General features: G+C 42.8%; 1 protein-coding gene across 1 annotated transcript; it reads right to left on the reverse strand.

Annotated features, from left to right (window-relative positions):
* Positions 1-18,065: 18,065 nt before the first annotated feature.
* On the reverse strand, positions 18,066-19,762 carry LOC140713954 (regulator of G-protein signaling 9-binding protein B-like). The gene has a single exon (XM_073024649.1). It carries the CDS (start codon positions 19,441-19,443, stop codon positions 18,679-18,681), a length of 765 nt encoding a protein of 254 aa, XP_072880750.1. The 5' UTR covers positions 19,444-19,762; the 3' UTR covers positions 18,066-18,678.
* Positions 19,763-72,089: the final 52,327 nt, after the last annotated feature.

A 72,089-nucleotide genomic window follows, 5' to 3' on the forward strand; every position in this document is an offset into this window, starting at 1 on the left:
AACCTCCCTGTTTGCTGGAGAAATTGTGGAAATCAAAATGCAAATCATTATCATATTTTTTGGGACTGCCCTGTTATCAAAAACTATTGGAGGGGGATACATAATGCTCTACAAGACATCTTTAAATGTGAATTACCTTTAGAGAGTAAGACCATATATTTTGGATATATACCTCAAGAATGGTTGAAAAGAGATAAATATTTAATGAATATATTGTTGGTGGCTGGTAAAAAGACTCTTACTAGGAAATGGTTATCACAGGAGAGCCCAACTTTAAATACATGGATGGAAATTACAATGGACATTTACAAAATGGAGAAGATAACAGCATCTGTTAAGCATAAGCTGGAACAATTTGATTCATACTGGGAAAAATGGTTTAACTACATAATGCCTCATAGGCCTGATTTTATTCTCACAAATCAATGAATCTGTTGTAAAAAAAAGATCACTCCCTACTTGTACATAATTCTTTCCTTTTGCTTGTTTTTTCTTTCCACTCTTTTCTATAAGTGTATACCTCAGATAAATACTTTGTGGAGATTTGTGATATATATGATTATATGATATATATGTACAATGTCTGAAATACATCTTATGGAAATGTATTGATTACATTTAGTATCATTATTGATAATGAACTTCAATAAAAAAATAAATTACAGAAAAAAAGTAAGAGATTTGAAAGTGGGAGGGGGAGGGGGATATCAAAAATGATAGGAGAAGACCGGAGGGGGAGGGATAAAGCTAAGAGCTGGGAAGTTGATTGGCAAAAGGGATACTCAGCTGGAGAAGGGAAAGGACCATGGGATGGGAGGCCTAGGCAGAAAGAAAGGGGGAGGGGAGAACCAGAGGGAGATGGAGAACAGGCAAGGTGTGATTGTGATTGTGTCCATTTTCAGAATGCTTCCTTTGAAGTTCATGTAACAATTTCAAATGCCTGATTCTTCCCACCATCTCACCCAAAAGATGTATTAATTACTGTTGTATCCATATAATGGGACGTTGATAACAAGGAGTATTGGAAGCTGCATCTGGATGTATTCACAAGTGTAGTCATCAGGGACACCAGAGATCTCCTTGCCTTCCCACATCCTGCAAGAGGAGCATTGCACTGCCTTACCTGTGGTGTTTTATGCTTTCTCTCATTCAAGCCACTCCTCAATGAAGCCTTGAAGAGTTAATGCCTCAAAATTTCCACTCTAACTCTGTCCACTCCAACAATGGCCACTCTCATTGCCTCTGCCTTACTTTAATTTGTTTGTGCCAATCAATCCTGAACACTGATTTGGCACTGCTGAAAGATTCAAAGAGCTGTGAGTCACTGCCTTTTCTACTCAAATGGCGAGCCTGAGTGAGCTACGTCTTCTCAGGGTTCCAATCTCTCCGATTGGGCACGTGAAATGTGGCTTAGTTTTATACTGGAAGAGAGTTGAAGGGGCTTCAGCAAAGCTGCCAGCAATCGGCTTTTGTGAGTATAAAGAACCAGAATCTACACTGTGTGCACTAAGGTTATTGCATGGTGGGAGGCAAAAAGCTGCTTGTAAAAGTCGATGCAAAGACCCAAAACCCAGCTGGGTGAATGGAAGTCCAAAAAGAAAGGAGTCAATGGAGATATAAAAACACAGGATTTGTCAGATGATGTTGTGGATGAGAAACCAAGAGGAAAGATCAGATTGTGCAGGGAACAATAGAGAATACGTCAGTGAACTAAATAGACCTTCCCAAAATCAAGATGCTCAAGCTAGAAGAAGAAAAAGAGAGGAGAAAAATGGTATCCAGAGCTGTCAAAACCACTTCCTACAGTCTCAGAATCAATTCCTACAACCACCACAGAAGAGGCCCCAGAACCTGAGATTGTTTTCAGAGTCACAAGTCTCACCTGCCAAGTAGTGTGACCTTCCTTATCAGGAAAGATGCTATCCCATGAGAGTAAGAAATCCTCTACAGTGATTAAACTGTAGGTCTGAGTGGGAAAATTTGAAATTTACTGTTCTGTGGTTGTCCATATTGTAGTTCTATTAAATAGTATACTTACTGGAAATTTGGTTGATTTGGAAATTTGGCTTGCCAAAATGTTTACCAAGCCCAGCAAACAACCAAACTTTCAAATGGCCAACCCAAGCTACCCACATTCTGCAATATTTCAAATAAATAAACTCCAACTCAACATAGAATGCAACTTAACTAAAGACAAAGTTAACTAAAGACAAAGTTAGACTCGCATTCCCGGCTCTCTTGTTTTCCTTTCAATTAGCTTTTATGTTTTGGAGTTACAAATCATAACATTTCCTCTCTCAGATTTTGGCGGCATGGTAGCATAGCTGTTAGTGCAATGCTATTACAGCTTGAGGAGTTCTGGAGTTCAGAGTTCAATTCCAGCACCCTCTGTAAGGAGTCTCTGTACTTTCCACTCCAGTGGAATGTGTGGGTTTCCTCCTCCACTTTAAAGACGTACAGGGCAGATTAATTGATCATTGTAAATTGTTCTGTGCTTAGGTTAGGTTTAATTGGGGCTATGTGGTGGTGTGGCTCAAAGGGCCCGAAGGTCTTAATTCACGTTGTATCACTAAATAAATAAATTAATTAAAGTCCTTTGTAAAATATTTATATTGTATTTTCAATGTAATGTATTTTTAAACATCCTTATCTACTTTACTATTTTCAAAGCATTAATGGTTTTCAGCAGCATTGATTGCCAAGTCAAATGGGCTGGGTTAATCACCGATCAATACATTGTTCAGTTAGATGGTACTTCGGACTTTTTTTCTTCCATTGTCATTTATTGCTATTACTAACAGAAAGTTCTGAAACTGCACAAGGCCCTGGATTTGTGTGCATGTTGGCTTTGTTGAGGCAGAATCATAAATCGGAACCTTTTCCACTGGGCAATGGTTTATGAAGAATTCACTGCTGCTCGCAGATTCAGGGCCATCTCATCTTATTTGTAATAGTGAAGGGACTTCAAATGTGAACAATAATTCTTAGTGGGTATGGTGACTTTGAGGTAGAAATTCTTCGTAAAACATTGGCAGGTTTATGGGACTCAGTGTTCTTGATGTGAAAATTATAATGCCATGTGAAGAGACTGATAGCTGTTGTTTTTTATTAAGTGCAATCGTGAACAATAGCCAGATCAGAAATGCTGATCAAGTCAACTAGCTCCCAAAGAGAACTTTGATAGGCCAATCAGATGCTCAGCGATAGAACATAAAAAAAAACACATGTACAATCAAGAGACATTAAAAAATAGTAGAAATACTTGAGTCATGATGATCATGATGAAGTCTGCTGGAGAGAGACATTTATACACATGTTGTCCTCCATAATTCAGAGAGATTGAAGATAAGGCTACTGGGTGACAAAACGTGACAGGAGCACTTGGAACTAAAAACTAATCCCTACCGGGAGAAAACAGCACCTGATCTTTCCGCACTGTTCTCCAGCAGTTTAAGGACTAAGTCCAGCCGGAACATGACTCACAAGTGCTCTTGAAAGTCAGGTATTAACCCTACCTGCCAACAACCAAGCATTGCCATCCTGGTCCCCTTCACGACAGCTTATGGAGAAGCATGTGACTTCCCTCCCAGGGACGATAGGTGTTTGTGCACTCGACTCTTGAAGGCTTGGACCCCATCTTCGCAGATGTTTCCATCCACAGCATCTGGGAGGCTGTTCCAAATTCTGATAGCACAGTGAAGGAAGCTTCTATCCAGTGTGTAGGTTCTCGCATCAGGCATAGAAACAGCATGAGCAGGCATAGATAAACTTGATTGTGTGGTACGCTGTCTCCCATAAGATGAAGGCAGCATGGCGAAGGTCTGCAGGGCTGTGGCTGGTGTGCATTTTGTATAGCACAGTAGCTGCAGCAACCTGTCGTCTGTGGTGTAAGCTACTGATGGCTAGCTTCTCACGAGCTGTGGTTTCATCTGCACCTATAATCCTGAGAGCCTGAGAGTTATTTAGAGATACAGTGTGGAATCGGTCTATCCGGCCCTCCGAGCTGCACTGCCACTGATTTAACCCCAGCCCAATCACAGGATCATTTACAGTGACTAAATAACCTGCTGACTGGTACGTCTGTGGACTGTGGGAGGAAGCAGAGTACCAGGGGAATCACAGGGAGGATGTAGAGACCCTTACGCACATCCTCAGAATTAAACGCCAAACCGACGCCCCTATCTGTAAAAGCGTCATGCTAACTGCTACGCTACATGGGTTGCAAATCAACAGGTACAAATGGATGCATTGTTACACCTTGCTATTATCATTACAAAAGATCATATGCAATAGAAGCAGCAATAGGCAATTTGGCCTCTAATACCTGCTGTGCTATTTGGTTAGATATTTCCTGATCTTTTACTTCAGTGCAGACTTTCTGGTATATATTCCTATCTCATGGTTTCATTATTATATAAAATTATATCAATCGTTATCTTGAATATATTCAGCAATAGGGCCTTCACAACGCTGTTAGGTAGGGAATTCCAACGTGAAGAAAATTTCTTCTCATCACAATCCTGAATAGACCACCCCTTATGTTGAGATGGTGATCTCTTATTCTAAATATGGGAAACATCAACTCTGCTTCCATCCTTCAAGCCCTGTATGAATTTTATATATTGCAATGAGATCACCTTTGATGTTATAAAATTCCTCAGTATACAGGCACAAAATCTGCTTCATCTCCAGATAGCAAACACTTCTCCCCAGGAGTTCATCTTTTTTTTTCTTTTTAACATTACAGGGAAATAACGTTAAGAATATGTTCCTTTATCTTGTTTGCTTTTATGACAGCAGAGTTTTAAATATTCAAAGACTCAAAGCACATCTATTACCAAAGACATATAAATTATACACCTTGAAATTTGTCTGCTTAGAGACAAATATTCTTATGTAAATGTATCTCTTCTTCATTTGGCACGCTTGAGGGATGCAACATTGTGGGTATAATTTTCCTATCATATATCCTCTGTCATTAGCTGAACCAGACACATCTGAATTTCCCATCCTACATTTTAAAACCAATGCATATTTTGAAAAAGGATTCATCAATAACTACAGGGTGCTTGCCTTTGCATTGACTGCTTGTTTTTCTTAGCTCTGAGTTAACAGATCAATCGATCTAGTCAGGTAATTCCAGTTTCTACTTCTCTGAAGGGAGCGTTGCATTGATAGATGTGAAAAGTTTCCATCAGAAACAATGAAGAGCAGAATAGTTCTTATGGAGATCTAATCTACCGTCAGTGTGAAATAAATAGCTTAACAAATGGCCAGTTCATTACTCACTTTGCTCTGAATAAATTGGCTTCTGCCAGAATACAAAGGTATTCTGGTGATCAGAATACAAAGGTATTTTATTCCTAAAATTATCCTAATTCTATCCTAGTCCTGCAGGTTGCTCTTCTGAAATCCTGCATAGATTTCAATTTTGCCCACAGGCCCTCCCCCAGTTACTAATGCCTGACTTTATGGACAACCCATGAGCAAACATTATTAAATCAAATGAAAACTTTTTAAAAAACTGTTTACATGTAACCTCTCCACAGTAATCAGACACTATTGTCTCCTAAGAACACGGGCTGCCAGTTTCACCACTTAGGAGAGTTACTGAGTCACTGATGAACAATGTTTACCCACTCACAACACAAAATTCAGATGATGTTTGGTTCATGGAGGATGTGACATGTACAAGATCTTCCCGGTGGCATGGCATGGATGAAGTCTGTCCTTGTTGGCAGTTGATTTCCTTTATTTCTGTGTTTTAAGAAAAGATTCAATTGAGCTAGGTAATGGAAATGACACAAAGGAGAATGACAGAGTGAGAGTTTGGAAACATCTGAGGAATGTGGAATTATGCTTTGTAATGTAAAGCTACTGTAGAGACGTAAAGAGAGTATTGTATTATTAAATACATTTCAAGCTACTTTTATTACAGCTGCTACTGTCTGATTGCATGAAGACTGCATTTATCAAGCTGTGAATTTTCTCTGGCACCCTCTCCACTGGTCAGGGTTGACCATGGATATCGCCTCCTCGCTGTACAGCAGGCACACAAGCCAGGGCAGGAGGATATACGGAGAGCAAGCTGTTTCCCATGATGAATCCAAAGGTACGGCTGAGATCGATACAGTTGGGCACCAGTGGCGTCACGGGAGTTGCCAGTCAGTTTTGAACTCAACGTGGGACTGCCTCAGGGACTTCAGCTCCAGATTTTTCCGCAGGATTTACTCCCGAAGCCTTTCCCATGAGTGGGTGGAGCCACAAGGCAGCGGAGATTTCAGGTCAGAGTTTTCCTTCTCACAGACGAGCTGCCAACCCTGGCTGATGAGTCCCATCTGCCCGAACCTTTGCCCTTTCTCTCTGTCAGTAGAAACGGTTCCACCAGGGCTTCATAGTTAGTCACACAAGAAGGCCAGGAGCTGGACTTAGTTATCAAAGGCCATTTTAGATGAACGCCATTGGGAGCATCTAAAAGGTAGTGGGAGCTTATCCTCATTACCACCCCCAGCTATATCAACCTTAAGGAACCTCTCTTGCTTCAGAAATGTTGTTAATTTCTCTTTTACATAACACTGCAATTTGAAGATACTAAACTATTTTTATCATCTTGTAATAATGTTTATGTGATCAAATAAATGAATCCCAAACAATTAACTAGTTTTTAGAAAAGCAATTATTTACTATTACAACTTAAGTCCTTGAGGAGCACCTTTGTCTATCTGAATTGTTTAACTGAACACTCTGATAATCTTTATTTTTATATCATGTAATTTTGATTCTATTTGTGTGATGTATCATATTTGTTAACATTCTCTACCATACGTTAAGTGTCACATTATTACATAAAGGGATGAGGACCCGAATGCTTCAGATTCACCAGCTGATTGGGCTGTTATTGACTACTAATGACATGTTGTAGGTTATAGATGGGTTAAAGACATTGAGATCGAGGATGACCTGCTTCCACTCCAATTCTGTATGACCTAGGTGATGAGGCTTATGTGATACTCTCACAGATGAGGAAAGAGGTACTTGACAGGGCAGTTGGGTGAGTTGGAAGGTGATATCCCCCCTCCCCCCGCCCCACCATTATTGGTAGGTTTCTGCAAAGCTCAAGTGACTATAAGTTCTCTGTACCTTTCTGAATGCTTTTTCTACAATCTGTATGATGCACCATCAATAACTCACTCTGAGACGTAAGAAGCGAGATATCGGCTTTTATTGACTGGAAGAATGAACAACACTACATCCTGGAGAATGAGGCCGGGCTCAGGCCTCAATCGCCTTTATACAGGGGTCTGTGGGAGGAGCCACAGGAGCAGTCAGCAGGGGTCTGTGGGAGGAGCCACAGGAGCAGTCCAGACAAGTATATGTAGTTCACCACACTGTACAAGTTGGAGATTCTCACAATTGCTAGGTTTGTAGCATTTGCTTTAGATAGTTCATACAACTGCCCAGAGAAAGATGACAGAAGTGTAGAGGGTGGCACAGCAGTGCAGCGATAAGTGCATTGCTTCACAGCAGCAGCCAGTGATGAATGACTGGGCAGCTGCCTCTAAGGAGTTTGTACATTCCCCCATGACCAAGTGGGTTTACACTGGGTGCTCTGGTTTTGACCCACATTCCAAAGATGTACGGTTAGAGATGGTGGGTTGTGGCCACGCAATATTGATGCCAGAAGCCCAGCACAGTCGTCACTGATTTGATTTGATGCAAATGGCGCATTTCAATGTACGTTTTGATGTACATGTGACAAAGACTACTAATCTTTATATTTTTATCTTTAAAACAACTCACCACTTAGTGCATTTCATCTCTGTGAAGATGCAGCCCTAAGCAATGATGTTTCAATTTTTGAAGGACTTCATTCCAAACATTCTAAAATGGATAACAAACAAAAAGTAACAATTTAATTTCAGCTTTTACCCCAGTTCAGCAAGCGGCATTAAATAACTTAGACATAAACCGTAACCGTATAATCATCCAATATCATTGATGATCATTGAAGGAAGAATAATGCATTCAATGAATATTAAATGTTGCCACGAGGTGCTATTTGTCCGTCTGAACAGGTTGATGGAGACTCAGTTTAATATCTCATTTCAAAAACACCTCACATGGCAATGAACAATTCATCTGTATCATAAATGCAGATGTGTAGCAGCCCATGGCGGAATTTGAATGTGCTGTAGAACTTTCTGATTTTATCATTAAACCATGACAATTTGTCATGGCAGCAGGCTAAGATGCCTTTTATAAATTTGCAGTGTTTTGCCTGCACTGTAGGTTAAGCAGGACCTAAATTGCCAAAATAAAATCCAAAAGTTTGGATATCTATCCCAACAACATGCTGCAGAAAGTTGTAAACTTAACTCCATCATGGGCACTAGACTCCATAGTATCCAGGACATCTTCAAGGAGCGATGCCTCAAAAAGGTGGCATCCATTGTTAAGGACCCCCATCATCCAGGATATGGCCTGTTTTTACTGCAGGAAGGAGGTACAGGAGCCTGAAGGCACACATTCAACGATTCAGAAACAGCTTCTTCCTCTCTGCCATCTGATTTCTAATGGACATTGAATTCATGAACACTACCTCACTACTTTTTTATTTTTATTTTTGCACTATTTATTTAACTATGATATATATATTTACTGTAATTCACCGTGTTTTTCATTTATCCTGTATTACACTGAACTGCTGCCATAAAGACAACAAATTTCATGATATATGCTGACGATGTTAAACCTGATTCCTAATTCTGATGCTGATTCTGAAATAATTTTTAATCAAATGAGATACAGTCTTGATTAACAAACAGTGCTGTGAGAAAATTAAGGTTAATGTTTTACACAAATCCATAAATACTGTAGATGCATCTAAATATTTGAAGACAAATGTTAACAGCTATTTGTCAATCAACAAAAGTTGGAAAACAGTTGAAATGAAATTTTGTAAATCAAGAATTGCAGTGTGGAAATCTTGGTACAAAGTATTCTATTGCACAGAGAGTAAATTAATAACACATATCCGTTTTGTAGAGAAAAGCCATATATCAATTATTCATAATTTAATGCATTTCCACATTTGTTACATTACTATTTCCCCTTCTCATGATATTGTAATTCCATGTGCTGTTCCTAATGAAGTTGGTAGAGAGTGATTGCTTTTCGCAGTTCAACACTAACCTCTTTTGACACAGGTGTAAAAATATCCCACTATAACTTTTTCACAATGTGTAAACCATGAAATAGCTATTGTTCACTTATACAACAGAATGAGAGGCAAAAACTACAGAAAGGGTGAAAAGGGTGAAATGATCCTGGGAATGAAATGGTTAACATATGAGGAGCAATTTGTTCAGTCCGAGTCTGTACTTGCTGGTGTAGAAGAATTGGGGGGGGGGGGGGGGGAGTGGGGGATCTCATTGAAACCTACTGAATAGGTGGATGTGGTAGAGTCTACAACCAGAGGGCAAAGCCTCAGAATAGAAAACAGAGATGAGGAGGAATTTCTTTAGCCAAAGAGTGGGGAATCTGTGGAACTCATTGCGTCAAATTGCCATGGAGGCTAAGTCACTGGGTACATGTAGAGCAGAAGGTGACAGTTTCTTGATTAGTAAGGGCATCAAAGGTTACAGGGAGAAGGCAGGAGAATGGGGCTGAGAGGGAAAATAAATCAACCATGATCAAATGGTAAAGAAGACTTGATGCGCCAACTGGCTTAATTCTGCTCCTATATGTTATGGTTTTATGAAATGCAAGCAAAACAATTTAAGTTTTTGTTAAAATTCAGCAACATTGCCTCATGTATCTCATTTTAAAAAGAACACCAGAAATAAACAGTACATTTGCACAGTGTGAATACTGCCATTACTGTCCAGGTAATACTGAGAATGGACATATTTGTTCACAATTGATAACTCACGATTAAAATCCACATTGGCAGTAATTTCTTTTTGAAACAATAATTACTTTGGTTTTCTAGAAAATTAAGCCTGTTAGAATTTAGTGAAGATTAGTCTGCATGTCAGTGAAAATGTAACCAAGTTTTTTTTGCTGTTCTCATATTGTTTTGATGACATGGAATTAATATTAACATATAATGAGCAATAATTACAGAATAGTCTTCACGATCAGATAGTATACTTCATTTCACTTTATTTTTAGGTGATCTTTTGTGGTGTGATCCAGTCTTCACATGTTTGCAAGAAGTTGCTTCCTGGTTCAAATGACCTCTTTTGCTATGTGAACACCGACAGTGAGTTTGGCAGAGCATTCGGCCATAGGAAGATCACAGACATGCTCCAACCCAACCTGACAATGTAGCCACACAAGTGGACTTTCAGAAGTTTCAACTTATACTGATCAGAATCAAGAAGCCAAGCTTTTACAGTTTCTAACTTTGAGATATTTACTCACTGCTGCTCCAGCTTGCATTAGCTAACTTAGCCGACTCAAAGGATGGAGTGGAAAAGGATGGATGGATAAGTGAAATAGGTTGGGTATGGTGGTTAGAACATTCAATTCATAGCCTGCACTATTTTGCTCAGTAACCTCTGCATCCAAGTTCCCAATAGATCTCTATCACTCGCAACTGCTGCAATTATTGATGATAGAAAGTATCCCTGGAAAAATCCTGCCTGATGAACCTGCTGGAATTCTTTAAGGAGATTCCAAGTAGGATAGATAAAGGGGATGCAGTGGATGTTGTTATATTTGGGCTTTCAGAAGGCTTTTGACAAGGTGCCACACATGAGGCTGCTTACCAGGTTAAGAGCCCATGGTATTACAGGAAAGTTACTGGCATGGCTAGAGCATTGGCTGATTGGCAGGAAGCAGTGAGTGGGAATAAAAGGATCCTTTTCTGGTTGCCTGCTAGTGACTAGTGGTGTTCTGCATGGGTCGGTGTTGAGACCACTTATTTTCATGCTGTATATAAATGATTTAGATGAAGGAATAGGTGGCTTTGTTGCCAAGTTTGAAAATGAAATGAAGATTGGTGGAGGAGCAGGTAGTGTTGAGGAAACAGGTAGGATGTAGAAGGTAGACAGATTAGGAAAATGAGTAAGAGAGTGGCAAATGAAATACAATGTTGAAAAATGCATGGTCATTCACTTTGGTAGTAGAAATAAATGTGCAGACTATTTTCTACACGGGGAGAAAATTCAAAAATCTGAACTGCAAAGGGGCTTGGGGGTCCTTGTGCTGAACATCCTAAAGATTAACTTGCAGATTGAGTCAGTGGTGAGGAAGGCAAATACAATGTTATAATTCATTTCAAGAGGTCTGCAATACAGGAGTAAGGATGTGATGCTGAGGCTTTATAATGCACTGGTGAGGCCACACCTTGAGTATTCTGAACAGTTTTGAGCTCCTCTTGTCATGGTCCCGTCTGTCAATTCCACATCTTGCTATTATCCCCTTGATTGGGCCTTAATCCCCTTGACTGATTTCCAATTGTTCCCAGTTCCATTAATTACAGCACACCTGGTTTCCATCAGGGAATGCAGGATAAAAACCCTGGTGCCACAGCAATGAGCTGCCAGTTCGTTGGTCAATTCTAGTGTGTGTAAACACCGTTTCCTGATCCCTTAGGACTGTTAGTTCCTAGCTCCGCACCATTCCCTGGATATTCTACGTGAACCTTGTCTCCGAGTATAGACTCTCCTGGGTATCTGCTCCCTATTCGTGACTGTGCTAGCGCCTCTTGACCCTGTCTCCGTGCCTGTGTCCTGCACTTGGGTTCGTCCTCAGTCACGTCCTTGCAACACCTCTTCTAAGAAAAGATGTGCTGGCATTGGAAAGGGCACAAGGCTGATTCCAGGAATGAAAGGGTTATCATATGAGGAGCGTTTGATAGCTCTGGATCTGCACTCACTGGAACTTGAAAGGATGAGGGGGGAATCTCATTGAAACCTTTCAAATGTTGAAAGGCTTAGACAGAGTAGATGTGGAAGAATGTTTCCCATGATGGGGTTGTCTAGGACAAGAGAGCACAGCCTCAGAATAGAGGGGCATCCATTTAAAACAGAGCTGCAGAGAAGTTTCTTTAGCCAGAGGGTGGTCAATTTGTGGAATTTATTACAACAGGCAGCTGTGGAGCCCAGGTCGTTGGATGGATTTAAGGTAGAGCTGGCTAGGTTCTTGATCGGACATGGCATCAAAGGTTATGGGGAGAACAAAAAAACATAAGAAATAGGAGCAGAAGTCGGCCATCTGGCCCATCGAGCCTGCTCCGCCATTCAGGATCATGGCTGATCTGACCATGGACTCATCTCCACCTACCTGCTTTTTCCCTATAACCCTTAATTCCCCTGCTATGCAAAAATCTATCCAACCTCGCCCTAAATATACTTACTGAGTTAGCCTCCACTGCTTTATTGAGCAGAGAATTCCACAGATTCACCACTCACTGGGAAAAGCAGTTCCTTCTCATCTCCGTCCTAAATCTACTCCCCCGAATCTTGACGTTATGTCTCCTAGTTCTAGTCTCACCTACCAATGGAAACAACTTTCCTGCCTCTATCTTACTTAATTTTCATAATTTTATATGTTTCTCTAAGATCTCCTCTCATTCTTCTGAACTTCAGCGAGTACAGTCCCAGGTGACTCAATCTCTCCTTAGTCTGACCCCTTCATCTCTGGAATCAACCTGGCGAACCTCCTCTGCACCATCTCCAAAGCCAGTACATCCTTCCTCAAGTAAGAAGACCAGAACTGCATGCAGTACTCCAGGTGTGGTCTCACCAGCACCCAGTACAATTGTAGCATAACCTCCTTGACTCTTTAATTTAATCACTTTAGCAATGAAGGCCAACATTCCATTTGCCTTCTCGGTAGCCTGCTGCACCTGCAAACCAACCTTTTATGATTCATGCACAAGCACTCCTAAGTCCCTCTGCACAGCAGCATACTGCAATTTTTAATGCTTTTTACAATTATAGAAACTTTACTATCCATTTTTATATTTTTATATCCATTTAGATGATAATCTGCTCTTTCATTTTTCTTTCCAAAGTGGATGAGCTTGCATTTCCTAACATTGTACTCCATTTGCTGGTCCCTTGCCCACTCATTTAACCCATCTGTATCTCTCTGCAGACTCTCTGTATCTTCTGCACAATTTGTTTTTCCACTCAACTTAGCGTCATCAGCAAACTTAGATCACTACACTCGGTCCTCTCTTCCAGATTGTTAATGTATATCATGAACAGTTACGGGCCCAGCACTGATCCCTGTGGCACACTGCTCACCACTGATTGCCAACCAGAGTAACACCCATGTATCTCAACTCTCTGCTTTCTATTAGTTAACCGGTCATCTATCCATTATAATACATCACCCCCAACTCTACGCATCCTTATCTTAAGGATAAGTCTTTTATGTGGCACCTTTTCGAACGCTTTCTGGAAATCCAAGCAAACAACGTCCATCTGTAGCCCTCTATTCACTGTGCTCATTATATCCTCAAAGAAGTCCAGTAAGTTTGTCAAACAGGACCTGCCTTTGCTGAATCCATGTTACATCTGCCTGATGGATCCATTTCTTTCCAGATGCCTCGATATTTCTTCTTTAATGATAGCTTCAAGCATTTTCCCAACTACAGATGTTAAACTAACTGGCCCATAGTTACCTTCCTTTTGCCTCCATCCTTTTTTGAACAGTGGCATGACATTTGCTGTCTTCCAGTCCTCCGGGAACTGCCCAGAGTCCAGAGGATTTTGGTAAATTATCACCAAAACCTCTACTTAAGTTCTGCCATTTCTTTCTGGGATGCATTCCATGAGGACCAGAGGACTTACCTATTGTCAGGCCCACAAGTTTTTTCATGATAGCTATTGTATTGAGGTCCTCGCCTCCCATTGAATCCATAACATCTCTCTTTGGCATGTTGGATGTGTCCTCCACCATGAAGACTGACACAAAATAGTCATTGAAAATCTCGGCCATTTCCTCATTACCCAACATCAATTCTCCCTTCTCATTCTTCAAGGGACCTACATTCACTTTAGCCACCCTGTTCCACTTTATATAATCATAAAAAAAATTACTGTGCATTTTTATATTTTGTGCTAGTTTATTTTCACAATCTAGCTTCCCTTTCTTTATTGCTTGCTTAGTGATACTTTGTTGTTTTTAAAGTTTTCCCAATCTCCCAGTTTCCCACTACTCTTGGCAACTTCGTAGGCACGAGCTTTTAGTTTGATGCCTTCTTTTATTTTCTTAGTTCTCCAAGGCTGGCTCTCCTCACCCTTACTGATCTTTCTCACACTGGAAAATAATTTTGTTGAGCACCATGAAAAATCTGTTTGAAAGTCTTCCACTATTCAACTGTCCCACCATATACCCTGTGTTCCCAGTTGACATGAGCTAAATCCCATTGTAATCTCCATTGTTTAGGCATAATACACTGGTTTTAGATTGAACTATTGCACAGAATTCAGTCATACTCTCCAAGAGGATCCCTAACTACAAGCCTGCTAATTTTACCTGTCTCATTGCACAGGACCAGATCTAAGATAGCACGTTAAAGTCGCCACGTGATAACTACTGTTTAATTCTTACATGCCTCAGATGTTTCTCTGTTTATTGCCTGTGCCACTGTAATGTTATTATTTGGTGGCCGATTGACAACTCCCACCAGTAATTTTCTCCCTTTAATATTCCTAATCGCTACCCTGATGGATTCAACATTCTGCTGCTTAGTTCTTCTATCGTCTCTCACCATCGCCCTGATCTAATCTTTAATTAAGAACGCTACCCCACCTCCCTTACCTTCCTGCCTATCCTTCTATATTACCTGATATCCTTGGATATTTATTTCCCAGTCCTGTCCACCCTGCAACCACATCTCTGTAATAACCACTAAATCATTCCTTTGTACTGATTTGTACCACAAGTTCACTGACCCTGTTTTGAATACTACGGGCATTCAAGTAAAGTGTCCTCATACTCATTGTGCTTTTAAAATCTTGTAATCTTTACACTTTTTCTTCACTTCAATCTTGCTTTTCTCTTTTTTACCTTTTGTTTTTACTTTATCCATACTTCTCCAATATGTTGAACCCAACCCCCCTACTATTTAGTTTAAAGGCCTATCCACAGCCCTAGTTAAGTGATTCACCAGGATCAAGATCCCATCACGGTCAGGTGGAGCCTATCCCATTGGTAGAGCTCCCTCCTTCCCCAATACTGGTGACAGTTTCACATGAATTCAAACCCACTTCTCCCACACCAATCCTTGAGCCATGCATTTAACTCTCTAATCTTCTTGACCCTGTGCCCATTTGTATGTGGCTCAGGTAATAATCCAGACGACCAACTTTTTGGTTCTGCTTTTTAATTTAGTCCCTAGCTGCTCAAATTCCCTCAGCAGAACCACTTTCCTCATTCTACATATGTCATTGGTACCCAAGTGGACCACTGCAACTGGATCTTTCCCCTCCCACTGCAAATTCCTCTGCAGGTCAGATAAGATGTCCTGAACCCGTGCACCAGGCAGGCAACACAACCTTTGGGATGCTCTATCCTTACCACAGAGTCTATTCCCCTGACTATACTATCCCCAATTACCACAACATTTCTCTTCTCTCCACCCTCTTGAATGGCTCCCTGAATGATGGTGCCACAGTTAGGTCACTCGTCCTTCCTACAGCCCCCACTGTCAGTCACACAGTGAGCAAAGATCTCAGACCTGTTGGATAAGCTCAAAGGCTGAGGCTCCTTCAGCCCTGTCTCTTGGATCCCACTACCCGCCTCACTTGCAATCACACCCTCTTGTCCCAGACCACAGACCAAATTTGAGGCAGTTCATCTACCTCCTGAAACAGAGAATCCAGGTAACTCTCCCCCTCCCTGATGTGCCGCAGTGTTTGAAGCTCAGATTCCAGGGCATCAACTTTGAGCCTGAGTTCCTTGAGCAGCCAACACTTGCTGCAGATGTGGTCACCAGGAACCACAATGGGGTCCATCAGCTCCCACATCATGCAGCTACAGCACATCACCTGATCCTGTATCATCTCTTTATTTAATTAGCTGTAATTTAGTGACTTTTTATTCAGCCACTACAAAAGCCTTAATTGCTACTTACCTATGCCTCTTTGCCAAAGCCTCAAGTTCCCACTCCTGCACTGGTCCCCTCACACAATGGCCTCTCTGCTGTGACTCTGCTTAGCTTTTATTTGCTACTGCAGCTGGGGGGGGGGCAGTGGGGGGGAAGGATCAGTCATGATTGAATGGTGGAGCAGATTTGACAGGCCAACTGGCCTAATTCTGCTCCCATGTCTTTGGCTTATGGAATATTCCTAGTCTGCAGTGTTGAGAAACATCATACAAGTACGATAATATGGACTGAAAAGAAGTATTATAGAATCTTACAGACAGCCAGGGGGGAAGGAGTGGGAATAAAGGGAGCCTTTTCTGGTTGGCTGCTGGTGACTAGTGGCATCAGTGTTGGAACCACTTCTTTTCACATTATATGTCAATGATTTTGATGATGGAATTGATGCCTTTGTGGCCTATTTTGTGGACGTTACAAAGATAGGTTGGGGCAGCTATTGTTGAGGAAGCAAGGAATCTACAGAAGGACCTAGACACTTTAGGAGAATGGGCAAAGAAATGGTAGATGGAAGATAGTGTAGGGAAGTGTATGGCCATGCTCTTTGTCAGAAAGACTAAAGGCATAGACTATTTTCTAAGTGGAGAGAAAATTCAAAAATCAGAAATGCAAAGGGATTTGGCAGTCCTCGTGCAGGATTCCCTAAATGTAAACCTGTAGGATGAGTTAGCGGTAAGGAAGGCAAATGTAATGTTAGCATCCATTTTGAGAGGACTAGAATATGAAAGCAAGGATTTAATGCTGAGGCTTTATAAGGCATTCGACAGACTGCACATGGAGTATTTTGGGCTACAATCTTGTCGTGGTTTGGAGGCTTGTGTGCTTCAATGACCCAACAGCTATTCTGGCTGGAGTCAGGGCTTTATGCTTTGGCTCTTGGTAGGATCATCAATGCCAAATAGGTCAAAGGGTAAAGGCCAGACTAAGCGTGGTCCACTGGTCCTCCAAGGTTCAGGAGTTTGGCTAAGGGCTAACAACCCTGACTGGCAAAGCAAAACTATTACAGAAACAAAACTGAAGTGAACAAAACTTCCACATCTGAGTGTAACTGAGTCTCTACCCGGGACTTGCATGACTGACAGCAGTGAAAACCGAGAGAAAGCCACTGACATGATGAAAGAAGCCTGAACACCGCCAGAGATGGAGGAGCAGTGCAACAGGCAATCAAAAAAAAATCTAAGAAAAGATGTGCTGGCATTGGAGAGGATCCAGAAGAGGTTCATGAGAATGATTCTGGGAATGAAAGGATTAACATATGAGGAACGTTTGATGGCTCTGTGTCCGTATTTACTAGAATTTCTAAGAATGAGGGGGGAAGGATTTCATTAAAACCTATTAAATATTAAAGGCCTAGATAGAATGGATGTGGAGGATGTTTCCTGCAGTGGAGGAGTCTAGGACGAGAGGGCATAGCCTCAGAATAGAGGGATGTCCATTTAGAATAGAGATGATGAGGTATTTTTTAGCCAGAAGGTAGTGAAATTGTGGAATTCATTGATACAGACAGCTGTGGAGACCAAGCTAGTGGGTGTATTTAAGCGGAGGTTGATAGATTCTTTGATTTGTTAGGGCATCGGAGGTTACTGGAGGAAGGAAGGAGAATGGGGTTGAGAAGGATAATAAATCAGCCATGATGGAATGGCAGATACTTGATGGGCTGTATGGCCTAATTCTACTCATATGTCTAATGGTCTTATGGTTATGTTGCACTGGGCATTTTAAAGAGCAAATGAGCTCCACTTTTCCAATAACCCAGCCTTTTATTATTACTCTCCCAATATGTAGCAAATCATTTTAGTTAAAGTTTCAATTCAATCTTTTCCTGCCATTCTTTTAGATGGAATGTGCTAACAATTAAGATATAATTTTATGTATATAAACAAATTATGTAATATTAACACTTGAAAGTTCGAAAGGAATCATGCTTTCACATACTCTGCACCATAAATACTTGGCTCACTTTAAAACTCTTTCTGGTTTTTGAAAGAATGTAATTTGCTTTATTTACATCATTTACCAGTATTTTTTGACTAAAACCAACAGATAAATTATTTTGCTCTTAATTTTCACTTTACTGACAGAAATTGGAAAGTTATATTCAAAATCAACTATAAACATTTTAAAATTACATATTATCAAGCAATTTGACAAGGTTCTTTTTGATAATTATTGGTTCAAACCTATAGGAAAAATTGATCAGTATTTTACATATAAAAGCCTCCTCCCTTAGAAATTTTCCATTTTACTTGCTAGAAACCAGTTGCATTAATTTTTTAAAAATTGATCATATTTTAAATGGAAATAACTTGCTCATTAAATACATGAAATATATTAAATATGACTTATTTCATATTCGGCGACGTAGAAGGGGGATAATCAACAATTCCAACGCCTCATATAGTTCACGGTTTAGTTTTGGTTTAAGGACAACTTCTTTTAAGATGAAAGTTTGCCTTGTTTCCTGCTCCGTGCTCGGTTACCCGGCATGGTATAGGAAGTTTAGCTCGTTCGACCGACCGACTCAGTGGTACATCTTCGCAGTGGGGTAAGACCAGTTAAGCAATGTTAGCAGCGCAGACGGATAGCACGACAGCGGCCAGAGCCGCCGTACAGAGCAGCATGGATGTAAGACATTTGCTCCGATGACAGCACCACCAGCCACGCACCTCCTCGTCCACCGACAGCAGGGCTACCGAGGAGGTGTCGTTGCTCAGCACCGAGTGGTACGCGTCTCCCTTGGCTTCCACCGTCCACCTGAGCACGTTGACCTTCATCTCCATGTTCTCCACCATCCTGTCCACCTTCTCGATCTGCTCTTGCAGATCCCTCTGCTCCAGGCTTGACACGTCCAGGGCTGTGTCGTGGACTATGTTTTGCACGCTCAGCGCCCGGGCTGCCACCTCCGAAGTACCTCCGGACATTCCAGTCTGAATCAGAGGTCTCTCTGTCCCGGCCAAGGCAAAGCACTGTCCCAATTCCAACACCTTGCACATGTCCACCTGAAATAATTCCAGACTGGAGCAGAATATGACCCACAGGCGCTCCATCTCCGCTCTCTCCTCTTTGCCCAGGTTCTTGTCCCGAAGCACCGCCGTCAGCTTGTTCCTGATGGTCACGGCCAGGTCTTGGGTCTTTTCCCTGGTTTTCCTCAGCTCATCCCTCAGGCCGGCGGAATCCGCCGACCCTCCGATGCCAATCGCCAGGTGCCTGTAACATCCCGTCACCTTGTTCAGTGAGTCCACCAGAGCTCTGCAGTCATCCCTCGCCTTGGCTGAACCCGCCGTGCCTTCATCTGCCACCTTGATGTTCTGGATCGGCATAGGTCCCGTTTTTGTCACCAGCTAGAGCGAAATAGCCGACGGGCTTGCCAATAATGAAACATCCGCCTTTCCCAGTGTAATCCCCAGCCGTTTGCCGTTCTCTCGCCCAGCCAGCGTTCCACCAGTACTGGGCGTGAATCCCGCAAACTTCTCAGCGCAGATAGGAATTCCTCTCAGCTGCACATTTAATCCACATTTATTTCCTCCCGACGTCTTTTTTTTTACCGACTCGAAAACTACAAGCGCCAATAAAGCGTCGCCAACCTTCGATAATGTCCCTTTTGTGTCGGAGCTATTCGGTGTTCAAATCGATCTCCGAGATTACAGCACATCTAGTGACGCAGGCGGCACGGATGGGAGTTATAACCTTCCTATGCATGTGGTTCTTTGTGGCTTTGCCCTAGCGAGGAAGGTGTTCCTCGGCACCCCAGCGCTTGTCCAAGGTCTAACCTTCACCATTTTATCACAGGAACTATCCCAATTCCTCACAATTGACCCGAAGTTTGCAATGCATTCAGGAATATAAACAAGTGCAAAAAAAGTAATTAGTCTTGAATAACAGCAATTGACCTTTACGTTGAAAATTGCATTTACAGTTTTCTCAGTAATTTGTATATTCTATTAATAGAATAGTGTTTAAATCACAGTCCAGCTTCAAAGGCAGAAATACATTGTGATCTGAGATTCTCTCCACATTTGTATCCAAACAAAGTGAATTGGTCATAGGCAAGGAAGATTTGGGCATAAATTTTAGGTGTAACTCCACCCCCCCCCCCCCCCCCCAGTGAAGGACACAAAATTGTAAGAGAGTAAGAGAGGGAGATAGGGCAGGGAATAGGCAAACACAGTGGTGTCTCAAGCTGGCAGGCATAGGGTTAGGATAAGGGGTGAGAGGTTTATATGGGATCTGTGGGATATCCCCACTTCTGATTTTCTGGTGGAAGAAGGACCAGTTGAAGAGAGTTGGGCTCAGGACACGGGTCCCACGGGCCTCCTGAAATTATGTCCATGGATTGGAATGAATGACCTCTACAACCAGAACTATTCTCCTTTGAGTGAAAAAGAAAAAGAAAATGGTAGAAATACTCAGCAGATAAGCTAGTGTCTATGAAGAAAGGAACAGAGTTAGTTTCAGGTTCATTAGGTTTCACCAGCATTTTTAATGTTTCTTTCAAAATTTCAGCATTTCTGGCTTTAAGATTTTTACATTCAAAATGAGATTCCAACAATTGGCATGTTTCCAATATAATTCTTACTCAGAATCGGAATCAGGTTTAGGATCATCAGCATGTGTTGTGAAGTTTATTGCTATGCAGCAGCAATACATTGCAATGCATTATAATAAAAACTGTGAATGACAGTAAGAAGTGCATGTATAAGTTCAATTAAATAAACAGTGCAAAAAAAGTAGTGAGGTAGTGTTCATGGGTTCAATGCCCATTTAGAAGTCAGATGGCAGAGGGAAGAAGCTGTTTTTGAATTGTTGAGTGTGTGCCTTCAGGATCCTGTACCTCCTCAAGGCACACATTTGACTTTAGTTTTACCTGTTCTTTGTCAAGCTGTACTCTGCCAGACAATGCATTTGTATCAATGCTAGGATTCTCCCCTCACCTCTGGAATCTTCGTCAATTTAATTAATTACCATTTATTTTAAAATCTTACTTTTTTGGTACAGGTTAGGACCAAAGCTACAATAAGGTCTGGTACTGAGAGGTTCTGGCTTAACCAAAACTGGGCACTTGGTGAGATAATTTCTAGGGAGAATGTGTTGTTGGTAGGACTGTCCATCACCACCTTCATAATTTTGATGATGATTGAGAGTAGAGCGAGTTGGGGTAAATAGTTGGATTGGATTTGATCAGCTTTTAGTGAACTTTTTGTATATGGTTAATTTTCAACTATGCCAGGTGTGCATCAGTGTTGTAGTAATGACAGAATGTTTTGGCTAGAAATGCGGATAATTATGGTATATAAGCTGTCAGCGCTACAGCTGTAATGTTATCTGATCCCAATGCTCTCAGCCAATTCTTGAAATCATGTGAAATGAATCAAATTAGCTAAAGGCTAGGTTCTGTGATGGTGCAAATCTCTGGAGGAGCCCAACTGACTGCATTTCTGACTGAATGTGATTGATTGTAAATATGTCACCCTTGCCTTCCATACTCACAAACTTAAGTCCACGTTTTTGACTTTTTCCCTTTATATCTGTTACAAATATAAAGGGAAAAACTTTCTGTAATGCAGATCCTTAAAAGTGCTTCACAAGGACAGACATAAATTCATTCAAACCTTGCATTGTAAATTTTCCAAAAGTCTGCATGTTTTCCATTTTTCTATCTTTGAATTGACCATCCTATTCTTTCAAGAGAGGGAATGTTCTAAGCAATGTCCCTTCAACATATACATCAGTTGAAATTGTCTGGTTGTGGAAAGGGGTGGCCAAGCAAATAAATACAAGCATGATGTATATGAACCCACAGCTATTGAACGATATGAATTGAATTGAATTGACTTTATTTTTTACATCCTTCACGTACATGAAGAGTAAAATTTTTTACGTTAAGTCTCCGTCTAAATGTGCAATGTACAATTTATAGTAATCTATAATAAATAGTTTGTACAACAACATGTCAATGTAACAGAAATGCAACTGTATCAGCATTAGTTAATTGGTCTGATGGCCGGATGGAAGAAGCTGTCCCGGAACCTGTTGGTCCTGGCTTTTATGCTGCGGTACCATTTCCCAGATGGTAGCAGCTGGAACAGTTTGTGGTTGTGGTGACCTGGGTCCCCAATGATCCTTCGGGCCCTTTTTACACACCTGTCTCTGTAAATGCCCTGAATAGTGGGAAGTTCACTTCTACAGATGCACTGGGCTGTCCGCACCACTCTCTGCAGAGTCCTGCGATTGAGGGAAGTACAGTTCCCATACCAGGCGTTGATGCAGCCAGTCAGGATGCTCTCAAATGTGCCCCTGTAGAAAGTTCTTAGGATTTTGGAGCCCATACAAAACTTCTTCAACTGTCTGAAGTGAAAGAGGTGCTGTTGTGCTTTTATCACCACACAGCCGGTGTGTACAAATCAAGTGAGATCCTCAGTGATGCGTATACCAAGGATCTGCAGCAATTTTAGTAATTTTAAAATAAAATGAATAGGATTTGACTCTCCTCAAAGGCTGGCAAGTGCAGCCTCATCAGTATCCACCTAAATTTCTCTTCTCGCTGAGGGCTTGCAGCACCTTTCCAGGTGCCTCCCAGGTAGAGAGAATCAGCTGTATCTGCCCTTTGCATAGTGTCCAGGACATACAAGTGGTTGGGCAGCACAATATGAGTACTTCTTTAACTGCTAGCTACGCCCTAGATCCTAATGGTTCACTACCATCCCTACTGAATCACTCTGCAAGAGTTTAAACTGGCACATTACATTGGAGAACATGATTGACCCTCACATAATGAAAAGGTCTAACATCTGCAGCTTTTCTATTCCCTGTATGGACCATTGTATGGACCATTGACATTTTTTGGAAACTAATATCACAAAAAAATCACTTCACTGGGATGGTGCTTCTTGCTAATTTCAGAATGTTCCATGAGAAAGAATCTTTGTAGAAGGAGTCTGCATCACCAACTGTTATCAGTTGTCACTTCTTGAAAGTGACTGGCAGAGTATCCAATCTAGTACACTCAGAGATAAGATGTTAGGAAGCAGTTCTGTCTTTTTAAATATAATGTAGAGTCTTAAATATAGGTAGGAACACAGAGATTTGATTAAAGTAGTAACTAAGATATCACATATTAAAAAATAAATTAAAACATTAATATCCTTTATGATTACAAATATTCTTGTACAGAAATTAAAATACGCAGACTTCCTTTTCAAGATTAGACTGTGTGCTAAGCAGAATTTATGGAGAGTGTTATAGATGCAATTCCATTTTCAAGTTTGCTGATGACGCCACTACCATAGGCCAAATCAAAGGTGGTGATGAATCAACATGTAGAAGGGAGATTGAAATCCCAGCTGAGTGGTGCCACAACAACAACCTCTCACTCAATGTCAGCAAGACCAAGGAGCTTATTATTGACTTCAGTAGCAGGAAGCTAGAGGTCCATGAGCCAGTCCTCATCGGATGATCAAAGATGGAGAGGGTCAGCAATTTTAAATTCCTCAGTGTTATCATTTCAGAGGACCTGTCCTGGGCCCAGCAGGTAAGTGCAATTACGAAGAAAGTACAGCGGCACCTCTACTTCCTCAGGAGTTCCCGGAGATTCGGCTTGGCATCTGAAACTTTGACAATCTTCTATAAATGCGTAGTGGAGAGTATATTGACTGGCTGCATCACAACCTGGTATGGAAACACTAATGCCCTTGAACGGTGTAGTGTTCTCGCACAGGTGTAAAAGAACTCTGAACTAAACACCAAGCATAAACCAGTCAATGAGGCGGTCCCAGTAAGATTAACCGTTTACTGTTCACTGTTCCACATTAACGTATGGTGAAAAGGCATTGCTTCACTGATGTTTCTAGTGTGTAGAAAGAAAACTTTTCTCGCACTGATCCTGCACACACATAAGCCCTCTCCTTCCCGTTTCTCCAAACCGGTATTTTCCCACAAGACACGGCGTAACCGGGTGTGACGTCATTGTATGCCACGATATATCACAGACAACGAATTTACTTTAAACAACCTTAACTTTAACTAGAAAACGATAACAAATGAATTACTAAAGCGAAAATATAATAAACTAAACAAATGCCTTAAAGGCAACACACTCCCCGCCTGACCTTCGTAAGGTCACAATGAACATAATACAAAACTTCAGTCTCTAAATCAGTCCTTAGGAAGAAGTAGAATGACTTCTGCAACTGGCCTTTGGTAAATTTTCACATCACATTGGTCAGAAGTTTTCAACTCAACCTTCCTGACATGTCCATCCTTACTAGGGAATGTGACAGTGATTCTGGCCATTGGCCAGCAGTTGCGGGCGATTTGCTTGTCCCTGAGCAGGACTAAATCTCCAACTTGAAGATTCCTTTGGGGTTCTGTCCACTTTTGTCTGTGTTGCAACAAAGGTAGATATTCATGTCTCCAATGAGACCAGAACCGATTTGCCAGAGCCTGGACTTGTCTCCATTGCTTTGTGTACAAATCCTTATCAGAGAAGTCCCCAGGTGGAGGGGGAGCTCCTGCCTTCTGCGTAAGGAGCATTGATGGTGAGAGTATGAAGGGGTTTTCCGGGTCAGAAGACACAGGTAGGAGTGGTCGTGCATTTATAATGGCTGTGACCTCTGCCATTAGTGTGCACAGTACCTCGCGGGTCAGTCGGGTGCGTTGCTGCAGAAACATTGAATCAAGAATTCTTCTGGTGATACCAATCATCCGCTCCCATGGGCCTCCCACGTGAGAGGCGTGTGGTGTGTTAAACTCCCAGTTGCATCCCTGCTGACTGAGGTACCTTTGCACCGTTTTGTCCATCCCCAGCTCCTTGGACGCTCCAACAAAGTTCGTGCCGCAATCAGACCTTAACTGTTTCGCGGGGCCTCTTAGCGCAAAGAAGCACCTGAGAGCATTAATGCAGCTGGATGTATTCAAAGATTCAATGACCTCAATGTGTACCACTCTTGAACTCATGCAGCTAAACGTGATGGCCCACCGCTTGCTCTCTGCTTGTCCTCCTCTGGTGCGTCTCGTAGTGATAGTCCAGGGACCAAATACATCGAGCCCCACATATGTAAAAGGAGGGCAGGCTTCGAGGCGTTCTGGTGGGAGGTCCGCCATACATTGAGCTTCCAGCTTCCCTCGCAGTTTCCTGCAGGTTACACATTTGTGGAGTACTGAATTGATCAGTGTTTTACCTCCCAAGATCCACAGTCCCGCTGCCCTTATTGCTCCTTCCGTCAGGTGACGGCCCTGATGCCTTACCTGTTCATGGTGATGGCGAGTGAGCAGTAAGGACACATGGCTGTCTTTGGGCAGGATTACTGGACTCTTTTCTGCAGCTGGAAGTTTGGAGTGTATTAACCGGCCTCCAATGCAAATGATATCGTTCTTCAGGATCGGGTTGAATTTCCTCAAAGGGCTGTCCTTTGGTATTGGTTTATTAGCTTGGAGAGCCAAAAACTCCCTTGCAAAAGCTCCTCTTTGAGTTGCTTTAAAGGTGACGTCCTTTGCCTGGGCCAATTCGTCCGCAGTGCAAGGTACGTTACATTTGTGCCATAAGAAACAGAGTAAATTGCGATGGTCCTCCTGTACTAAGAAGCAATGGAACATCTGCTGGATGTCCGCTAAGATTGTGACCTTCTCCTTCCGGAAGCGCAGCAGGACCCCGAGAAGGGTATTGTTAAGGTCGGGGCCTGTAGGGAGCACGTCATTAAGGGAGATACCAGCGCATTGAGCACTGGAGTCAAAGACCACCCTGATCTGATTGGGCTTTTGTGGGTGGTAAACCCCAAATGTTGGGAGGTACCAGCACTCCTCGCCTTCCCTCAGTGGCAGTGCTACTTCAGCATGTCTATTAGCGAAGACCTTCTCCATAAATGCTACGTATTGTTGCTGCATCTCAGGTTTCCTTTTCAGGGTTTTTTGCAAGGACGTGAACCGCTTGACTGCCTGCTCTTTGTTGTTTGGCAAGCGCTGGCGTGGTTCTCTGAAAGGTAGTGGGGCGACCCAATTATTTGCTTCGTCTCTGAAGACCTTGGTGTCCATTATTTTTAAGAAAATGGCGTCTTGTGCTGATGGAGCAAGTTTATTATCATGCTCAGTTTGAGCGAAGACTGACTGTCCCAGCGTCTTGTCGGTTACTTTACATTTGTTAAAGCCTTGTCGTGCTTCCTTGATACTCATGAAACTTGTGCAGGGTTGAAAAATTGAATGGCGGCCACTCTCTAGCACATTGGTCTTGAGTGTGTTAACTGTCGGTTTGTGTACATTGCCAAGGCACACCTCTTCTATCACCACCCAGCCCAGATCCAGGCGTTGGGCAAAGGGGGCGTCGTGTGGTCCAATGACCTGCTGCCTAACCTTGTGTACCCGGAGAACATCTCTTCCTAATAGCAGGAGTATTTCTGCTTTTGGATCCAGTTCTGGGATGTGCTTGGCAATGTGGTGGAGATGTGGCTGGTGTAGTACTGCACTTGGCGTCGGGGTCTCAGTGCGGTTATTCAAAATTTCATTGCACTCTAAGAGTGGAGGGAGACAGATGATAACTTTACCATCCAGGGACTCGAGCTGGAAGCCTTCTGCCTTCCTTCCATAAGTTTCCACGCTGCCTGAGCAAGTTCTAAGGTAGTATGGGAACTGATTACTCTCAATGTTGAACAAGTCAAAGAACTCTGGTCTGACTAGTGAGCGATTGCTCTGATCGTCCAGAATTACATAGGCTTTGATGGCCTTGTCTTTGGCTCCCTTAGGGTACACCTTGGTGAGGCAGATCTTTGAACAAGAATGGCTTGACTGAGCTTGACCGCAAACTTCTGTGCAGCTCGAGCTGACAACAGTTGTCCTGGAGTGAGCCTCTCCCTCCCCGCCGTCCTGTTGTGAGGGTGAAGGAGCTTTGTCGGTTTGCGGTAACGGGCCGGGATGCATGGCCCCATCGTGATTAGTGCTATTACATTCCGGGCACTTCACGGAGTTCGTACACTCTAGCAAGGTGAGAGGTAGAGGAACAGCATTTAAAACATATTTTTTTTCTCCTTGAGAAGGGTCATTCTCCCTTCAAGTGGTTTTTTCCTAAACGTTCTGCATTTTTTGAGGGGGTGGGGTTTGTTGTGCAATGGACAATTCTTGCTAGGGTCATTGTTAGATGTAAAGACTTCAGTTTTACGCACTGAGACAGGTTTATTGATGTTGAAATTATCCGAAGTGGATTTAACTGGCTTGGTGTAAATTGTACTGCTACCTGGACTCATGAAGCTAGGGTCGTTTCGCTTCTTCGCCTCCTTGCACACAAACCTAGTGAAATACTCAAAGGGAGGAAATCAACCATCGTTCTCTTCCTTGTACTCTGAGCCAACAGACGCCCACCTTTCCTGCAGCCCAAATAGAAGTTTATCCACGATTGGTCTAATCCCGCATGAAGTATCTAGGTATGATAGACCAGTTAAGTAGCCATCTTCTTTGGCACCTTGAATCTCCATGAGTAAATCTCTGAGCTCTCTTAACTTAGTGTGGTCCTTGGCTGACACCTTAGGAAAATTTTCCAGATGTCAAAATAGTGCCGTTTCAATAATTTCAGGGGCCGCATAGCACTCCCGAAGTCTCTCCCATGCTTTGCGTAAGGCTAGCTTGGGGTTGTTAATGTACACTGAACGTATGCGTCTCACCTGTTCGCATGATTCTTTTCCCATCCATTTCGTCATGAGATCCAACTCTTGGGTTGCTCCGAGCTGGACTCTGTGGATAGCGTTGGTGAATGAAGAGTACCGTGCACGGTAATTTTCAGGTTTATCGTCAAACTGATATAGTCCTGAAGTGACGAGATCTCGTCGTGCTAAATACTGTGCCATGGGTTCAACTGCTGGGGGAATATGTCGGCGGGTATATGACTGAGGGTGTACATTTGTTATGGAATTTGCTGTTCTGAATTCAGCCTTTGCCTCTCCTCTCGCCAAATCTGGTAAGTTTGGTGTCGAGAAGTTTGGTCTAATCCCATCGGCTCTTTCATTCTTGAATTTGTCACGTAGTTGCAAGGGTAAATTGTCTTCCTCGGATGGATGTGATGCAATTGGGCCTCTCTGAGACTCCTCATGAGGTGGGATTTTATCATGTAAGTATGGAGAGGAAGAACGAATCTTCAAGTCTATTTGAGATCGGACATAGTCGCTTGTGCGTTCCAATCTGGTCCTTACTGAAGTAGATTTTACGTCATCCAGAACATGCATTTCTTCAGCACTTTCTATTATCTCTGCTTCCACCCTGGCAGCTTCTGCTTCTCGGTGTAGCATCAGCACTTCTAACTCTGACTCTATCCTTACTTTTTCCAACTGGTTTTCAGCTTCTCTCGCAGCCGCTTCCTTTTTCAATTTTGCTTCTTGTTCGGCGTACAGCGCTCGCACCTTGGCGGCTTCTGCCTTAGCTCTTGCATGGGCAGCCTTACTTGTTGATGCCCTACTGCCCCTGTCGCTGGATGGCAACGACTTGATGCTGGATCGTGATGCCACTGTAGCACTTGAAACACCTGGTAATGCCGCCTTTTCACTGTAGTGTTCTCGCACAGGTGTAAAAGAACTCTGAACTAAACACCAAGCATAAACCAGACAATGAGGCGGTCCCAGTAAGATTAACCGTTTACTGTTCACTCTTCTACATTAATGTATGGTGAAAAGGCGTTACTTCACTGATGTTTCTAGTGCGTAGAAAGAAAACTTTTCTCGCGCTGATCCTGCACACACATAAGCCCCCTCCTTCCCGTTTCTCCAAACCGGTATTTTCCCACAAGATGCGGCGTAACCGGGTGTGATGTCATCGCATGCTGCGATATATCACAGACAACAAATTTACTTTAAACAACCTTAACTTTAACTAGAAAACGATAACAAACGGATTACTAAAGCGAAAATATAATTAACTAAACAAATGCCTTAAAGGCAACACAAACGGAAAATCTTACCAAAAGCAGTGGATGTGACCCAGTCCCTCCTGGGTAAAGCCCTCCTCACCATTGAGTACATTTACATGAAACGGAAAGTAGCATCCATCATCAGGGACCCCCACTACCCAGGATATGCTCTCTTCTTGCTGCTGCCATCAGAAAGAACATACAGGAACCTCAGGGCTCACACCACCACGTCCAGGAACAGTTACCTCAACCATCAGGCTCTTGCACCAGAGGGACTAACTTCACTCAACTTCACTTGCCCCATCATTGAAACATTCCCACAACCAATAGACTCACTTTCAAGCACTCTTCATCTATGCTTTCAATATTTATTGCATATTTATTATTATTATTTCTTTCTTTTTTTATTTGCACAGTTTCTTGTCTTTTGCACACTTGTTGAGTGCCGAAGTTGGGCAATCTTTCATTGATTCTGCTAATGGTTACTATCCCATAGATTTGTTAAATATGCCCGCAAGAAAATGGATCTCAGGGTTGTATATGGTGACATATATGTTCCTTGATAATGCATTTACTTTGAACTTTGAATTAAGTGTAAGATTTTGGGGGGGGGGGGTTGTAAAGTAAGATTAGTTATGTATATAGCATGTTAAAAATAGGTTGCTGTGGCAGCCTTCCATTGTGCTGCATTGTCCCTTAACCATTGGGAATTGGGGCATAAACCTTACAGGAATACAATTCATTAATTTTAATGAAAGGAAGATCAGGGAATGCACGTGCCAAAGTTGCCTATCAGTCCTCCTGATGAACAAAGACTTTTGCTGAAAGCGCAAACACAAAAGCTTATGCTTCTAATTGTATCATTCCCTGAATGGCACAGGTGTCAAAGCAATACATAAACCCCAGGATAATGTAACATGTTGCTGCTGTGTTAATTAGGAAGGTATGATCACTCAGCTTGATTGGATCTACATTAACAAAGTCATGTGGAAGAAAGAACCAGAACTCAATTATAATAACAACCTGCTCAATATGAATTAATTGGGCAAGCCACAGCACATTTTGTATCCAGGAAATGGAGTCTGCTCTGTGCCAGAGGTGACATATTCATTATCTTTTTCTTACCATAACAACTTGCATTTGTATAGTTCCTTTAGCATAATAAAATCTCACATCAGTCTTCAAACAGAGCTCAACCACAAAACTAGAAAATGACAGACTTAATCAAAAAACCTAATCAAACGGAAAGGTTTTCAAGGGGAATTTAAAGTAGGGGAGGGAAGTAGAAATGGAGAGAAATTTAGCAAGAAATCTCCTGAATCAGGCCCAAGCAGCTGACGGCAAAGGAATAGAAACTGGGGATGCCCATGTGGCCAGAATTGGAAAAGCGCAGATGTCACAGAAGAGCTGGAATAGGTTATATTACAATTAATTTCTGCCAAGGGAATGGTTAAATTATTATGGGCGAATTTATTATTTATTTATTTAAAACAGGTACTTTGGATCTGTCTTCACTAGGGAAGACACAAATAATCTCCCAGATGTAACAGTGGCCAGAGGACCTAGGGTAACAGAGGAACTGAAGGAAATTCACATTAAGCAGAAAATGGTGTTGGGTAGACTGATGGAACTGAAGGCTGATAAGTCCCCAGGGCCTAATGGTCTGCATCCCAGGGTACTTGAGGAGGTGGCTCTAGAAATCGTGGACACATTGGTAATCATTGGTAACTATAGATCAGTTCCTGAGGACTGGACGGTAGCTAATGTTATCCCACTTTTTAAGAAAGGAGGGAGAGAGAAAACAGGGAATTATAGACCAGTTAGCCTGACATCAGTGGTGGGGAAGATGCTGGAGTCAATTATAAAAGATGAAATAACGGCACATTTGGATAGCAGTAACAGGATCGGTCTGAGTCAGCATGGATTTACGAAGTGGAAATCATGCTTGACTAATCTTCTGGAATTTTTTGAGGATGTAACTATGAAAATGGACAAGGGAGAGCCAGTGGATGTAGTGTACCTGGACTTTTAGAAAGCCTTTGATAAGGTCCCACATAGGAGATTAGTGGGCAAAATTAGAGCACATGGTATTAGGGGTAGGGTACTAACATGGATAGAAAATCAGTTGGCAGACAGGAAACAAATAGTAGGGGTTAACAGGTCCTTTTCAGAATGGCAGGCAGTGATTAGTGGCATACCACAAGACTTGGTGCTATTTACAATATACAGTAAAGATTTAGGTGAAGGGATTAAAAGTAACATTAGCAAATTTGCAGATGACACAAAGCTGGGTGGCAGTGTGAAATATGAGGAGGATGTTAGGAGAATGCAGGGTGACTTGAACAGGTTGGGTGAGTGGGCAGATGCATGGCAGATGCAGTTTAATGTGGATAAATGTGAGGTTGTCCACTTTGGTGGCAAGAACAGGAAGGCAGATTACTATCTGAGTGGTGTCAAGTTAGGAAAAGGGGAAGTACAACAAAATGTGGGTGTTCTTGTACATCAGTCACTGAAAGTAAGCATGCAGGTACAGCAGGCAGTGAAGAAAGCTAATGGCATGTTAGCCTTCATAACAAGGGGAGTTGAGTATAGGAGCAAAGAGGTCCTTCTACAGTTGAACAGGGCCCTGGTGAGACCACACCTGGAGTATTGTGTTCAGTTTTGGTCTCCAAATTTGAGAAAGGACATTCTTGCTATTGAGGGAGTGCAGCGTAGGTCCACAAGGTTAATTCCCAGGATGGCGGGACAGTCGTATGTTGAAAGATTGGAGCGACTGGGCTTGTATACACTGGAATTTAGAAGGATGAGAGGGGATCTGATTGAAACATATAAGATTATTAAGGGATTGGACACGCTAGAGGCAGAAAACATGTTCCCGATGTTGAGGGAGTCCAGAACCAGAGGCCACAGTTTAAGAATAAGGGGTAGGCCATTTAGAACAGAGTTGAGGAAAAGCTTTTTCACCCAGAGAGTTGTGGATCTATGGAATGCTCTGCCTCAGAAGGCAGTGGAGGCCGATTCTCTAGATGCTTTCAAGAAAGGGTTAGATAGAGGTCTTAAAGATAGCGGAGTCAAGGGATATGGGGAGATGGCAGGAACGGGGTACTGATTGTGGATGATCAGCCATGATCACATTGAATGGCGGTGCTGGCTCGAAGAGCTGAATGGCTTACTCCTGCACCTATTGTCTATTGATTCTATTGATTAAACTACTATAAATGATACAGTTAGAAGTGAGTTTTTGGAGGGAATGATAAACAACATTCAAGAGAGGAAATAGGGAGGATCCAGGTGAATATAAGCCATTGAGCCTCATATCAGTAGAAGAGAAGTTATTGGAGAGGATACTGAGGGATAGGATTTATGAGCATTTGAAAAGGCATGACCTACTTAAGGCAAGGCAAGTTTATTTGTGTAACACTTTTCAAACACAAGGCAGTTCAAAGTGCTTTACATAGACCAAGATATAAAAATCAAACATCACATTTCAGACAACATAAAAGAGAATAAAATCACACAAAAATAGATATGATAAATAGATTTTAAAAAGTTACAGTGCAGGAGATTCTAATTAATAGCTATTGTGAAAAGAAAATTTTAAGCCTCAATTTAAAAGAGCTTAAAGTTGGGGCAGACTTCAGATTCTCTGGAAGGTTGTTCCAGATATGTGGAGAGTAGTAACTAAAAGCTGCTTCACCATGTTTAGTTTTGACTCTGGGGACGGTAAGTAGACCTGCCCCAGACAGCCTGAGATCTCGGGAAAGTTCACAATGCAGCAGAAGATTGGGGGTGTATTTTGGCCCGAGACCATTCAGTGCTTTATAAACCACTTAACAGTTTAAAGTCAATCCTCTGATGGACAGGAAGCCAGTGTAGTGATCTGAGAACTGGGGTGATGTGTTCTACTGTCTTGGTCATAGTCAAGACTCTGGCAGCAGCGTTCTGAATCAGCTGCAGCTGTCTGAGGGATTTTTTTACAGAGACCTGTCATCATGACTTTGTGCAGGGTATGTCATGCCTTACAAACTTGATGAAAATTTCTTGAGGAGGTGACAAAGGTGGTTGATGAGGGTAAGGCATTGGATGTTATTTACATGGACTTTGATCAGGCATTTGATTAAAAAAAACCATATGGTAGGTTGATTCAAGGTGGATGGGACCCAGGGTGATTTGGATAATTTTGGATTTGGATCTAGCTTAATCATAGAAGACAAAGTGTGAAGATTGGAGTCTATTATTCTGGCTGGAGGTCCACAATCAGTGGTGTTCCACAACCATTGGTGCTGGGAACTCTGTTGTTAGTGATATAGAGTAATGATTTGGATGGAAATGGAGATAGGTGGATTACCAAGTTTGTGGTAAAACCAAAACTAGCGGAGTTATGGACAGAGTAAAGGACTATCAAGGAATATAGAGGTTTACAAATATGGGCAGAGAAGTGGCAATTAGAGTTTAATCCAGGCAAATCAAATCAAATCAAGTTTAATTATCATTCCGACCATACATGGATACAGTCAAACAAGACAGCTCAGGTGCATAACATACATTCAAAATAGCGAGAGGGAGAAAAAACACGTGTGGGATGCTGTACATTGGGAGGCCAAATAGCAGGAGAACGCATACAGTTAGTGGTAGATCCCTTCCCTGCATTGAGGTACAATACAGACGGATCTTGGGGTTCAGGTCCATAGTTCACTGAAAGTGGCTATGCAAGTGGATAAGATGGTAAAGAAGGCAAATGGCATGTTGCCTTCACCAGTAGGGGTGCTGAGTATAAGAGTAAGTAAGTCATGTTGAGGCTATATAAAACTTTCGTCAGACCATATTTATTGTGTACAATTGTGGTTGCTGCATTATAGGAAGGATGCCAAGATTGTGGAAAGGGTGCAGAGGAGGTTTACCAGAACGCTGCCTGGAGTGTATAAACTCTAAGGAAAGGTTGGACAAATTTGGGTTATTTTCTCTAAAGCATCTGAAGCTGAGAGGAGACCTGAAAGAGGTTTTTAAAATTATGATTAGCATAGGTAGGATAGAGAGTCAGGAGCTGTTCCCCAGGGTAGAAATGTGAAACACCAGGGGACATGCGTTTAAGGTAGAAGGGGAAAGTTTAGAGGCAATATGAGGAGAAAGTTTTTATGCAGAGAGTGGTAGGATCTGGAATAGTGGAAGCAGACGGTTTGGGGGCTTTAAGAGGCTTTTAGATAGATGCATGAATATGAAAGGAATGGAGGGAGGTGGGTGATACAAAGCAAGAGGACATTTTTTATAAATTAGCATCACAACCAGCACAACATTGTTGACTGAATGGTCTCTCCAGTGTGGTTTGTTCTATACTCTAAGAATCCATGCATCTGAATGCAGATTGTCAGGCTGCAGAAAAATAAGCATAACGTTTTGGAAAATATTTATATTTTGTTCAATAATTTACTTAGGGAATTGAGCGTTAAGCTAGCAACTCGGCTTCGTAAAAACAAGAATATCTTGCTAGGGAAACACTGTTATGACGGTGCCCTGATAACCCCACTGCCAAGTTAAGGGCTATTCTTCTTCTTCTTCGTACTTTGGTATATTGAGTCAATTTGACCCTTTAGAAACTCAAATCTTTTATATATTTTATTTGGTTGTTAATTTAATGTTTAATTATGATTTTGCATTTCAATGATTCCAAAGCTTTGAAAGACTAATTATTCTGACAGATGACTGAGCTGGGGGTAAGGTTTTGCCACTTGTCAAAGGTTTTCAAAGGAGTCTGCTGTCAGGCCATGCTCTGGCCAGCCATTTACATCTGATAACATTGCACATGGCTTCAGGATCACATGAATCAACAAGGTCCACCTTTCAAATCCACAGAAAGCAAGCTTGGAGGAATGGGAAACTGAGAGGGTACTGCAGGGAGCTTTGTTCAAGGAAACTTGGGCCATTGTAACAAAGCCTCAGGTGGTTTGTTGGGCAGGATATAAGTTGTTACATATTGGGTATTGATATTTCCAATTGTATCTACACAGACTTCCAGTGTAGACAATATTCGAACAGCAGGTGATTAGTATACAGTACTGAAGATGGGTGGTTCTTTGCTTGCCAAGATCAGGAGGAAATGTCTTCATCTCTGTAGGACTGTTCTTCCTGCCAGCACTGCATACGTTTATAGTGCGCGTCGACTGATTGATTCTATTCTTTAGGCCAGGGGACATTCCACAACGGCACAGCAAGCTGTGGCGACCACAAAGCAATAGGTTGAGTATCGGAGTTTTCCTTTGTCTAGACAGACTGCCTGGCAAGGCTAACGAGTCCCATCTACCTGGGTTTGGAATTGGAGTTACCCTTCTCCTAGGCTGGCTGCCAACCAAGGCTGTTGAGCCCAGCCTGCCCACTCAGTTATACCGCTGGACACTCGGTCATGCCGTGACATAGCAAATTCAGTAAAAACAGGGACACCGCATGAAGGCATTGCTATGGGCACAGCAGTGTAGGAGAGTGACCCCTGCATGGCAAAAGTCAAGCAATGGTCCAGCGGCAATCACTACACCTGGAAAGGAGAGGCTATGGGAGACGTTTCACCTCCCTGAAGTAAGCAGTTCGTCCAGCCCAGGACTCAACTGTTCCCGGGACAGGTGATTACCCAGGACCCAGGGCATGCCCTTCTCACAGTGTTGCCATCAGGTAGGAGGTACAGAAGCCTGAAGGCACACACTCAGCGATTCAGGAACAGCTCCTTTCCCTCTGCCATCCGATTCCTAAGTGGACACTACCTCATTTTTTTTAATATACACTATTTCTGTTTTTGCATGTCTTTAAAATCTATTCAATATATGTAATTGTTTATTTATTATTACTTGTTTATTTTTTATTATTATTATTATGCTTTATTTTATTTATTATTGTTTTTTTCTCTCTGCTAGATTATGTATTGCATCGAACTGCTGCTAAGTTAACAAATTTCACGTCACATGCCGGTGATAATAAACCTGATTCTGATTATACTGCCCATTTCTAAACACCAGAGATGAACTAACCAACTGCATCCCTATTTCCTCTTACAAGGCATTTATTTTTGAAGCTGCTTAAAATATTTATAGCAGGTCCAGTCCCAAATGTACCAAACGTATATGGAAAATGTGTTAATGAAGTGCATTATTTCAAATTGTGTTGATCTGGTCACACGCAGGTGATGCACAAACCCCACAGTGCATATGAAAATCATTAACTTTTATAAGCAATCTCACACACACACACACACACACACACACACGCACGCACGCACGCACGCACGCACGCATGCACGCACGCACATACACACACATATATCTTGTATTCTTATTTGCTTTCTTCCTAAGGCTGTATACAGACTAGATGGTGATGCAGCTGTTAGAATGCTCTCCACAGTGCATCTGTAGAAATCTGCGATTGCCTTTGGTGGCATTCCAGTTCTCCTCAAACTCCTAATGAAAGAAAGCTGCTGTCACAACTTCTTCATAATTGCTTCAACATATTAGGTTCAGAATAGATCCTCAGAAAAGTTGACCCCCTGGAGCTTGAAACTGCTCTCCCGTTCCACTTCTGATCCCTCACTGAGAACTGGTGTGTTCCCTGGATTTACCCTATCTGATATCCACAATCAATTCCTTGGTCTTACTGACTTTGAGTGCAAGGTTGTTGCTGCGATACCACTCAACAAGCTGAACTATCTCTCTCTCGTATGCCTCGTCACCATGTACTGATTTGTACTAATGTACTGATGTTGCCCACAATGGACATTCTTTTGCTCTCATTGTGTTCTTTCATGTAAAACTTGTGTATTGTTTGTTTTTCCTGCTATGTCAAAATTTTATAGCTCTAGATTAGCATTTGTATTGAGTGTTACACTATTGGAACAGGCAAACATTAAAACTAGAACAACACAAATTAAATTTTAAAATAGGGAACTTACCAAATAAATTAATTTGAATATTCTTGAGCTAAGCAGCAACCATTAGTTTTGTTTGGAAAGGTCTGAAATATTATTAATCTGTACACTCCTGGTAAAACCAATGATAACCATTGTTTTATGCACGTGAATTTCAGCTTGTGTAATGTGAAACCAACTTTGCTAGGCATTAGTTCCTGGGATTTATTTTTGCTGGAGACATTCAGAAGGGCACTTAAGGTTTTCTGATTCTTTCTCTTTGTATTTGTCAAAACTATGTGCAGTCTACGAGGTCATTTTAAAGACTGCTGATGGGAAATGAACTAAAGTCAATTTAGAACTGATTCAATAACTTACGGCTCAGGAGAAGCCCTTAAGGAAATCCATGAAATATAAATAGGATAGTAATCTTACAAAAAGAGTGAAGAGCTGCCAGATAAATTCTCACCTTCAGGCTCCCATTTCTTTGGTTATCAGTGTGATTTTTCTTAGATAAATTTTTTTAATGCCATAAGCCATACAATCAACACAATGCCATGCTTCTTAGCTGAGCCCCTGACATTGAAAGTATCTGTCACTGGTTTGACAAGGCAAATCCATTTATTATGAAAGATATTTTGTTGAACATAATAACAGCATTGCTGCTTAATGACAAGATTACTGTCTTTGCTTCTTTCTGCTCCTCCAATAATTGCAATCTATTTTGATGTCCTTTGATTGGTGCTGATCTTGGAGTTAAAAGACTAGACAATTCTTTCCAGCTAAAACATCTTTTTTAGTTGGGGCCGAACAAGTGAGTAGTGGAAATCAGTGATTATATAACTCATTGCTTTCTTGACTGTTACGGCCATGATCAAGATTCCTGGCTTGACTGTCGTTTCCCTGAGCAAAAATTTCAAGCAAGGCAGCTAGATATTATTCCAGTGATAGCTTAAGTCATTAACCACATATTTTCACCAAAATTCTTTACTAATTTTTTAATGGAACTACAGCAACATTTTTTACCTTTAAAAATTTCAAGGTCTCAGAAAGATTGCAGCCTACATTTCTGAGGTATATTTTATCAGTTTCAGAAAAGGTTTCTTTATGATTTGTAACAAGAAGTGGTGTTGCAGAAAAGCAGCTCCACAGCAAATGCTGTTCCTTGTCATTTTGGGGAGAGAAGTCCTTGCATATACACCTTTTAAATTGCTATTTAATCACAGAAATATACACACCTTAGGACATTTCCTAAATGGACATTGAATCCATGAACATTACCACATTTTTAAAATATATAGTACTTCTTCTTCTATATTATGTATTGCATTGACCTGCTGCTGCTAAGTTAAAAAATTTCATGACACTTTCCAGTGATAATAAACCTGATTCTGATATATATATCTATATATAAATAAAGCAAGAAATGACAGCATGTTCAGACACACCTAAGCTAGTATATTCACAACCCACTATTACACTCCAATCATATCTTCAGCAAAGAAGGAGAATCAAGAGACAAATGGTTGAAGATGCAGTTCTTGAACATGGCAGTGAGGGATTTCAGGCTTCTGTCCCTCCTGCCCCAAGGAAACTGTGGTAAATGGCATGGCCCAGATGATGGAGATCTTTGACGATAGATGTTGCCTTCTGGAGATGGTGAAGAGGGATGTGCTCGTAATGTATTGGGCAGAGTCTACTGCTCTCTACAGACCATGATGCAACTTGTCAGATACTTTCCACTGCACATCTGTGGAGGTCCATCAGATTTAGAGTTTGAAGAACCCTTTATAATTTTTTACTACTCTAATTTTAAAAGCAACATCTCAGACCAGTTTAAGGGACAAATTTCTGGTGTCTTCAACAAATGCAATCAACTTTGCAGATATAAATCATCCCAATTACCACTTCCAAATTGTGAGATTAGATAGATTCTTCTCTGCAAGAACACTTCTTCATTCACAAATCAAACTTTCTTTGTCTCAGCATATGCACCACCTGCAGTCATATGACATGGGATGAGCAGAGGAATGATTTAACAATTTCAATCTCTTTCCTTTCTTCTTATTTCAAACAGAGGAAGTTTTAATATTCCTGTCTGCAGTTCTTGAGTACTTATATAAGCAGCATTCACAAGAAAAAAACATATATTCAACAAAAATTATCCAAGAAAGAACACAATTAGAACAAAAAAGGTCTATTGTGGTGGAATGCAGGGTGATCAAAGCATACTTATATATGCGAGGAGTTGTAGAGGCTTATAACCACAGGGAGAAAGGATGTCCTGTGGCATTCAGTGGCACACCTCGGTGGAATCCATCTGTTACTAAAGGTGCTCCACTTGGTCCAGTATGTCATGGAGGGGGTGTCCATAATGCTCCGATGCTTCTGCAGCATCCTCCTCTCAGACACGACCCCCAGGGAATTCAGCTCCCCCACCCCCCAGAACAGAACCAGCCTTCCTGACGAGATTGTCCATCTTCTTGGCATCCGCTGCTCTCACCCTGTTGCCCCAGTGGACTACAGCATAGAATAGAATGCTGGCCACCACTGAGTCATAGACCATCTTCAGCATAGTACTGCGAATGTTTAATGACCAGGCCCTCCTCAGGAAGTACAGTCGGCTCTGAACCTTCTTGTACAGAGCCCCTGTATTTTAGTACAGTCCCGTTTATTGTCCAGGTGAGTTCCCAGGTATTTGTAGTCCTGGACGACTTCCACATCTGTTCCCTTGATGGAGATGGGAATGCAGGAGTTTTCACCTTCCTGAGGTCCACCACCAATTAATTCTACACTATTCTCCTCTCATTCCCATCAAATCCCCCCCCCCCACACCACACTAAATTCTACCATTCGACAACATATAGTGGGAAATTCACAGTGGCCAGTCTGCAGATCTGTGGGATGTGGGAGGAAACCCATGCATGCAGAGGAAAAACATATTCATTTTGATTCGAACATACTTCTGTGGATCTTCTATAATCTGTTAGTTCTGCAGAAATTTCAAACTTCCCCTGTTGGTTTTACTGTTGGCTGAAGTCAGCGCTATCATGATAATCTCCATGACAACCTGAGGCAATTATATTGTCTGAACCATTTCATCTCATGACTGAGTCAAAAATATGCAACACAAAACTGTTTGGAAATATTTACTGTGAATGGCAACATAGACTGTGATTTGAAGCCAAGTCCACAGAATCCTCTTTGACAGGAATGGACAATGTGTGTGGAAAAGAATTGCAGAGTGCAGCCAACAGAGAATGTTCTTTGACTTGGACCGAGGATAGTTTAATAATTTAGTGTCTCTATCTTCCTGACTGTGTGCTGAGTTAAAGAAAACTGGGAGGATGAGTGTATCAGCTCTGGAGGCTGTTGTCAGAACATCTTTCAAGAGGGCAAATATTTGCAAGGCATCAAGCCTGGATTGTGTACCTGGTTGGGCACAGAAAACCTGTTGTAATCAACTAGCAGGAGTGTTCAAGGACATCTTCAATCTCTCAATACTAGTGTCAGAGGTTCCCATCTACTTCAAAAGGGTGACAATCATACCAGTGCCCAAAAAGGGCAGGGTGAGCTGCCTCAATGACTATCACCCAATGGCACTCACATCTACTGTGATGAAGTACTTTGAGAGGTTGGTCATGACTAGAATCAACTTCTGCCCAATCAAGAATCTGGACCCACTGCAATTTGCCTTGGATCACCTGGACTGTTCCTACGTCAGGAACACAGCTCAGTGTTTAATACCATCATACTCTCAGTTCTAATCAACAAGCTCCAAATCCAGAGCCTCTGTACTTCCCTCCGCAACTGGATCCTTGACTTCCTCATTGGGAGAACACAGTCTGTGCAGATCAGAAATAACATCTCCTCCTCACTGACAATCAACACTGGTTCACCTCAAAGATGCATGCTTAGCCTACTGCTCTATTTTCTCTATACCCATGACCCTCTGGTTAGGCACAACTCAAACACCATCTATAAATTTGCTGATGACACAAGTATTTTTGGCAGAATTTCAGGTGGTGACAAGAAGGTGTACAGGAGTGAGATAGATCAGCTGGTTGAGTGGTGTCACAGCAACAACCTTGCACTCAACAACAAGGCTCGATTGTGGACCAGGAAGGGGGAGTTGAGGGAACACACACCAGTCTGTATCGAGGGATCAGCAGTGGAAGGGATGAGTCTGGTGCTGTGGCTCAGAAGAGCAGAGAGGTGAAGAGGACTGCAGTGTTGATAGGAGATTCCTTAGACAGAGGACTAAGATGAGGTTCTGTGGGCATGATAGAGACACCTGGATGGTATGTTGCCTCCCTGGTGCCAGGGTCAGGGGTGTCTCAGATCAGATCCATGCCATTCTCAAGGGTGAGAGTGAGCTGTCCGAGGTCTTGGTGCACATTGGTCCTGAAGAGAGATTTTAGGGAGCTAGGTAGAAAGCTGTAAAACAGGACCTCTAGGGTAGTAATCTCTGGATTACGGCCCTTGCCATGCACCAGTGAGGGTAAGAATAGGATGATTTGGCAGGTGAATGTGTGGCTGAGGAACTGGAGCATGGGGCAGGGGCTCAGATTTATGGGTCTTTGGGATCTCTTCTGGGGAAGGTATGACCTGCACAAAAGGAGGGGTTATACCTGAACCTGAGGAGGATCAATATCCTGCTGGCAGATTTGCTAGAATTGTTCAACAGGGTTTAAACTAATTTGGTGGAGGGATGGGAACTGGAGTGATAGCGCTGGGGATGTGGTAGTTGGTTTACAAACAGAGGCAATGTGCAGTGAGACTGCTAGCAAGGAGAGGCTGATGATAGGGCAAAATTGAAGTCAACAGAACGAGCTACAACATAAAAGGTGGACAAAATCAAAAAGAGTGAATACAGGACTGAAGGTGTTATATTTGAATGCGTGCGGTGCATAGAATAAGGTAAGCGAACTTGTAACACTGCTACAGATTGGCATGTATGATGTTGTAGGCATCACTGAATCATAGCTGAAAGAAGATATTAGCTGGGAACTTAACTTCCAAGGGAGCACTTTGGGCAGAGGGTAGGCAGGGGGGTGGCATGTTGGTAAAAAAAGAAAGAGGTGACATAGAGTCGGAAGGTGTTGATTCATTGCAGGTAGAGCTAAGGAACTGTTAGGATAAAATGACCCTGATGGAAGTTATATAGAAACCCCTAAACAGTAGCAAGGGTGTGGTCTACAAATTATAACGGGAGATAGAAAATGCATGCCAAAAGGGCAATGTTACAAATGTTATGGGGGACTTCAATATGAAGGAAGATTGGGAAAATCAGGTTGGTGCTAGATTCCAAGAGGGGGAATTCCTAGAATGCCCAGGAGATGGCTTTTTAGAGCAGCTCATGGTTGAGCCCACTAGGGGATCAGCTATTCTGAATTTGATATTGTGCAATGAACTGGAATTGATTAGAGAGCTTAAGGTAAAAGAACCCTTAGGGGCAAGCGATTATAATATGATCAAATTCACCCTGCAGATTGAGAAGAGGAAGCTAAAGTCAGATGTATCAGTATTATAGTGGAGTAAAGGGAATTACAGAGACCCGAAAGAGGAGTTGGCCAAAATTGATTTGAGAAAAAACACCAGAAGAGATGTATGCAGAGCAGTAAAGGCTGAAATTTCTGGAAGCAATTTGGAATGCAGAAGATATATACATCCCAAAAAGGAAGAAGTATTCTAAAGGCAAGATGACACAACCATAGCTAACAGAAGTTAAAGCCAACATAAAAGCCAGAGAGGGCATATAATAGAGCAATAATTAGTGGGAAGTTAGAGGATTGGGAAGCTTTTAAAAACCAACAGAAGGTGTTGAAAAACATCATTAAGAAGAAAAAGATGGAATACAAAAGTAAGCTAGCCTATAAAATTAAAGAGGATACTAAAGTTTCTTCAGATACATAAAGTATAAAAGAGAGGCGAGAGTGGATATTGGACTGCTGGAAAACGATGCTGGAGAGGTAGTAATGGGGTACAAGGAAATGGCAGATAATCTGAATTAAATGTTGTGCATCAGTCTTCAATGTGGAAGACACTAGCAGTATGCTGGAAGTTCCAGAGTGTCAGGGGTTAGAAGTGTGTGAAATTGCTATTATTAAGGAGAAAGTTTTTGGAAAACTGACAGGTCTGAAGGTACTGTAGATAAAACACCTGATCCAGAATGTGTATACGCCAGGGTTCTGAAAGAGGTGGCTGAAGAGACTGTGGAGGCATTAGTAACGATCTTTCAAGAATTACTAGATTCTGAATGGTTCCAGGAGATTGGAAAATTGCAAATGTCACTCGACACTTCAAGAAGGCAAAGAGGCAGAAGAAAGGAAATTATTGGGCAGTTAGTCTGACCTCAGTGGAATCAATTGTTAAGGATGTGGTTTCAGGGGCACATGATAAAATTGGCCTCAAAGGAAAATCTTGCCTGACAAATCTGTTAGAAATCTTTGAAGAAGTAACAAGCAGGATAGACAAAAGAGAATTGGTGGATGTTGTGTACTTGGATTTTCAGAAGGCCTTCGTCAAGGTGCCACACATGAGGCTGCTTAACAAGTTAAGAAACATAGAAACATAGAAAACCTACAGCACAATACAGGCCCTTCAGCCCACAAAACTGTGCTGAACATGTCCTTACCTTAGAACTACCTAGGGTTATCCATAACCCTCTATTTTTCTAAGCTCCATGTACCTATCCAGGAGTCTCTTAAAAGACCCTATCGTATCCACCTCCACCACCGTCGCTGACAGTTCATTCCATGCACTCACCACTCGCTGCGTTAAAAAAAACTTACTCCTCTGTACCTGCTTCCAAGCAGTTTAAAACTGTGCCTTCTCATGCTAGCCATTTCAGCCCTGGGATAAAGCCTCTGACTATCCACACGATCAATGCCTCTCATCATCTTATACACTTCTATCAGGGCACCTCTCATCCTCCATCACTCCAAGGAGAAAAGCCCAAGTTCACTCAACCTATTCTCATAAGATATGCTCCCCATTCCAGGCAACATCCTTGTAAATCTCCTCTGCACCCTTTCTATGGTTTCCACATCCTTCCTGTAGTGAGGCCACCAGAACTGAGCACAGTACTCCAAGTGGGGTCTGACCAGGATCCTAAATAGCTGGAACATTACCTCTTGGCTCCTAAACTCAATCCCACGATTGAAGAAGGTCAATGCACTATATGCCTTCTTAACCACAGAGTCAACCTGCACAGCAGCTTTGAGAGTCCTATGGACTCGGACCCCAAGATCCCTCTGACCCTCCACACTGCCAAGAGTCTTACCATTACTACTATATTCTGCCATCATATTTGACCTACCAAAATGAATCACCTCACACTTATCTGGGTTGAACTCCATCTGCCACTTCTTAGCCCAGTTTTGCATCCTATCAATGTCCCGCTGTAACCTCTGACAGCCCTCCACAATATCCACAACACCCCCAACCTTTGTGTCATTAGCAAATTTAGTCACTCCACTTCCTCATCCAGGTCATAAGTTAAAAGCCCACAATATTACAGGAAAGATACTAGCATGGATAAAACAGTGGCTGACCAGCAGGAGGCAAAGAGTGGGAATAAATGGAGCCTTTTCTGGTTGACTGCCAGTGACTAATCGTACTCCACAGGGCTCTGTTAAATGTCAATGACTTGGATGTTGGAATTGATGGCTTTGTTGCAAGGTTTGTGGATGATACTAAGACAAGTGGAGAGGCAGGTAGTTTTGAGGAAGTAGAGAGGCAATGGAAGGACTTAGACAGATCAGAAAAATGGGCAAAGAAGTGGCAGATGGAATACAGTGTCAGGAAATCTATGGTCATGCACTTAAGTAGAAGAAATAAAAGGATAAACTTTTTTATAACTGGAGAGAAAATTAAAAAATCTGAGATGCAAAGGGACTTGGGATTCCTTGTGCAGGATTCCCTGAAAGTTAATTTGCAGGTTGAGTCTGTGGTGAGGAAGGCAAATGTGATGTTTGCATTCATTTCAAGAGGACTAGAATATAAAAGCAAGGGTGTAATTTTCTGGCTTTATAAAGCACTGGTGAGGCCTCACTTGGAGTATTGTGAGCAGTTTTGGTCCTCTTATCTTAGAAGGGATGTGCTGACACTGAAGAGGGTTCAAAGGAGGTTCACAAAAATCATTCCAGGATTGAACAGCTTGTCACATGAAGAGCACTTGATGGCTCTGGACCCATATTCAATGGAATTCAGAAGAATGAGGGGTGACCTCATTGAAACCTATTGAATGGTGAAAGGTCTTGATAGAGTGGATGTGGAGAGGATGTTTCCCATAATGGAAGAGTCGAAGACCAGAGGACACAGCCTCTAATTAAGTGTCCTTTTAGATGAGAAGGAATTTCTTTAGCCAGAGAGTGGTGAATCTGTGGAATTCTTTGCCATAGGCAGCTGTGGAACCTAAGTCTTTATGTATATTTAATACAGAGTTTAATAGATACTTGATTGGTCAGGGCATGAACAGATATGGGGTGGAAGGCAGGAGATTGGAGCTGAGAGAAAAAATAATGGAATGGTGGAACACACTCAATGGGCCAAATCACCTAATTCTGATCCTATACCTAATGGCCCTGCATTCTTATATAAAAGAGGTATCTGGCCCAATGAAATCCTTTATTGCTTCAGCCAGCCTGTGGCTAATCAGCCCTGGTTTTTGTGGCTGTCATTTGAGTGATTGATTAGTGCTCTGGTTCCCTGGCAACACTCACCTCTTGGATTTTTGTGAGAATAATTCTTAGCCGAATAAAGTATCAAATAGCAGCTTGCCATTTAAAACTATAAATGACTTACAGAAAATTGCCTGCAGTCTCCCTTTTACATTGATAACACAGTAGCTGACACGCATGTGAAATATATACCTCACTAAATACAGTGATGGAGGAACAATGTGTCAGCTGTGTTTTACAGTCTGTTTTAAGACTGACAGTTAATATAATCTGTTTTATGATTGACAGGTTAACATCCATTTTAGAAGAAAGATGAAGGCTGGCATTCAAATACGGATTGAATGGAGACCGTAATGTTGGAGTTGCAATTTTTTTGGAGGCTGTGTTTGACCTCTAAGGTGAATATAACAAATCCCATGACCCTTTCGCAAAGAAGAGGGGTGTTATCTGAAGTGCTATGGCAAAATATTTACCTGCAGTAATTATCACTTCAGCAGAATATTTGGTCACTTTCATATTGTTTGGTGCAAGTTAATTACCACATTTCCAACTTCTCAACAGTTTTGTACAAGTTTATAAAGTACATTGGAATGCCCAAAATTATTTTAAAAAGCAAACCGTGTTTTTCTCTTTCTTTGACAGTAGTTTTATGATTGCACATCTTCAGCATCAATCTAACTCATCAGCTCCCTGACTGAAGCAATTACTATATTACAAAGCAATACAGGTTCAAATAACAAGCCTGAAAGTGTTAGAATTAATGCTGGTTCTTATATTGAGATCTACACATGATAAGGATATACATAATTAAGGTCAACAGGTTATTACTAAAATCTTTGATAGACATCTTAATGTTAATGTTAATTGGAGGAGCAAATCTGTCAAAGCCTGTGCCAAGTGCAGATCTGGTGTGATTATTCTAAATAGTATCTGACATATTTAGGTGTGGAGAGTGTTGGGTTACTATCTGTGCCACCTAAGTACACAGGTACTTACTTGCAGGACCTTGTAGGAACTGTACACGTGCAGCAGATCCGGGAAACAATTGAACTGAGTCAACTGTACTCTAGTGAAAACAGGGATGATCCAAAAGTTGAATGTGAAATATAAGTCAAAGAAGTTTAATGAATTTGCAGTCTGTATTTTGTAATATTTTCCAGGAGGGTAATTCATCAATTTAATTACAAAGCACAAAACAATCCAACAATTGACACTGACTTGTGCAAGAATGAAGAAACTTAATCTTCCGTTTGCATTGAATAGCAGCTGTCTTCCTTTTATTCAAATGAGGATGAAGTGCCAAGGTAATACTTAATGGCAGAATGGTGCTGGGTAAGACCAGGCACCGAGAAGCTTCACAAGAATGATTCCGGGAAGGAAAGGCTTTATGTATGGGGAGCTCTTGATAGCTCCAGGTCCGGACTCAGTGGAATTCATAAGAATGAGGGAGAGTTCTTGCTGAAACCTGCCTGATTCTGAAAGGCCTGGATAGAGTGCACATGGAGAAAATGTACCCATGAGAGGAAGTCCACGGTCAGAGGACACAGCCTCACAATAAAGGGACTTCCCTTTAGAACAGAGATAAGAAGGAATGTCTTCCCCCCAGAGGCTAGTGAATCTGTGGAATTTATTGCCACAGAGTGCTGTGAAGGCCAAGCCATTGTATTTATTTAGGCAGAGATTGATAGTTTTTTGATTGATGAAGAATTAAGGATGATGGAAGAACACTGTTGTTTCTTTCCATGCCTTGTGGCGCATCGGGCAGCAACCTTGCTGTTCATTTTTTTTACAGATTGCTAGCTTGCTGCTCAACCCAGGACAGATGAAAAGTGTGCAAGGAACCAGCCGGATTCGAACCTGAGACCACTCGCCTCGAAATCTGGTGCAAGTGCCTCTGCACCACCAGCCAGCTTTATAAAAGAATGGGGTTGGAAATAAAAGAAAATTAGCCATGATTGAATGGCAGAGCAGACTTGATGGACTGAATGGTCAAATTCTGGCCCTTATCTTAAGGTCCTAGCATTCACAAAGGCCAATATTTTCTTTTCACTTGCACTATAAAGTCTCTTCATAAATCTGTGCCAAATGTATTCTTTCCCGATAGTGATGACTCTCAGGTCAGCTACCTTCGTGTTTATTTCATTTCTGTACAACTCATTTGGGAGAGTGTTAGACTAAAGATCTCTGGTACATTCCCAGATTTCAACACTGATACTTGTGTATAAGGAGTATAGCTCTGTGGGAGAGCATTTGATAGTTGGGTAAGAGATGTCTGATTCAAATCTGGGTACACTCTCACCAATTGGACCCTGGTTATCTGTAAGGCAAATTGTTGTTCTAACCACTACACCACTGTGCCACCTCCAATGTGATACTGTAAATCAGGTGGATGTCAAATAGGATGGTAGCCAACTATAACACATGGGAGTGAGGTGGCTCCAGGGGTCATCATGTCTCTGGATATGACAGTGGCTGGTGATTTAAAGTAAGGTCATCCCTACAGTTCAAGGTAGTTCATTATTTATCTTTTGGATCCTGCATCTGATATGTGTGCGTCTACAGGAAAATGCAGAATTATCCTGATTTGACTATCCACAGGTCAACAGAAAACAAGGACATTCTTGACTCAGCATCCTCTTTCAAAGAATAAGATGCTAACTTTGCACTGTGAAGAAACCACGTTCTATTCAAGAGAGAGAAAATCCGAGGACAAAGTCTTAACAACATTTTCAAAAACTGCCCACTTTCAAAAGCTGAAATACATGGTTTTGCTTTGAATCTAGACGGAATACAGTTCTTCAGGTGTGGATTTTTATGCAGAATCACATTTAGATGCTCTGCCAGGCCACCACGGGCTGCAAGGAAGGAGAGCTTGTCTGAGATGTGCAGAGTGAGAACGCCTGTGCAGTCTGGCCCATAACTAGGCAATGGCTTCTGCAGCCCTCTGAGAGGAGTGTCTGTGCTGCCTTGCCAGTGACTGCTCAGATAAGATAGATGTGGGGAGGCCACTCTCAATGTGTACAACAGTGACCCATTCTCTGAATAGTGATAGACATTATGTCAGTAAGATTGCAGCCAGCATCATGCCTTCTCTACCACTTGGTGTCGAGCATTGCCAGTTGTGAAAGATCAGGGTACTTTGAAGCATGCAGAGATCAAGGTGAAGTAAGAAAGCTTTACTGCCATCATTATTGGAGCATCCTGCAGTGATCATATCAAATACTGAATTTACACTTCAGTACTTCTAAGGTGATTGTAGTAGAAAGGTCACCTCAAAGAAAGAGCTTTCATATTGGTAGGTATCAAAAATCATTGATTCACACCCAAACCCTTTGACTTTGCAAAAGTTAAATGTGTCACAAGTGTATAGATGTCAAAACTGGCGACCATTGTTTGTAGCTTCTGTGCTTTGGTTGACAATTCCTGACCCAAATTATTAAACACTTCTTCATGTACAGAAATAAAATACACAAACTAAAAATCTTTGCTGCTTTTTTTATATCACAATTACATCCTTTGTTAGGTTGGAAGGCCAGAATGCTAAAGATTATTGTTTGATGAGCAATGTAGGTACAGGCTCTGGAGCAGATGATGGGGAGGTGAGAGTTGTAGATATGATCATAAAGGCACAAGAAAATAGGAAAAATAGACCTCTCAATCCTGTCCTGTCATCCAATACGATCTTGACTGACCTGCCTCATTTTATTTTCTGTGCCAGTTCTCTCAAGCCCTCAATTCTGTAATACTTTAAAATTTTAACTAATTCCTCGTTAAGTAATGATCCAACCTCCACAACCTTCTGGGGGAAGGAAATTCCAGAAATTCACCATCCTCTGGGAATATGTTCCAAAATATCTCTGTCTTCATTGGTCTTATAACCGTATCTCCTTGTTTGAGATTCATCCATTAGCTGCAACATGTTGCTGAAGGATCTTACTAAGGTGGTTTCATTAAGGTAACCTCCCATTCAGCTAAACCCCAAAGAATATAGATCTAATTTCTTTTGTTGCCCTTGATTGACTGACTCCATTGTCCACATTTGTACTTAGAAAAATGGATCAAAACTGTGCATAGGACTCTTTTTGAGGCCTCACGTGTACCCTGTACAAATGTGACAATATTCTCCTGTTTCTAAACTCTTCCCTCCTTGAAAAAAATGGTCGATATGAATTAGCCTTCGTACATATTTGCTGCACCTCCTTGACAATGTTTTGCAATTCATGTGACCAAATCACTTAGGTCATTTTGTACTTTGTCTATCTTTATTCTTTTTCCATTCAGACAATAATTTGCATTTCATTGCTATAAGTATGCATGGCCCCACACTTGCCCACATTAAACTCCATTTGCCAAATTTCCCCAACTTGCTCAACCCTTTTTTTATGTCATTAGAACACTTCGTTATTTCCTCTAGGTCACTGATACAAAATGCAAATAATTGAAGGCTAAGAATTGAATTTTGAGGCTCTCCACCAGATGCATCCATCTAGCCTGGAAAAAAAAATAAATTTATTCGCCTCAATAACCAGTCCATGCTAATACACTTCCTTAATACATCAGCTCTTACCTTGTGCAGCAGCCTTTTCTTGTCAAAAGTCTTTGAAAATCCAAATACACTACATTCTTTGGGGCGTAGAAGGTTGAGGGGGGACTTGATAGAGGTATTTAAAATTATGAGGGGGATAGATAGAGTTGGCGTGGATAGGCTTTTTCCATTGAGAGTAGGGGAGATTCAAACAAGAAGACATGAGTTGAGAGTTAAGGGGCAAAAGTTTAGGGGTAACACAAGGGGGAACTTCTCTACTCAGAGAGTGGTAGCTGTGTGGAATGAGCTTCCAGTAGAAGTGGTAGAGGCAGGTTTGATTTTGTCATTTAAAAAAAAATTGGATAGGTATATGGACAGGAAAGGAACGGAGGGTTATGGGCTGAGTGCAGGCAGGTGGGAATAGGTGAGAGTAAGCGTTCAGCATGGACTAGAAGGGCCGAGATGGCCTGTTTCCGTACTGTAATTGTTATATAGTTATATGGTTATATCTGCCTTCAACTCGGCTAGTTACATCCTCAAACAACTCAATCAAACTTCTAAAACAGAATTTACTTTTCATAAACCCGCATTAATTTGGTTTGAATGTATTAACTGACTAGCTATTTCTTTGTCGATTATAGATTCTGGCATCTTGCTATCAACAGACAGCTTATCTTCTTCTGTTCATGAACAATAGAGTCACGCTTGTATTTTCCAATTCATTAATACTGTTACAAACCCCGTAACTGGGTCACTTACCAGCAAAGATAGAGAGGTCCGTTGAAGTCTGATGGTACTATTTTTAGCAGTATTTATTAGTAAAAATACACAAAAATAATATCAATGCAAACATACAGATAATATACGTCATCAATACTAAATCTAAAAGTGCGGGTATAATAATAATCAATAAGAAATAAGCTCTATCGTTGTCTAGGGGATAATGTATTGTCCGATGGAAATATAAAAGTCACTCAGTTCATTCAGGCTGCAGCTTTTTGGTTGGAGAGAGAGACAGATTTTTGAAACTTGCCAGCTTTCCTTTATCCGATCTTGATCCGTATTTGTCCTTTAGCAAGGCCGTTCCTTGGAAGACTTGTCATCCGGGCAAGGATGGACACACACAAGCCCTCACCGGTCTCATACGTTTCTCCTGGTGCGTCTGAAGGGGTTGTTCCCCAGACTCTCTTTTATCCTTACTCACGGGGTCTCAAATGTCAATCAGGTTGGGATGATGCAATCCCTCAACCAGCCCACTCAGGTCACCCCCTGAAGGCTTCAATGAATAGTACAGTACCCAATACACAATTCCGTCTCCAAGAGACAATGGCCATTATCCGTGGCTTTGTATCGCTGAGGCCAGGACACACATTCCAAACCCTTGTGGATTCTGCGTGTCTCTCTCTCATTTCTTGGGTCCCAGACCCAAATTAATAGCGATCTTGTGATTCTCAAAAAGGAGGGGGCTACTTTGTACCCTTCGGCCCCTCAGAGTTGTGGCACATTCGTAACAATACCTTCCGAGAACTTGGTGAGTTTTGAAAAATCTGAACCAATGGCATCACTATCCCTACGGTTGCTTATTTTCACCCCTGAGTGCACGCCATTGGGACTTGGCGATTTCTCTGTTTTTAATCCCATTAATTTAGAGTCCTGTGAAACTATTACACTTTTCTGCCTCTGTGTCAAGGCTTGGCTGTTAATTTTCTTAATGCTGAACTCTGACAATTCCTTCCATGACAGCTTTGTTCCACCAATATATTACCTGCAGAACCAAAGCAACCAACACAATTGACCACTGTTGTACCACCAGTAAGAATACCCACACTTTGTAAAGTCCAATCACCTATACAGGGGGTAGGCAGAGACTAAAATCTTCAGTATCAGTCATCAAAGGAGGCAGAGGACACTTTCAAAATGAGATGCCTCAAAAAGGCACCATTCATCATTAAGAACCCCAGTACCCAGGACATGCTCTCTTCTCATGGCTACCATCAGGGAGGGAGTACAGGAGCCTGAAGACACACACAACGTTTCAGAAACAGCTTTTGCCGTTCTATTATCAGATTTCTGAATGGACAATGAACCCATGCACTCTACCTCACTTTTTTTTTCTTTACTCTCCTTGTAGCACTACTTATTTAATTTAAATTTATATATATATATATTTCTTACTGTAATTAACAATTTTTGTTATGTGTTGCAATGTACTGCTGTCACAAAACAATAAATCTCCAGACATATGACAATGATATTATATTTGGTTCTGATTTATGTTCTGATTCTGGTTGACTGATTCTGATTCTAGTTCTACCACAGCCCCTAAGTTCTTGGATTGAGGTGCCATTACATCTCTTCCATTAGATGAGAAGCTCTCTCTGAGAAGTGGGGCACCCTTGGTTTGGCAATGCTCCGTGAAAAACCTTGGAATGTCAGTCAGCTATGAGTGGTGACATGCATAAATGAACTTTAATTTGTTTAACATTAAAGGCTTATGAAATTCTTCATGAATGTGTGCAAGGGTGCGAAGGAGTCCTATTGACATAACTGCCTACTACTACCACTCAATTTATTTTCATATTCCAGCAGCACTTCTCCAATTTAAGTGCACATTTTCCCAGCAACATCAGATTCTTTGAGCATCAATGAAGCAATATCTAGAGCTTTAGTTGCAAAACTCATGCAGCCACTTCCCTTTATGTTTTTGGAGGAATATCAGAGTGATGACACCCTGCTGAATTTTTCAGTTGACCATGTTTCTTGCATTCAAAATTGGATGATTTAATGACTCTATTACCCTGTTATTGAGTTTGGAAATCACTCAGCATTCAACACACTCAGCATTCAAATAGCTGATATCTACTTTGTTGATGGGCATGGAGCTGTATAAGAACCATATGTTCAATAGACATTCACCTTGTGAAGGAAAACAAGAATCAGAATGGATTGGTTGGTCCACTTGTACTCCAACTGATATGAAGAGTACTCTTCAATCTCCGACTTGGTGAGTGGACCTGTAATCACTGTGAGAAGCTTTGCTGCTTGCTCCACAGCAAGTGAAATGCCATCAACTGATTAGTTTTGTCTTGTCTCCTTTCTTCTTTGCTCATATACAAAATAAGACCATAAGACATTGCAGCAGAATTAGGCCACTTGGCCCGTTGAGTCTGCTCCACTATTCAATCATGGCTAATCCTTTTTTCCCCTTCTCAGCCTCACTCCCTAACCTTCTCCCCACAACTTTGATAAGACCATGAGATTTTTGATAAAATAAATTAAGTATCTGTCCAATTAAAACTCAAAACAAACCCATAAATTTAGTGCAAGTTAAAATAACTTCTGCAAAGTTTTTGCAGTAGAAATCTGTTCTTGAGGTGCAGTTATTTACATTCCCCTATTCGGTGACCAAGTGCCATCTCCAGATTGATTGTTTCTTCCAACTAAAACTATGGCAAAAAGGCAAAACAAAATAGCTTTCCAATGATAGTATTAGCATTCAGGTAAACCTTACCCAGTCCTGGTGACAGCAGTATCCTATATGTATGACTGGCATGCAAAGATATTTTAATTGAATACATTAATCAAAAAATATTTCCTGCATGGTTTATGTACACCAAATTCAGACCTCTCTAATAATGTGTTATCAACTAGCACATCTATAATCAATACCAGCAGCCATAGTAAGGCAGGACAGAAGGCAGTGCAGAACCTGATAAATAACCTTCCTCCCAGCTTTATCTTATAGTACTTAATTCACAAGTGAGGAAGCTAATGAATCTTTATCAAATTTAAATTGAGATCCAAAGATTGCTGCAAAGCATGATATATCTCAGCAAAAATGTTTTAAATTCAATTAATTTAAATTTTCTTAACATTAAATCAAGTTAATGTTAAGAAGTAATATTATGAATACCTAACTGAAACATATGGCTGTGCAATAGGAAAATTAAAGGCAAATCATCTGTGATTTTATTAAGTTGCCAAGGTTTCTCACCAGGCTGGTTTTGTATTTCTACCTCCTCTCTGAAAGTCCAGTGGGAGTTGCCCTGCTACACCATTCAAACATTCAAATTTACAGTAGCAGAGCCTTTCAAGACCCAGGAGAAAATCAAAATCTCATCAGTGAAATCAGCTCAATACAACCATGTCAAAGAGCAGGATATATTGCTGCATATTTATTTTGTATTGCTTCTTTGCAGGCACCATGTGTGATTTTTAAAATATGAAATTGAAAGAAGATAGTTTATTACCTTTTCTCATAAAAAGTTAAGACCTTTCTTGTGAGTCACAGCTGCAACTAAATGTGATCTAATACCTTGGAGTAGTGAAAGATCAACTTAATTATTTTCAATGAGGTTCGAACTGATCAACAGCTCACTTTGTTTTATAGAACATTTCACTTCATAAGAAAGACACAAGTAGTGACAGAGGCCAGTCACTTGACACTTCACGACTGTCTGATATTCAACAAGACTGTGGTTAACTTTTTGGTGAAAATTTTAGCCCAGAAAATCTTATCCCCTCAGTATCCAAAAACCCATCAGTTCCTGTCCTGAATATACTCAGCAACTAAGCCTCCATAGCCCTTTAGCCCTTTTGGATATTCAGCAGGAGGTTTTCTGGAATGGAAGGTTTGGTTACAAGAAGAAACTGGACAGTTTGGGCTGCTCCTACTGGAGCACAGGAGGCTGAGGGGTAATATTAGAGTTTATAGAAATACCAGGGAAATAGAGCAAATAGATATAGTCGTTTCCAGTCAACACTGGAGGGCATAGGTTCAAGGTGAGAGTGGAAATCTTCAAGTGTGATCTAGGGGGCAGGATTTGGTGGGTGTATGGATTGAGCTGCCAGAGGAGGTGGCAGGGGCCAGATACAATGACAGAGTTTAAAAAAGCATTTGGACAGGAGCATGAAAAGGCAAGGATTGGGTGGATACAGGTTAAATACAGGAAATTAGATTGGAGTAGATAGACACCTTGGTGAATGTCAATGAGGCTGAAGGTTTGTGGTGATATCACGTGTCACGTGTAAGAGCATGATTGGACAGATTTCAGAGCTTGCGCAGAAATAATAGAATGATCTAGAAAGCATGGCAGTGTTAAACGTGTTTGCTGTTTGCTGTTAAATAAAAGTTCTAGTTATGTTCTTCCAGAATATGTTTCTTTATGAGTAACCCACGGTAAGTAGAAAGAACGCAACATGGTGTCAGAAGTCAGTCTGGAAGAATAATATGTTTGCTAAACACGGGAGAATCGAAGATAATTGGAAAAAAAGAGCACAAACTTTTTTGTTGTTTGCTAAACAGCTTTAAAACTGGAAGTTTTGCAACCCCCATTGATGCTTCAGCTGATTGGAAATGTAGCTGAAAACTGGAAAAAATGTAAACAGCATTTTGAAATTTATTTATCGGCAATCGGAGCAGATAAAAAGTCAGAAAAAAGGAGAGCTGCCATTCTACTCCACATGATTGGGGACAACACAGTTGAGGTATATAACCAGTATAATTTTGAGAATGGAGATAATTTGAATCTAAAAGTGATAATGGACAAATTTTAAGCATTTTGTATACCGAAGTGTAATGTGACGTATGAGCGATACAATTTTTATACTTGTAAGCAGAGAGCTGGTCAAATGATTGATCAATTTGTTACAGAGTTGAGAAACCACAGTAAAGCATGCGAGTTTGCAGAACTGACAGACTCTCTCATTAAAGACAGAATTGTTTATGACATTTTGGATAATGGTCTGAGAGAAAGACTGTTGAGAGAGCAGGACTTAGAATTGGAAAAAGCTTTGATTCTCTGCAAAACTTCGGAAACTGTAATGTCACAGGCTAAAGAGCTTTTTATTGAAAGCTGCAAAGTACACATTGTGAGTGAACATATTAAGAAAATTAATAAAACGGCAACAAAACCGACAGCAAGAAAAAAACTTTGTGATTACTGTGGGCGGGAGCACTGACCTAAAAAGTGTCCAGCATATGGAAAAATGTGCAACGACTGCAGTAAGAGTAATCTTTTTTTTACACTGTTGCAGAAGTAGAAAGGAAATAAAACAAATAAATGCAGTGCTTGAAAATGAACTTGAGGAGTTTTATATTGATGTGCTTTGTGAAAACAAATGAAGTAAGAATGGTTGGACTATTCCATTGCAAGTGAACCAAAACAATATTCTGTTTAAACTGGATACTGGAGCACAAGTAAATGTTCTTGCAGAATCTGAGTTTAATGCATTAAAGCCAAGACCAAAGTTACATCAGAGAAATATAAAAGTGACTGGGTATTCAGGTGCAGACATTCCAGTTAAAGGAACATGTGTGGCAAAAGTATCACAGAAAAATATTGTGCACACACTTTCATTTGTGGTCGTGCCAAAGAATGTACAGTCAATACTTGGTTTATATGCCTGTGAGAGACTGAACTTGGTGAAAAGAGTCTTAGTCCTGGACAGTGACACAGAGTCAGAATTCAGTGACTTGATGAAAGAGTATGAGGACTTGTTCAAAGGGCTTGGTTGTCTTCCAGGAGAGCACACGATTAAAATTGACAACACAGTGCAACCTGTAGTACATCCATGTAGAAAAGCACCTTTTGCATTACGTCATCAACTGAAAGCAGAGCTGAAACAACAGAATGTTGCAGGAGGTGATGTAACTCGACTGCAGGGCCAGCTCATGGAGGCAAATGCTGACATAGAGAACATAAAAGCAGTAGCTGCAGCGTCTGAGATGACCAAACAGGAGGCAATTAATGATGTGAAAAAGCAATGGCAGGAGGAGGTTGCTTCAATGCAAGCAATATTGAAAGAGACACTGAGAGAATATGAGACTCAGTCTAATCACCGTCTAGAGCAAGAATGCTCACAGTGGGCACAGTATAAGGAAGCAGTGGAACATGTGTTGACTGATCTAAGGAGACATTCGTCTGAAGGACAAGGAGGTGAAGTGAGGATACAAGACAAAATGAACATATGGACACAGAAATCTACAGTACTTGAAGAAGTACAACCCAGATCATACATGGTCCAAACAGAAGAAGGAGCAGTGTTAAGAAGAAACCACAAAGACCTCAAGAAAGAGCCAACTTCAGAGTTTCAGTTAACTGATGCAGACCAGACAAAACATGGAAATAACAACAAAACGCAAGAACTGTGTGAACCACTTAGGAGGTCTACTCATGTTCGTAAACCCGCAGAGAGACTGATAGAGACATGTTAAATTATGCATTTGTTTTGATTAATGTTGCTAATTGTTTTTCTTTTTAAGGAAAGGAAGATGTGGTGATATCATGTGTCAAGTGTAAGAACATGATTGGACAGATTTTGGAGCATGCACAGAAATGATAGAATGATCTAGAAAGCATGGCAGTGTTAAACATGGTTGCTGTTTTTCTTTTAAATAAAAGTTCTAGTTATATTCTTCCAGAATATGTTTCTTTATGAGTAACCCATGGTACGTAAAAAGGACACAACAAAGTTCTGTTCCTATATTGTGCGACTGTATGAAATTCCAGAAGTTCACTACTGTTGGGGTGAAGATGTTTCTTCTCATCTCCATCCTGAAGAGCTGTCTTTTCACTTTGAGAGTGCAATCCCTGGTTCTAAGCACTCGAGCCAGTGAATCTTCAACTCTTTATCCACACTGTCAAGCCCTGAGACAATTTTACGTGTTTTTGTGAGGTTGATGGCTTGAACACCAGGTGACTTCAAACAAACTAGATCAATGACAGTACAGTACAACTCCCAGACCATTGTTTCAGCCTCCAACCCTGTGGCTGAGACAGCTGATGTACTCTGAATCCCTGGAGGCTTAATTCTTCCCCTGAGGATTATTCTTAACGAGAGGAAGTGTAGGATGGGGCAAGGAGGTTGGGTTGTGGTGAGTGCTTGTTTCTGTTTCTGAAGAGAAACAAGTTCCTGCATGCCTTATCTTGTTCCTGTACAAGAGAAATCTGCTGACATGAAAAAGCTCAGTTTACACACAAAACCAAGCCAGTATGTGCACCATCCCTTTGCACTTGAATCAGAGTCAGGTTTAATATCACCGGCACATATCATGACATTTGTTGTCTTTGCGGCAGCAGTACAATGTAATACATAATAACAGAAAAACCTGAATGACAGTAAGTGTGTATATTAAATAGTTAAATTAAATAATTAGTACAAAAATAGAAATGAAAAAGTAGTGAGGTAGTATTCATGGTTCAATGTCCATTCAGAAATTGGATGGCAGATGGGAAGAAGCTGTTCCTGAATTGCTGAGTGTGTGCCTTCAGGCTTCTGTACCTCCTACCTGACAGTAGCATGGCATGACATGTGGGTCCTTAACATGGATGGTACCTTTTTTGAGGCATTGTCCCGGATACTATGGAGGCTAGTGTCCGTGATGGGGCTGACTGAGTTTACAACTCTCTGCAGTTTACTTTAATCCCATGCAGTAGCCCTGCACCCCCCCCCCCCCATACCAGACGGTGATGTAGCCAGTTAGAATGCTCTTCATGCCTTCTTTATAGTTGCATTGATATGTTGGGTCCAAGTTAGATTCTCAGAAATATTGACACCCAGGAGCTTGAAATTACACAAAATGGTCATCAGTAGCATTCCTTTGATCACTGAGAGCAGCAGTCTACTCAGGAGCAAACCTCCCCAATGGTATAGACATCAGGGTGCCCACTGCTGGCATTTCATTGTTTCTACAAAGCTTCAACTGATCCCAACTTGCAATTACCAGACCTCCAGCTGGGTCATGGTGAGACTGAACAATGTCCTCCACCTGAGTCTTAACAGGTGTCACTTGAACCAGTAGGCACTGCACAGGGGATTGATGCCAATATCCAACATGCAATACATGAGATCAGGCCGTGGCCTGGCTCCATTCATCCTCCACATTCAGCCAAAGTGCTCATCACCTCAGTATGCATCACGGTCATTATCTGAATCTTCCAGGGTAATGGCTATTTGTTTATTTATTTATTGACACACAGTGTGGAATGGGCCCTTCTGTTCCTTCAAAACATGTCATCCAGCCTAATCACTGGGTAATTTAAAATGACGAATTAACCTCCTGACTGGTATGTCTTTGGACTCTGGGAGGAAACCGGAGCACCCGGAGGAAACCCACATGGTCATGGGGAGAACACACAGCAGCAGTGGGTGTAGAACCTGGATCGCCAGGACTCTAGAGCGTTGTGCTAACCACTACACTACCGTGCCACCCAGATTTCCTGCCTGTAGATGATTGGACCATGTCTCTGCTGAACACTGTACTAGATATCTTGTTGCTGCTGTCAGACTGCAGCCAATAGTTCCCTATGTCTCTCTAGTCTCTGCTGCTTCTCCTGAGAAAATCTGCAGATCCTGGAAATCCAAGCAACACAGACAAAATGCTGGAGGCCAGGCAGCATCTATGGAAAAGAGTAAACAGCTGACATTTTAGGCTGAGACCCTTCATCAGGACTGGAAAAAAACTTGAGAAGTCATCTTTTTTTCCAGTCCTGATGAAGGGTGTTGGCCCAGAATGTCAACTGTTTACTCTTTTCCTTAGATGCTGCCTGGCCTGCTGAGTTCCTCCAGCATTTTGTGTGTGTTGCTTGGTTTATTGATCATTACAAAATGTCTTTCTGGTGCTTCCCACTCCCTCTCCTCACCCTTTCCTTTTTTCCCAACCATGATTCCCCTCTACCTGGCCCCTTCCCACTCTCAGTCCACAACAGAGACCCATATCAGAATCAGATTTATCTTCACTTACATGTTTCATGAAACTTGTATATTTTTGCAGTACAGTGACACATATAAAATTGCATCACCACTATGCAACTCCTTAGGCAGGTTTCGGGCAGCAGGAATCTTTGGACAGAAACTTTTGGTAGTCTCACACTTTCCAAATAATTGCATTTTTACTCTTTCCTCTGCATGATATTCCTTCTGACACAACTTCATGACCACTCATTTAACCTATTGTAGAGTTATCAAGCTGCATCTAGGGAGGGAGAGAAACAGGTGACATTTCAGGCTGAGACCCTTCATTAGCACTGGAAAGGAAGGGGACAGAGGTCAGAATACGAATGTGGGGGAAGGGGAAAGCTGGCAGATGACAGGTGAGACCAGAGGAGGAGGGAGGTAGGTGGGTGGGGATGGGGGGATGAAGCAAGAAGATGGGAGGTGATCTGTGAAAGAGGTAAAAGGTTAAAGGAGAGGACAGTGAAATAAAGATGTTCAAGGAGGTGGTCCCCAGTCTGTATAGCACACAAAACATTGTAGGGGAAGCTACATTGGGAGCACTCAGTACAATAAATTACCCTGACACACTCACCTGGAAGAACTGTTTAGGAGCCTGAATGGCAGTGAGGGAGGAAGTACGAGGACAGATGTGGCCACTGTCATGACTGCAGGAAGATCAGTGTGGAGTGAGGGAGACCAGTGGGGAGTGAGGGAGACCAGTGGGGAGGGAGGGAGATCAGTGGGGAGGGAGGGAGACCAGTGGGGAGGGAGATCTGTGGGGAGGGAGATCAGTGGGGAGGGAGAGATGAGTGGGGAGGGAGATCAGTGGGGAGGGAGAGAGATCAGTGGGGAGGGAGAGAGATCAGTGGGGAGGGAGAGAGATCAGTGGGGAGGGAATGAGATCAGTGGGGGGGAGAGAGATCAGTGGGTGTGGAGGGAGATCAGTGGGGAAAGAGATCAGTAGGGGGGAGGGAGATCAGTGGGAGGGAGGGAGATCAGTGGGGAGGGAGGGAGATCAATGGGAGGAGGGAGATCAGTGGGGAGGGAGATCTGTGGGAGGGAGGGAGATCAGTGCTGGGAGGGAGATCAGTGGGAGGGAGGGAGATCAGTGGGGAGGGAGGGAGATCAATGGGAGGAGGGAGATCAGTTGGGAGGGAGATCTGTGGGAGGGAGGGAGATCAGTGGGGAGGGAGGGAGATCAATGGGAGGAGGGAGATCAGTGGGGAGGGAGATCAGTGGGGAGGGAGATCTGTGGGAGGAGGGAGATCAGTGGGGAGGGAGGGAGATCAATGGGAGGAGGGAGATCAGTGGGGAGGGAGATCAATGGGAGGAGGGAGATCAGTGGGGAGGGAGATCTGTGGGAGGAGGGAGATCTGTGGGAGGAGGGAGATCAGTGGGGAGGGAGGGAGATCAATGGGGTGGGAGGGAGATCAATGGGAGGAGGGAGATCAGTTGGGAGGGAGATCTGTGGGAGGGAGGGAGATCAGTGGGGAGGGAGGGAGATCAATGGGAGGAGGGAGATCAGTGGGGAGGGAGATCAGTGGGGAGGGAGATCTGTGGGAGGAGGGAGATCAGTGGGGAGGGAGGGAGATCAATGGGAGGAGGGAGATCAGTGGGGAGGGAGATCAGTGGGGAGGGAGATCTGTGGGAGGGAGGGAGATCAGTGGGGGGGAGGGAGATCAGTGGGGAGGGAGATCAGTGGGGAGGGAGGGAGATCAATGGGAGGAGGGAGATCAGTGGGGAGGGAGGGAGATCAATGGGAGGAGGGAGATCAGTGGGGAGGGAGGGAGATCAATGGGAGGAGTGAGATCAGTGGGGAGGGAGATCTGTGGGAGGGAGGGAGATCAGTGGGAGGGAGGGAGATCAGTGGGGAGGGAGATCAGTGGGAGGAGGGAGATCAGTGGGGAGGGAGATCTGTGGGAGGAGGGAGATCAGTGGGGAGGGAGATCAGTGGGGAGGGAGGGAGATCAATGGGAGGAGGGAGATCAGTGGGGAGGGAGATCTGTGGGAGGGAGGGAGATCAGTGGGGAGGGAGGGAGATCAATGGGAGGAGGGAGATCAGTGGGGAGGGAGATTAATAGGAGGAGGGAGACAGTGGGGAGGGAGATCTGTGGGAGGAGGGAGATCAGTGGGAGGAGGGAGATCAGTGGGGAGGGAGATCAATGGGAGGAGGGAGATCAGTGGGGAGGGAGATCTGTGGGAGGAGGGAGATCAGTGGGGAGGGAGATCAGTGGGGAGGGAGATCAGTGGGGGGGGAGGGAGATCAATGGGAGGAGATCAGTGGGAGGGAGGGAGATCAGTGGGGAGGGAGGGAAATCAATGGGAGGAGGGAGATCAGTGGGGAGGGAGATCTGTGGGAGGAGGGAGATCAGTGGGGAGGGAGGGAGATCAATGGGAGGAGGGAGATCAGTGGGGAGGGAGATCTGTGGGAGGGAGGGAGATCAGTGCGGGGAGGGAGATCTGTGGGAGGAGGGAGATCAGTGGGAGGAGGGAGATCAGTGGGGAGGGAGATCAATGGGAGGAGGGAGATCAGTGGGGAGGGAGATCTGTGGGAGGAGGGAGATCAGTGGGGAGGGAGATCAGTGGGGAGGGAGATCAGTGGGGGGGAGGGAGATCAATGGGAGGAGGGAGATCAGTGGGAGGGAGGGAGATCAGTGGGGAGGGAGGGAAATCAATGGGAGGAGGGAGATCAGTGGGGAGGGAGATCTGTGGGAGGAGGGAGATCAGTGGGGAGGGAGGGAGATCAATGGGAGGAGGGAGATCAGTGGGGAGGGAGATCTGTGGGACTGAGGGAGATCAGTGCGGGGAGGGAGATCTGTGGGAGGAGGGAGATCAGTGGGAGGAGGGAGATCAGTGGGGAGGGAAATCAATGGGAGGAGGGAGATCAGTGGGGAGGGAGATCTGTGGGAGGAGGGAGATCAGTGGGGAGGGAGATCAGTGGGGAGGGAGATCAGTGGGGGGGGAGGGAGATCAATGGGAGGAGGGAGATCAGTGGGAGGGAGGGAGATCAGTGGGGAGGGAGGGAAATCAATGGGAGGAGGGAGATCAGTGGGGAGGGAGATCTGTGGGAGGAGGGAGATCAGTGGGGAGGGAGGGAGATCAATGGGAGGAGGGAGATCAGTGGGGAGGGAGATCTGTGGGAGGGAGGGAGATCAGTGCGTGGAGGGAGATCTGTGGGAGGAGGGAGATCAGTGGGAGGAGGGAGATCAGTGGGGAGGGAGATCAATGGGAGGAGGGAGATCAGTGGGGAGGGAGATCTGTGGGAGGAGGGAGATCAGTGGGGAGGGAGGGAGATCAATGGGAGGAGGGAGATCAGTGGGGAGGGAGATCTGTGGGAGGGAGGGAGATCTGTGGGAGGGAGGGAGATCAGTGGGGGGGGAGGGAGATCAGTGGGGAGGGAGATCAGTGGGGAGGGAGGGAGATCAGTGGGGAGGGAGGGAGATCAATGGGAGGAGGGAGATCAGTGGGGAGGGAGGGAGATCACTGGGGAGGGAGGGAGATCAATGGGAGGAGGGAGATCAGTGGGGAGGGAGATCTGTGGGAGGGAGGGAGATCAGTGGGGAGGGAGGGAGATCAATGGGAGGAGGGAGATCAGTGGGGAGGGAGATCAATGGGAGGAGGGAGATCAGTGGGGAGGGAGATCTGTGGGAGGAGGGAGATCAGTGGGAGGAGGGAGATCAGTGGGGAGGGAGATCAATGGGAGGAGGGAGATCAGTGGGGAGGGAGGGAGATCAATGGGAGGAGGGAGATCAGTGGGAGGGAGGGAGATCAGTGGGGATGGAGATCTGTGGGAGGAGGGAGATCAGTGGGGAGGGAGATCTGTGGGAGGGAGGGAGATCAGTGCGGGGAGGGAGATCAGTGGGGGGGAGGGAGATCAGTGGGGAGAGAGATCAGTGGGGAGGGAGGGAGGGAGATTAGTGGGGAGGGAGATCAGTGGGGGGAGGGAGATCAGTGGGGTGGGAGATCAGTGGGGAGGGATGAGTAGGCCAAAGACCCAATATCTAAATGCTGGGTTTCCTGCACATAAATGGGTATGATTAAAATCACATCTGTTAGCACCTTCATTTTATGTAGCAAAGGTAGACGAATTTAGTCTCAGAGACTTCACGAATTGTCTCTCCGCTGAAGTATTCTTTGTGAACAAACTGTTGATCAGCCTGTAGACTGTCATCATGATTTTCTCACCAGCAAAGAGATGCTTCTCAAAGCACTTCCCTTGGTATCAGTTGACAGCATGCGAAATCCTTGTGCTAAGAGAACGTATCATCATTCATCACCATGTCAGTGCTGGCATCAGCATAACGTCTTGCTGCACTCCTTTTGTAAACCTGACTCAGGAGCAATGCCACAGTATGCTGCATATTCTGCTTAATGACAGTCAATCCCAAGGAGGATAAAGTAGTTCCTTTCTTTGTGTTAGAACATAGAACACAGAACTGACAACGCAGGAACTGGCCCTTCCACCCACAATGTTGTGCTGAACCAATTATATTACTAATCAAACTGCCAATCAAATTAATTCCTCTGTCTACACAATGTCCATATCCTTCCAGTTCTTTCACATTCATGTGTCTATCTAAACATCTCTGAAAAGTCCCTCATTTATCTGCCTCGACCACCATCCCAGGAAACACATTCCAGATATCCACCACTCAGTGTAAAACAAAACTTGCCCCTCACAGCTTCTTTAAACTTACACTCTCTCACCTTAAATGCACAGCCTCTGGTATTAGACATTTCGTTTCTGGGAAAAAGATACTCCTTGTCTATTTATGCCTCTCATAATCTTATAAACCGTTATCAGATCTCCCCTCAGCCAGAGAAAACACCAACTTGTCCAACTTTTGTTACAGCACATGCCCTAGCCTGACGGTTTAACATAGAAACATAGAAAACCTACAGCACAATACAGGCCCTTTGGCCCACAAAGTTGTTCCAAACATGTCCCTACCTTAGAAATTATCTAGGGTTACCCACAGCCCTCTATTTTTCCAAGCTCCATGTACCTGTCCAGGAGTCTCTTAAAAGACTCTATCGTTTCCACCTCCACCACTGTCACTGGCAGCTCATTCCACGCACTCACCACTCTCTGCATAAAAAATTTACCCCTGACATCTCCTCTGTCTACACAATATCCATATCCTTCCATTTCCAGTTTGCATGACACTATTATAGTTCGGGGTGTTGGAAGTTCAGAGTTCAAGTCTGTAAGCACAGGAGACTCTGTGTGTTCTCTCATGGAATGGGTGGGTTTAATCTAAGTGTTCTGGTTTCCACCCACAGGTCCAAAGATGTGCCAGGTAGGTCAATTGGCCATTGTAAATTGTCCCATGATTAGGTCAGAGTTAAATTCAGGGTTGTCAGGTGTTGCTGGCATGGCTTCAATGGCCAGAAGGCCTTTCTAAATAAATAAAATTAAACCCAGACAGCATTCTGGTGAATCTATTCTTCCCCCTCCCCAAAGCCTATAATGGACCAACCAGAACTGTATGCAGTGCTCCAGATGCATTTTAAAAAGCTGCAACAGAACTTTCTGACTTTTGAACTTAGTGCCTTGACTAATAAAAGCAAGCATGCTGCCCTATCAACTCGTCTAGCCATTTTTAGTGAGCAATGAGCTTGGACCCCAAGATTCCTCTGCTCACAAATAACGTTAAGAGTCTTGCACGTAACAGTGTATTGCCTCTTTACATTTGTCAGATCAGGGTGCAACACTTCACATTTGGGTTAAATTCTATCTGTCGTTTCTCTGCCCATATCTCCAACTGATCCAAATCCTGCTGTATTCTTTGCCAACAAAAGAAAATCTGCAGATGTTGGAAATCCAAGATTCAAAATTCTTCACCAATCTTCTACCAATCTGTTGCACACTACCGCCAATCTTCATATCATCTGCAAATTTATTAATCCACCTATTTGCATTTTCATGCAGGCAATTTACATAAATTATGAACAGCAGAGGTCCCAGTAGAGATCCCTGTGGAGCGCCATTAATCACAGACCTCCAGATAAAATAAGTTCCTTTGACCTCTATCTTCCATGGGAAAGCCAGTTCTGAATCCAAATGGCCAATTCATATGGATCCTATGCATCTTAGTCTTGTGGATGAGCCTTCTTGTCAAACAGCTTACTAAAATCCAGGTAGAGAACATCCATAGCTCTACCTTCACCTCATCAAACCTTGTCACCTCATCAAAAAGCTCAATCAAGTTAATAAGCCAAAACTTGCCTCACACAAAACCATGCCACCTCTCCATACTTAGGCCATGGTTTTTCAAAAGCTCCTAAATCCTATTCTCAGGAATTTTCTCCAGTAACTTCCCTACCACTGACATGAGACTCACCGGTCTATAGTGTCCAGGATTATCCCTGGTTCCCTTCTTAAATAATGGAACAACATCAGCTACTCAGCTGTCCTCCGAGACCTTGCATGTGGCTAGAGAGAACACAAGATATTGCCCCAACAATCTCTTCTCTTACCTCTCCTAATAACCTGGGGTATATCTAATCAGACCTTGGGGTCTAATGCTCTTCAAGAGACCAAACACAACCTCAGAATGATCTGGCATATCAATGCCCTCCACATCAATGCAAATGTTCCCTCCTTCATCCTTGAGTGGTCCTATCCTCTCACCAATTATCCTCTTGCTCTTGATGTAAGTATAGAATGATATGGGATTCTCTTTAATCCTACTTGATAAGTATTTTTCATGGCCCCCTCCTGGCTTTCCTAATTCCTTTCTTGAGTTCTTTTCAGTGCTGCAGCAATGTGCAAACAAAAACAAACTGCAAAAACAATAAATAAATAGATAAATAAGCAAACAAGTAAGACTGTGAATGTGAGTTGTGGAGTGTTGGTATGTGAGTCCAGTGATCTGTGATCAGTTCAGTGTTGTGGTTTAGGAGTTAAAACAGTAATAACTGTTCCTGAACCAGGTTATGTGGGACCTAAGGTTCCTGCACCTCCTTCCTGATGGCAGCAATGGGAGGAGAGCATGGAAGGCAGGGGTCTTTGATTTTGGATGCTGCTTTCTTGTGGCAGTGCTCTGTATGGATGTGCTCAAAGGCAGAGAGGGCTTTTCCTGCGATGGACTGGGCTGTATCCACAGCTTTTTGTAGAATTCTCCATACTTGGGCATTGGTGTTTCCACACCAGGCAGTGATGCAGTCAGTCAGGATACTCTGCAGTGTGTACTTATAGAAATTTTCCAAAGTTTTGGGTGACATGTTGAATCTGCGCAACCTTCTGAGAAAGTAGAGGTGCTGCCGTGCCTTCTTTGTAATGGCATTTACGAGCAGATCCCAGGACAGAGCCTCTGAAATATAACACCATGTAATTTAAAGTTACTAACCCTCTCTACCACTCCTAATGAGGACTGGCTCATGGACCTCCGTTTTCTTTCTCCTGTAGTCAATAATCAGCTCTTTGATTTTGCTGACGTTAACTGAGAAGTTGTTGTTATGGCACCATTCAACCAGATTTTCAGTCTCCCTCCTACTGGCCAATTGTCACCACCTTTGATTCGACCAACGACAATGGTGTCATTAGCCATCTTCAATATGGAATCAGAGCTACACTTCGCCTCTGCCATCATCATGGAGAGACAGAGATGGTGATGGGTTCTGCCAACAGCCTTCATATCCGCTTTTTGCAGTGGTTAAAGACCCAATATGAACGCCTTTCCTGATGGTCACTGTACATTTTGACAGAGCGTTCAGGTTCGGGTTAGGTCAGGGCTCAGCTCAGTAGTTTATCCATTTCTGAGTGTTTTGGTTGATATTATTGCATTTGTTCTCTGATCTGTAACAATGTATGTGCAGGGTGGGATGTTTTTCCCGGTTTTTCTGTGAATGGTCCTCACCCACCTGGACAAAAAAGACACATACATTCGAATGCTGTTCATAGACCTCAGTTCAGCATTCAACACAATCATTCCTCAGAAACTGATTGGAAAGCTGAGCCTACTGGTCCTGAACACCTCCCTCTGCAACTGGATCCTAGACTTCCTGACTGGGAGACCTCAGTCAGTCCGGATCGGGAGCAGCATCTCCAACACCATCACACTGAGCACGGGGGCCGCCCCAGGGCTGTGTGCTCAGTCCACTGCTGTTCACTCTGCTGACCCACGACTGTGCTGCAACACACAGCTCGAACCACATCAACAAGTTTGTCAATGACACGACCATGGTGGGTCTCATCAGCAAGAACAATGAGTCAGCATACAGAGAGGAAGTGCAGCGGCTAACGGACTGGTGCTGAGTCAACAACCTGTCTCTGAATGTGAACAAAACAAAAGAGATGGTTGTTGACTTCAGGAGGGCACTCTCCGCTGAACATCGACGGCTCCTTTGTTGAGATCATTAACAGCACCAAATTTCTTGGCATTCACCTGGTGGAGAATCTCACCTGGTCTCTCAACACCAGCTCCATAGCAAAGAAAACCCAGCAGCGACTCTGCTTACTGCAAAGTCTGAGAAAAGTCCATCTCCCAACCCCCATCCTCACCACATTCTACAGACGATGTATCAAGAGCATCCTGAGCAGCTGCATCACTGCCTGGTTCGGAAATTGCACCGTCTCGGATCGCAAGACTCTGCAGCGGATAGTGAGGTCAGCTGAGAAGATCATCAGGGTCTCTCTTCCCACTATTACAGAGATTTACACCACGCACTGCACCCACAAGGCTAACAGCATTGTGAAGGACCGCTCGCACCCCTCACACAAACTCTTCTCCCTCCTGCCATCTGGCAAAAGGTACCGAAGCATTCGGGCTCTCACGACTAGACTATGCAACACTCTTTTCCCCCAAGCCATCAGACTCCTCAATACCCAGAGACTAGACTGAGATCTACATTATTTATTATTATATTGTAATTTGTCCTCTACTGTGCCTATTGTCTAGTTTATTAATTATTGTACTGCCCTGCACTGTTTTGTGCACTTTATGTAGTCCTGTGCAGGTCTGTAGTGTAGTGCAGTTTTTATGTTGTTTTACGTAATCTAGTGTAGCCTTGTGCTGTCTCACATAGTCTAGTATAGTTTTGTGTTTCATGTAGCACCAGGGTCCTGGAGCAACGTTGTTTCTTTTTTACTGTGTACTGTACCAGCAGTTTATGGTCAAAATGACAATAAACTTGACTTGACTTGACTTGAATGTCCTTCGATTGAGTCAGGTGGCCTTTGGATAAAATTATAGTTCCCTTGGGCTTGAGTTGCGTTCTGGTTGGCTGGTCCAGGTTTGTTATTGAGCGCCATTTGCCTGCATCAGAACGGCTTCAGAGGAGTCAGTGCATGAAAGCGGTGTACAGTCTAACAGCGGGTGATCATCTTGGTCACTTTTCCTATGATCACAAAACCCTGTTGGGCATTGTTAATGTGGAGTGCTGCAAGTCCAATTTACCGATTTGTTGGTGGACGGCAGGGAGCAATGTGGCCTCGGTCATAGCGAACACTAGGCCTCAAACCGCAGTGTCGTCTGTTTACAGCAGCCCAGGAGAGAGGCCTCAGAGTCAGTGTGCTGCAGCATCCGAGCTGGAGTCAGTGCTGCCCCCAGTGTTCACTCGGCAGAAGACAAGCTGTATTGGTCAACTGCAGACTATAGAACCATAGAACATTACAGCACAGAAACAGGCCTTTTGACCCTTCTTGGCTGTGCCGAACCATTTTTCTCCCTAGTCCCATTGACCTGCACCTGGGCCATATCCCTCCATACACCTCTCATCCATGTACCTGTCCAAGATTTTCCTAAGTTTTAAAAGTGAGTTTTTAAAGTTTTAAATTTTACAACTTCATCTGGCAGCTCATTCCACATTCCCACCACTCTCTGTGTGAAGAAGCATAGAAACATAGAAAATAGGTGCAGGAGTAGGCCATTCAGCCCTTCGAGCCTGCACCGCCATTCAGTATAATCATGGCTGATCATCCAACTCAGAACCCTGTACCTACTTTCCCTCCATACCCCCGAACCCTTTAGCCACAAGGGCCATATCTAACTTCCTTTTAAATATAGCCAATGAACCGGCCTCAACTGTTTCCTGTGGCAGAGAATTCCACAGATTCACCACACTCTGTGTGAAGAAGTTTTTCCTCATCTCGGTCCTAAAAAGCTTTCCCTTTATCCTTAAACTATGACCCCTCGTTCTGAACTTCCCCAACATCGGAAACAATCTTACTGCATCTAGCCTGTCCAATCCCTTTAGAATTTTATACGTTTCAATAAGATCCCCCATCAATCTTCTAAATTCCAGTGAGTATAAGCCTAGTCGATCCAGTCTTTCTTCATATGAAAGTCCTGCCATCCCAGGAATCAATCTGGTGAACCTTCTCTGTACTCCCTCTATGGCAAGAATGTCTTTCCTCAGATTAGGGGACAAAAACTGCACACAATATTCTAGGTGCGGTTTCACCAAGGCCTTGTACAACTGCAGTAGAACCTCCCTGCTCCTGTACTCAAATCCTTTTGCTATGAATGCCAACATACCATTTGCCTTTTTCACCGCCTGCTGTACCTGCATGCCCACCTTCAATGACTGGTATACAATGACACCTAGGTCTCGTTGCATCTCCCCTTTTCCTAATTGGCCACCGTTCAGATAATAATCTGTTTTCCTGTTCTTGCAACCAAAGTGGATAACCTCACATTTATCCACATTAAATTGCATCTGCCATGAATTTGCCCACTCACCTAGCCTATCCAAGTCACCCTGCATCCTCTTAGCATCCTCCTCACAGCTAACACCGCCGCCCAGCTTCGTGTCATCCGCAAACTTGGAGATGCTGCATTTAATTCCCTCGTCTAAATCATTAATATATAATGTAAACAACTGGGGTCCCAGCACTGAGCCTTGTGGTACCCCACTAGTCACTGCCTGCCATTCTGAAAAGGTCCCGTTTACTCCCACTCTTTGCTTCCTGCCTGCCAACCAATTCTCTATCCACATCAATACCATACCCCCAATACCGCGTGCTTTAAGTTTGCACACTAATCTTCTGTGTGGGACCTTGTCAAAAGCCTTTTGAAAATCTAAATATACCACATCCACTGGCTCTCCCCTATCCACTCTACTAGTTACATCTTCAACAAATTCTATAAGATTCGTCAGACATGATTTTCCTTTCACAAATCCATGCTGACTTTGTCCGATGATTTCACCTCTCATTTTCCCCACCACCGATGTCAGACTAACTGGTCTATAATTCCACGGTTTCTCTCTCCCACCTTTTTTAAAAAGTGGGGTTACATTAGCCACCCTCCAATCCTCAGGAACTAATCCAGAATCTAAGGAGTTTTGAAAAATTATCACTAATGCATCCACTATTTCTTGGGCTACTTCCTTAAGCACTTTGGGATGCAGACCATCTGGCCCTGGGGATTTATCTGCCTTTAATCCCTTCAATTTACCTAACACCACTTCCCTACTAACATGTATTTCCCTCAGTTCCTCCATCTCACTAGACCCTCGGTCCCTTACTATTTCCGGAAGATTATTTATGTCCTCCTTCTTCTTCCAGAGAGTTGTGGGGGTCTGGAATGCACTGCCTCGGAAGGGAGTGGAGGCCAATTCTCTGGATGCTTTCAAGAAGGAGCTAGATAGGTATCTTATGGATAGGGGAATCAAGGGATATGGGGACAAGGCAGGAACCGGGTATTGATAGGAATTGATCAGCCATGATCTCAAAATGGCAGTGCAGGCTCGAAGGGCCGAATGGTCTACTTCTGCACTTATTGTCTATTGTCTATTGTCTTAGTAAAGACAGAACCAAAGTAGTTATTCAATTGGTCTGCCATGTCTTTGTTCCCTATGATCAATTCACCTGTTTCTGACTGTAAAGGACCTACATTTGTCTTGACCAATCTTTTTCTTTTCACCTATCTATAAAAGCTTTTACAGTCAGTTTTTATGTTCCCTGCCAGCTTTTTCTCATAATCTTTTTTCCCTTTCCTAATTAAGCCCTTTGTCCTCCTCTGCTGGTCTCTGAATTTCTCCCAGTCCTCAGGTGTGCCGCTTTTTTTTGCTAATTTATATGTTTCTTCTTTGGACTTGATACTATCCCTAATTTCCCTTGTCAGCCACATGTGCACTACCTTCTCTGGTTTATTCTTTTGCCAAACTGGGATGAACAATTGTTGTAGTTCATCCATGCGATCTTTAAATGCTTGCCATTGCATATCCACCGTCAACCCTTTAAGTATCATTTGCCAGTCTATCTTAGCTAATTCACATCTCATACCTTCAAATTCACACTTCTTTAAGTTCGGAACCTTTGTTTCTGAATTAAC

Source organism: Hemitrygon akajei, chromosome 20 (genome assembly GCF_048418815.1).
Source record: "Hemitrygon akajei chromosome 20, sHemAka1.3, whole genome shotgun sequence".
Lineage (NCBI taxonomy): Eukaryota > Metazoa > Chordata > Chondrichthyes > Myliobatiformes > Dasyatidae > Hemitrygon > Hemitrygon akajei.

Bases quoted from the DNA above. Each gene is read 5' to 3' on its own strand.
- LOC140713954 (XM_073024649.1), bottom strand. From the start codon at position 19,443: ATGCCGATCCAGAACATCAAGGTGGCAGATGAAGGCACGGCGGGTTCA.